We start from the raw sequence: 72,089 nt of genomic DNA, 5'->3' as shown, positions 1-72,089 counted from the left end.
CTAAGAGACGACAAATTATAAAAGCCTTAAATGCTACTGATAAACTTCAGCTGGTTTAGCTTTCAAAGTTTATCAATAGGCGCAATGTAGCAGACATCAGAAGGCATAACACGGGGAGAATCGAGAAGGCTGTAAAAGCGCCCGAATCCTAGAATTTCCGAAGGCAAACTTGTGCATAGGCAAAAATCGGATGCATGCATTCAAAGTCAAGGAAGACAATGCAACAAACAATATGATTTTGGCGGCGGAGGAGTTCTATAGAGAGCTGTACGGAAACCGAAATAACCAGGATGACATCATAATAAGCAATAATATCACATATGATTTGGACATCCTGCCAGTAACAGCAGCGGAAGTAAAAATAGCCCTAGAAGTAATGCAAAGAGGCAATGCCACTGGTGAAGATAACAACGGATCTGCTGAAAGATGGCGGAAAAATTGTGTTAAAAACCCTTGCCACCTTATATACGACGTGTTTCTTCACTGGAAGGGTACCAGATTCTTGGAAGGACTCCAACCCTATATAATTCATAAGAAAGGAGACGTCAACGACTTGGAAAAAAAACAGGCCGACCAGCTTAATGTCCGTTCTCTACAAAGTACTCACAAAAATATTAGCTAATATAAGTAAGACGGCATTAGAGTTCAAACAACCCAAGGAACAAACAGAAATACGTAGAATCTGCTCCACAATTGACAATATTTATATTATAAATTAGGTGATAGAGAAATACGCGGAACGCAACCAACCCCTATATATAAATCTCATAGATTACTAGGAGGCGTTTGACTCAGTCGAGACATCCGAAATAATGGAGACACTATGAAATCACAGCATTAAAGAACCAGCATGAACATACTGAAAGAAATCTACATTGGATCAACAGCCACTATAGCTCTCTATAAAGGAAGTAACAAGATCCCAATTAAGAGTAGTTTGAGGCAGGGAGACACCATCTCTCAAATGCTCTTCACCGCTTGTTTACGGGAGGCCTTCAGGGCCCTAGATTGGGAATAGTTTGGGATAAGAGTTGATAGAAAGTATGTTTGTGAAATACGACTCACTGATGACATCGCGTTGACGAGTAACTCAGGGCACGCATTGCAACTCATAATTACTGAACTGGACACGGACACGAAAAACGTAAGTGTGAAAATAATACACACAAAACTGCAGTAATGTGCAACAGCCTCGGCAAAAAAGAGCACTTTACGATAGCGGGACAGACACTGGAAGTTGTAAAGAAGTAAGTCTACTTAGGACAGGTAGTAACCACGGAGCCGAACCTTGGGAGTATAATAACAAAAAGAATAAGGACGCAGTAGATAACATTGAGCAAGCAATCTCATGTCATAAATGGTAATTTAGCACTAACGCCCAAGAGGATTCCACGTAAAAGCTGATCTTGCCGCTACTTACCTACGATGCAAAAACCTGGAGGTTTACAAAGAGGATTCAGCTGAAATTGAAGTTGACAAAGCAAGCGATGGAAAAGAAAATAATAGGTGTAACTATAAGAGACAAAAAGAGTGCAGCACAGTGGATCTGGGAACAAAGTGGGGTCAAGAACATCTTAGTTGATATCAAGAAATTAAAGTGGACAAATGCCGGGTGCATAGCATATAGGCAGAATAACCGCTGGTCGTTAAGAGTAACTGGCTAGATTCGCAGAAGAACCAAACGCACAAAGGGAAGGCAGGAAGGAAGGTGGGTCAATGAGAATAAAAAGTTCGCAGGTATAACATTGCAGCCAGAAAGAACAAGAACGGGTTGGTTCAGAGGCCTTTGCTCTGCAGTGGGCGCAGTCAGGCTGATGATGAAGATGATGCGATTGCGATATCCTGTCACTTGTGTGTACTTGAAGCGCTTCTTGCGTAAGTGTTCTTGTACTATATTAGTCGTGAAGTTGAAATTGCGGACTATCAGAATATAATCAATAAAAATGAAAGTTACTTGTGACAGTGAATATTTCGCATTGATTGATATGTGGGGTTTAACGTCCCAAAACCACTATATGATTATGAGAGACGCCGTAGTGGAGGGCTCCGGAAATTTAGACCACCTGGGGTTCTTTAACGTGCACCCAAATCTGAGCACACGGGCCTACAACATTTCCGCCTCCATCGGAAATGCAGCCGCCGCAGCCGGGATACGAACCCGCGCCCTGCGGGTCAGCAGCCGAGTACCTTAGCCACTAGACCACCGCGGCGGGGCGTGAATATTTCGCATATGACTGCAATCTTGTAATAGGTAGCATGCTGCAATCCAGTAGTAATCTTGGTCGTGAAATGTTTTTGAAGTTATTATTCATCCTTTGCGTGTCCTTAAGGAAATACGCGAAGTAAACTGCGCATTTTTCTAATCGCAGGTCTGTTTCCAACAACGAGGTAATTATGAATAACCACCTGTTTTGCTACCCGATAGCAATGTACGCTTGTACGATGCAATAGTACTGTGATATTAGATGTTGTGAAGCCACTACAAAGGACGCATGTGTTTGCGACAGTATTAATGACATTTCACAGCACCTGCAAGCAGATAACGTTCTTTTTTCACTGTATTCCCAGGGAGACGTGTGGCTGCACGAACATCTGCGTAAACGACTCGGGCTTCATCTTTGTTCAAGCTCACCAAGTTTTCCCTAATTAGTTTGCATCTTTCCCCATTTTACGGTGACGGAGAGATCATAATTTTTCACCCACGACCAATGAAACAAACGCCGACGCTGGAATTTCGGTGCAACGAGCCCTTTACCCTTTGAAGAGGCCCTCCAACTTTTTTGAAGACTTTGTTGTTTCACATATATTACTAGCTGGTTTCATAGACTGTAGACGTAAGAGATTAGTGCAGCAAAAATGGTAGCATAGGGACACACACTTGAAAGCTTTTCAGCCGGAAAAAATCTAAATGCAATAAAGTGGGCGGAAATGAAGGAATGGCAGCATATCCACGGAGTGAATCATGGATAGTGGGGCGAAGCATCCGTCCGTCCATTCGTTCTTGCTTCTGTCTATCCATGCGTGCGTCTGTGTGCCCGCCCGTGCGTCCATCCACCCGTCCGTGCATGCATCCTTCATGCGTCCGCACATTAATCTGTGAGTCCGTCCCTGCTTTTGTCCAGGCATCCGCTCCTGAGTCCGTCCATGCATCCATCCGTCCGTGCAGCCATCCATGCGTCCGTCCATGCATCTGTCTGTGTGTCCGTTCATCCACCTATTCAACACTCCAAGTGTCACCATCTCGCATCTTTTCATCATATATTCCTCATATAGAAGCACCGCCATCCAGCGGACATTCCAAGGACTGAACGAGAGGAGGCACACGCACACTTTCTTACGGCTTGCGCTTCGTGTCTACTTCACACCTTTAACCACTCCGAGTTCATGGTATATACTAGTTCACTGTATTCATGGTACTGCAGCCCAACGCTCGCTAAACCTTTCTAAAACCTAGGAGGTTATGTCCAGCGAGTATAACGTAGCAACCCTTTCTTGTGTTCTGTGCGTTGTTGAACATTAAAAAGTTTGCAGCGTGCGCGTTTACTAAAAGCCGAATTCTCGTGGCTATCATGCCCCTCAGAAGCTACTGGCCTGTACATTAAACACTATCTTTTTTTTTTGTTCTACAACGTACAGAAGATATCTCTCACCGGGCCCCGCCGCGGTGGTCTAGTGGCTAAGGTACTCGGCTGCTGACCCGCAGGGCGCGGGTTCGATTCCCGGCTGCGGCGGCTGCATTTCCGATGGAGGCGGGAATGTTGTAGGCCCGTGTACTCAGATTTGGGTGCACGTTAAAGAACCCCATGTGGTCGAAATTTCCGGAGCCCTCCACTACGGGGTCTCTCATAATCATATGGTGGTTTTGGGACGTTAAACCCCACATATCAATCAAATCTATCAATATCTCTCACCGGCACCACCTTGAAGGTCAAAACGTTGTACTTGTTACACACTGCTACAACGGCTACGAGGGACAAACGGGTGTCGCTATAATAACCAATAAAAATACAGACAGGGCCGCTTTAAAGAGCTTCACCCTGTGCTCGTGTTCCCTCGTTTTAGTCGATAGCGTCTCAGGGCGTCCCTGGGCTGGCGGACGCCCGTAATGGCAAGGCAGCCCCCGAAAAAGGCGCTAGCCTTCGACGCAGTCGTCCCCGAGGGGACTAGTCCCGAAGACGTCGTTGACACGACGTCTTCAATAGTAGGAATCGAAGAGGTCTTCTGTGTACAGCACTTTGGAGGCCGGAATTACCAAGTCACCGTTAACAGTGAGGCCGCTCTGGCTCAAATCGTCGACGCGTCCCACGTCATCATCAGAGGAGAGCGCGTTGCTGTCGTACCCTTGGGACCCCAAGTCACTCAAGTCACCGTTATGTTCCTGCCGTGCCGCGTCCCCAGCGAGGTCCTCGCGCAAGCATTGTCTCCCTATGGGAAGGTGCTGCACATCAGCAGAGGACTCATGGGATCGCGCCCAACCGTGACCACTGGGACGCGATTCGTCCAGATGGAAATGAAGACATCGTCGCCGGTGCCAAACTACCTCAAGGTCGCTGGCCATCGAGCGACCTGTGACTATAAAAGGATCCAGCGAGTGTGCCGTCGATGTGGAGACAGCGGGCACTTCCGCATGAATTGCACAGCTCCGTTTTGTGGAAGGTGCGGCGTTTACGGCCACGACGGGAAGGGCGGCTCGCTGCCGTGTCGCCGTTGTGGTGACCCGTATGCCACCGTCGCCTGCACCATCAGGCCGTCGTATTCCGAGGCGGCCTCCAAGAATTACCCGCTACTTCAATCAGGCAAGAATAAGGACGTCGTATCATTGACGCTAGGCCCGGATGTTTGCCAGGCCGAAGTTGGGTGCATCACAATGCCACACCAGACGCCACACCAAACGCCCACAGCCAGCCCCGACCAGGCAGCCCCTCAAGGTGCGGATGATCCATCTAGCGGCCCGCGACCAGTGGTGGTTCCCACAGAGCCACAGGTCGAGCCCCCACTAGAGGAGGCGCCACTCGGCGAGCGCGTCGCAGATGCTGACGTGATATCTGTTGCTCACCCCATGGCTGCCCAGCCGTCTGTTAGTCCTCCTATCATTGAAGAGACTTTGTCCCAAGGCGACGAGGTTTCCATCAACGAGGACATGAGCAGTACTAGGAGCGACACGGCCCTGCAGATAGACACCGACAGCACTCCAAGCGAGATCAGTCGGGGCAGTTTGGCGAATTTGTGCCATCTTCACTCAAGAGCCTCGGCACCAAGCGCCACCGAATATCCAGCAGCGACTCGGAGGCCCCCAGCAGAGACAGAAGTCCCCTGTGGACTTCGATGCGGCCCCGGAATCCCCGCGCTTCCGGTGGGTCGCCTGGTCGTAAGAAGTGATTGAGCTGCTTGCGGGGCACCCGCTCCGGCGTCTGTCAGAACTGTGAGTCTAGTATCCAAATTTGTCTTTATTGTTTACGATGGCTACCGCATTGAATATTATTTCCTTCAACGTAAAAGGTTTTTGCAGTCCGGTAAAGCACGCCGAGCTGATTAGTGTAGCCCGTGCTGCAAATTGTGATGTTTTATGCCTGCAGGAAACTAATTTTTGTTCACTATCCGACGTTAGGGCTTTTAAACAAAAGTTTAACTTAGATTGCTATTTTTCTTTTGCTACAACTCGTTTTACGGGAGTAGGCATCATTATATTTAATCGGGATTTATTGAGAGGTCACCACGTTGTTTATGACGGCGTCGGTAGAATTATTGCTCTAGATTGTACCTACTTTTCTTTTCGAATGAGGATACTATGTGTGTGTGCGCCTGCACAAAGCGGACAGTCTCATAATTTTTTTCGAAATTTGGATGCTTTTTTCCTAGACGGTCGCCATGTATATCTAATTGGAGACTTTAACTGTGTGCTAAATACGCGATGCGATGTACAAGGTCCTGGCTGGGGTCGGTCTGCTTGGAATTCACGTGAGCTGCGACGCCTTGTCCAGCATTTTTCATTGCTGGATGCGTATAATGTCATGCACGGGAATACAATTGTTTGGACATGGCGCCGCGGGCACTCCTCCAGCAGACTCGACCGGGCTTATATTCCACACGCTTTAGGGACGTTTGTCTCCGACTTACGTGTTCCGCCCATCCCACCTTCACCTGTGTACATCTCTGACCATCGTCCGATTCTATTAGAACTAAAAATTCCACTTTTTTCGGAGAAACCATGGCGTCTTGATGTTCGCGTCCTCCAGGACGCGCGCTCTCGCTCAAATTTGACCCGTGCAATACGCGTGTCACTCGCTGCGTCTGGTTTATTTGAGTGGGATGCGCTTAAAACGCAGTGGCGCCTGCACTGTTCAGTTGAAGGGCGTTCCCTTCGTCGTCGCGTTTCTGAGGAGCTGGCCGATACTGCAGCGAAGTTACGCATCACATTGCGCGCTGAAATGCCGTCTCCCTTGATGCGAGCTTGGCAACATGACTTACGTGAACGCTTCCAGCGTTTGATTGCCACCTCGTCTCTGGCGGCGGCTGCATGACGTTGTAGGCACAACCCTTGTGCCCACCCTGAGGTGTTACGCTACGCGAGACAATCGTGTTTTGGGCAGTCACAATCGCCTGTTTTTACGACCATGCAGACACCACCTACACAGCCGCTTCCTAAGCGTGATCGATCTCTCTTTCTGGCGCATTTTGAAGAGATGTCATGTTCGTCCATCCGGACAAACTGTGATATTATACCGCCTATGCTTAGAGGTTCGCCTCGCGTTCCTCGACAAGCTGCTGATTCTCTGCACGTCCTTCCATCAGTTGAAGAGGTAAAGGCAGCACTACAATCTATGAAACAGGGGACAGCCCCTGGGTCAGACGGTTTTCCAGTTGAATTTTACTTATCATTTTGGAATGAGCTTGGTACTGCATTAACTGCGGTTATCCGGCGAAGTTTCGAGGATGGTGTCTTTCCATCAAGTTTTCGAGATGGACGCATTGTGCTTATTCCAAAAGGTGATGCTTCTTCTGTTAATCTTGATGATTGGAGACCTATCACGCTTCTTAACGTTGACTATAAGATATTCGCGATGGTGATTGTTCAACGTTTGAAGGCTCTGTTGAACACCTTGGTGGGTCATCACCAGGCTTCATCTATGCCTGGACGGGAAATACACAGTTTGTCCTCTACCACCAGGGATATCATAGCCTATACTCTGTCGCGATCTGCGCGTGGTCTCCTTGTGTCTTTAGACCAAGAGAAAGCATTTGACCGACTAGAGCACACGTATATCTTTAAAGTGCTCACAGCCCTTGGTTTTAGCAGTGCTTTTGTTGAATTAGACATACCTACTCTGGTATAAAAAGCACACTAGTTCTAGATGGTTGGGAGAGTGCTGCCTTCTCTATTACACGTGGGGTCCGTCAGGGATGCCCCTTGTCTCCTGTTCTATTTGTCCTCAGCCTTGAGCCATTTTTGTGCGCTCTAGAAGCAGATTCGCATGTCCGGGGTCTTACGCTTCCCGGCAGCAGTACCGTAAAAGTCACAGCTTTTGCTGACGACATAACCCTGTACCTTTGAGATGAAGATAGTCTTTCTCATAGCCTGCGTTTATTCTCCCAGTATGGGGACATTTCAGGTGCCGCGCTAAACCTCTCTATATCCCGGTATTTGTTCATCCGCTATCCCAACTCCACACTTAGGTCCACATCTATTCTTCAGCCGGCTGCGTCTCTTCGCATTTTAGGAATTCTATACAACCACTACGGCATTTGTAACTCCATTTGGTCAAACGCCCTCGGTGAAGTAAAACAAGAAATTGAGAACGCCCGGGAATTCGACTTCCCGCTTCTTGAGCGGAGGTATCTTGCGCAGACTATGTTCTGCGGTCGCATTTGGTACCTTTCTCACGTGGAACAGCCGCCTTTACGCATCGTGAGGTCATTGCAGTCGGCCTTGTGTTCCTTCTTTTGGTCTGGTGGCACTGAGTTGGTTTCTCCTGCGGCGTTAGGACAGCAGCGTTCCCAGGGAGGTTTTGCTTTCCCTTCGGTATCAATACGCTGGCGGCTATTGGCCCTGCACTTCCTGTTGCGCCTCGTACAAGGAGAGGAATCCTCCGCGCGAACTCTGGCATATTATTTTCTAGGCACTCACCTTCGGTATTTATTGCCTAATGTGCGCCTTAATCAGGGCCAACAATCATTAGTACCTCCTTCGTTTTATGCAACAGCTGTCATGTGTTTTCGTCATATCCAGTCGACTTGCCCTGATTTAGATGTGTTATACAATTCTATCGTTGACACAACAGCCGCGTTGTTCCTCCCGTTAGTTCCTCCAGCACGCCGCACCCGCTCTAGTCGTATGTCTTGGAGCACGCTGACGGCATCATTTTTACCTGGCCACCTCCGGGACTTCATGTGGAGGCTTGGGTGGGGCGTTCTTGCTACCCTTGACCGCCTATAAAGGTGGAGAATGGTCCAGTCATCAACATGTCCGAACTGCTCCCTAAGGGAAACAAATCAGCATGTGTTAAGGCAATGTGTCGTTGCTCGTGTCTTCTGGAGGGCTGTGCATGCAGGATTTCGTGGCCTCGGAGTAAACCACTTTGTTTCTTCTGGACGTTGTTCTCGAGGCCGCTTTGCCTGCCTTCTTATTGTTGCTGGTGCCTACTGTCTTTGGCGTAACCGTTGTGAAGCTGTTGCAGCAGGTCGTCGCCGCCGTGTTCTCTTCTCGATTTTGGAGCGACTGTACAAAGAAATGATATCTGTGTGGCCGGAGGAACTCTTCTTTCTGGGTGAGGAGGAATTTCTTCGACACTGGACCTGCCGTTTTGTGTTCATCTGTGATAGACGTGTAAGGCTTGCTTTCAGGCCTGCCTGGTATTGGTAGGTGAATCTTTGTTTTGTACTCATACAAATACCTTATAAATACTATGTAAATATCTGACATATTGATCTCTACATTTCATTTGTGTGTTCTTCGTTTACCATGTATTGTGCATATGTAGACATTGTTTTTGTAACAATTCCTGTTTAGTTGGGTAAGTTGTGTATGTTGTCTTCCGTTTACAAATGTACACATCTTTTCGTAACAACTTTTGGTGTGTCTGTGGATGTTGTGTTCTGTCGCAATGTTCTGTTGGATTGTAATTGATGTTCACTGTCTGTGAGAATAAATTTCTCTAAACAATCAAAATACTTTTCACGCGGCCACCTGACCAAATTTTTCTCACCCTGTGACGTTGGGGAGCTCCCCAATGAAGGGGAGGCCCTACGTGCAGGAAGTTCATATGTTCGGGTGCCGCTATAAGGAGCTTCGCCCCTAAAATACTTTTCACGCGGCAACCTAACCAGGTTTTTCTCACCCTGTGATGTTGGAGGCTCCCCAATGAAGGGAAGGCTCTTACGTGCAAGAAGTTCGTATGTCACATTGCTCGTTATTTCTGATGTTTTGAGGACGCCATTTAACATACCACTATACCACATAAACTGGCCTGTAGATCAGAGTACGCTCACACACTGATCGCGACCAGTGAGGATCGCACACTTAAAAAATTCACAGCATATCCACGGAGTGATGATGAGAGGGGCGAAGCGTCCGTGCGTCTATCTATCTATCTATCTATCTATCTATCTATCTATCTATCTATCTATCTATCTATCTATCTATCTATCTATCTATCTATCTATCTATCTATCTATCTATCTATCTATCTATCTATCTATCATTCTTATCTATCTATCTATCTATCTATCTATCTATCTATCTATCTATCTATCTATCTATCTATCTATCTATCTATCTATCTATCTATCTATATGTCTGTCTGCCTGCCTGCCTGCCTGCCTGTCTGTCTGTCTGTCTGTCTGTCTGTCTGTCTGTCTGTCTGTCTGTCTGTCTGTCTGTCTGTCTTTTTGTCCATCCGTCCGTCCAGCCGGCCGGCTGGCCAGCCTTACGCAGGGCAAGGGTAGACAATGAGGATCTTCGTCCTAAATCAACTGTGACGAGCTCTATTATCAAATCAAGGCATTCTATTGTCATCTAAGACCGAAGAACGTGGTGCTTGAATAGTGAACCGCGCGTGCGAAATCAGACAGCTCCAGAACGCGTGTATAATGGTTTCAGTTTCATTGATCATTCTTGTTGTGAAAAATTCTCATATGTTTTATTCTATACAACGTTCTTCGAACAACGGTGCCTGGGGTGTCGCTGGCGGGTTCCCTCCAACGTCATGACGTTCCACAGCTTTTTTGACTGGCTTTATGATTTTAAAGCTGAAAATATCGGATGGCTTGCCTCTTACACGTTCAGTAAAAGCATTCTAAAGAAAGAAATTCGGAGCATATTTTCCGAGTTATTTATGATGATGAGTGGGGTCAAGCGTCCACCCATTCGTGCGCACATCCATCTATTCGTCCGTCTGTCCGTATGTCTATCTATCTGTCTGTCCGTCCACCCGTCAGTCAACTACACGAAAGCTACTAACAGCATGTATACTGATGATATTAATTCTAAGAAAATATATACATAACGCCATCAAGAAAACAATTTTTAAAGTGGCTACGTACCATTACTAGAGGAGGGCTACATACCATTACTAGAGGAGGACTCCTCCTCTAGTAATGGTACGTAGCCACTTTAACGTAACCATTACTAGAGAGGACTCTAGTTATTTACTAGATCCCCCTATAGTAATTAACTAGAGGGGACTTTGTCGCTGCCATCGTTCAGCGACCATGGGAATGATGGGTAGTACACACATTTGCCTAGTCTTCGTACTTGCGGGTGGCGAACCGTACTCACTCTGACCCTTCGCGTCTGTGAGGTGCCGCGTAAATCACCGCATATATTTGAGTTTGCGAATTGTGGAGCCATAACAGTGATTTCCAAGCTGCATTAGTTGGGCTCTTTTCGCGTTCAGGAGATTAGCACTTTTAAATAATCGAATGAAACGCAAGATCATCACACGTGGTGAAACAAAGTTATTCGAGACTCGGGTCATACTGGGGTGTGGGCCACGCTGCATCTGAGTCGTCTCACTGGCAATCTAAGACGCCTAAGGGACCCACGCAACTCTTCGATTCGTGGCTGTTGTGTGAGCGCGAGCGCAAGCGCAAGAGTGCAACAGTGGCCTTCGTTCTGTGCGTGCGCCCCGGTAGCGCGCAAATTTGTTCGGTGTAGAAGCTCCTTGGGCCCCAAAATCTCAATGACTATTATCTCAAAAGAGAATGATGAAGCTTCTGAAGTCAAAGCGATAGGTTTGAAACGCTGCGGTAGGAAGCAGTTATTGTTGTCTCAGAAACTAATCGAGAAGACATGATTAATAAATATATACTACCACTCATCTGCAGAAGTTTAAAATACAGAAGCTGAATTGCTATTTTGACGTATATGTAAACGATAACTATCTTTCAGAGCGCAGTGCCGAATCAAGACTCGAATAAAGAGTGCTTGCAATTATGTTCAACCCAGAATACAAGCTTTCAAGAAAAGCGCTTTTGTAACCTCGTACAAATAAAGAAGCGAATTGTGTTGCAGTCCTCTAAAAAAAGTGCAAGCCCTCAGCGAGAAGTGAATTACACAAGATAGCTTCGGGCACACAGTCTGACTGCGCAATTGTTACAGCAGATTTCAACAAAAATATGCCTTTGTACCTAACTGTATTGTTTCCCAGACCAGAATAAAGGTCATTGTTGAAGGATCCCAGCAAGGTGTTCTTTTTGTCAATTTTGTCCAACATGAAGTGTATTTTTCTGCTCAAAATAACCTCATAAAAATGACTAGTGGAACTTTTAAATAATGTATAGCTAGGTGTAAATACTAGGCGTGACATGCAATTCTAATGTCATTGTGAGGAAATAAAAGACTATGAAAAGATAACTTGCCTTGGGCAGGGTCCGTAACTGCAAGCTTGGAATAACGTGTCTTGCGGTTTACCAACTTGGCTGCAGCATCAGTCATGCCTCCGTTCACTTTATATTATATGCACGTGCATTTTAAAGCCTTTGCACATGCATTCCTGAATGTAGCTCAGCTGGTAAAACACCGGACACATCCCATTGTTATTGCAAAGGCGGACCAATTGTATGCCTTGTCAAAGGCGAAAAAGTGACCGTAGGTGTCAACGCGAGCCTTTGCAAAAAATAATATTCCGATGAATTCCCAATGTCAGGAAATTTCAGCATCCAAGTTTTTCTGAAGTTTAAACCCCATATCATGACGTCACGACATGTAATCTCCACTTGATGAAAGCTGACTGATCAAAGTGGCGCTGCAAAAGTACGTGACGTACAGACATAATGTAATGCAGTGAAAAGAGCTATGAGTGCGGAATGCTTTTGGTGAGGAGGCATCAATAAAATCAGATTACACGGGAAAGAAAAGCAACATAGCTTTCCGTTTTCTTCGAGTGGTAAAGACATCTCTTTGAAAGGGCAATAAACAGGAGCGATGACTTCGTTTTTATTGACAAAGTTTGCTCTGAAAACTTTAGTGGGATATATTTCAACTATCGAAGGTTCATTATTTGCGGAGAAAATGGAGGTTGAAAATACATTTGTTTTAATTTTTCACAAAAGTCTCCACGCAGGAGCTAATAATGTTAAAACTGTACGTTCGTTGTTTTTGTGGCTTTAGTTGGATGAGATTTTCCGGAACTTCGTAGGCTAGCTTTACGGCACCCACAAATTACAATGTAAAGTTTATTGTTATCAACTGGAAGTTATGTAGGATCGAGTAGGCTCGTTTGAAATTTGCTACGTCACGGTTTTTCGTGCGAAATATCAAGGTGGCATCACCACACGTGCTTTCTTTTCATGCGTTTTAATGCTTACTAAGTGACGTAACATGGTAGAAGTGGTGTTTTCACGATTCTGAATTGATATTCTACAGATATTCAAAAATCGCTTTTATCTTTATTGCTTCTTTCAGAGATCATCTCATTTTAATGCTGTAATGTCTGAAGAATACATTCAGATAGAAAAAAGGTCCCTGAGTAAGGTCGCATTGAACTGTTGCAGTACCGAAGGAACAGCTGGTTAGATTAAAATCGATTTTTTTTCAATTTACATAGTGAAGGTATTAAATAATACGGTGCTGTCCAAGCTATAGAGCCATTCAAGTGGTCAAGGCAATTTATATATACGCCGTGCACAGTGAAATCTTACCAGGCAATGTATAAGTACCAAAGTATTTATCTTAAATATAAACGCGCTATTCATATAGCGGAATGCTCCCGATGTCATATTTTGGCAGGTGGCATGCTCTTTACAGCCATTTTGCGCTTTGATTTGATTTGATTATTATGGGATGTTCAACATCCTAAAACCACAATATGGTTATGAGGGACGCCGTATTGGAGGGTTCCGGTAATATCGACCACCTAGGTTTTTTAACATGCACCCAAATCTGAGCACATGAGCCCACAGAATTTTCGCCTCCATCGAAAATGCACCCGCCGGAGCCGGCATTCGATCCCTCAATCTGCGGGTCAGCATCCGAGTACCTAAGCCACTAGACGACTGTGACAGGGCATTATTTGTTCCACATTGTCATGTAATAAACAAAATCATTTTCCGATTACAAGGGAGATTTCAGTGGCTTAAATTTTGTAACTATTCTCACAGGGGGGGGGGAGAATGAATGAAATAAACATATTTACAAAATATGCAGGGGGACTCAGAGGCAGCTGCAGCCAAGATGGAGGTCCAACAGCAACAACAACACAAACACGGTCACTTTCATCATCTTCGTCGTCTATGATGCTCTTTCGTTGCTGATGTCGTGTAACATATAACCCCCCGCCGCTGGCAGCGCCGTCTCGGCCACTAAAGGAGAGTAGGATCATATGCGGATATGTATGGTTTGAGACCGGTCACGTGGATGACGTCAGTAGCGCGTGCGGATGACGATGACTGACTGTCAAATGGAGCAATCTCGTATGTGACCTCGGTAAGCCGGCGTAAAACCTTGTAAGGCCCCGAGTAGTGAGACAGGGGCTTCGAAGAGAGGCCAACGTGGCGGCATCGTGTCCAGAGGAGGACCAATGAACCTGGAGAGTAGGAAACTACTCTGTGATGGCTATCGTAGTGGGCCTTCTGAGATAGCTGCGAGCCAAGAAGACGCTCCCATGCGATTTTGCGGGCCACTTGAGCCCGAGCAGTGGCATCCCGGGCGTACTCTGTAACTATTTGCGTAGTTGATGGGAGAAGAGTCTCGAAGGGTAACGCTGGAGGGCGGCCGAACAATAAATAGAAGGGGGAGAAGCCAGCGGTGTCGTGGCCTGACGAATTGTACGCGAATGTCACATAAGGCAAGGTACTATCCCAATCAAGGTGATCTTCGGAAACGTACATGGAGAACTTTGTGGTCAATGTTCTATTTAGGCGCTCAGTAAGACCATTTGTTCATGGGTGATAGGCCGTAGTTAGCTTGTGACGCGTCGAACACGGGCGAAGGAAGTCACTTACTACTTTTGAAAGAAATGAGCGACCACGATCAGTCAGCAGCTGTCGAGGAGCGCCATGGTGAAGAATTACATCATGAAGCAAGAAGTCCGCCACGTCAGTGGCACAGCTTGTCGGTAGCGCTCATGTGATAGCGTATCTTGTGGCGTAATCAGTTGCTACGGCTATCCACTTGTTTTCAGTGAGAGAAGTAGGAAATGATCCAACGAGATCAAGACCGAAGTGGTAGAAGGGAACGGTGGGTATGTCTATTGGTTGGAGCGGACCAGCTGGTGGCAAGGTGAAATGTCTGAAGCGCTGGCAGGACTCACATGCAGCAACGTATCATCGCACAGAACATTAAAGGCCTGGCCAGTAAAATCTACGCCGCACGCGATCGTACGTGCGCGTCACCCCGAGATGTCCCGCGGTTGGGGCGTCATGAAGCTGTTCAAGTACAGCGGAACGGAGTGTCGCAGGAACTACGAGTAGTAGCTCTGGTACCTTGGAGCTGGTGTTGCGTCGGTAAAGAATGCCATCGCGTAGAACTAACAAGTGTAGCGACGGGTCTACGTGGGGCAAACGTAGACTCTGCATGATCAACCGCAAGTGGACATCGCTGAGCTGTTCCTTGCGTATGTCGGTGAAAGTCGACATGGCGAAGACACAAGGGTCAGAATAATGTGCTGAAAGGTCAGGTGGGTCCACGGGGTGACGGGATAGACAGTAGGCATCCTGGTGCATTAGACCAGATTTGTATGCTACATCGAAGCTGTATTCGTGTAGTTTCAAGGCCCAACGTCCAAGACGTCCAGTTGGATCTTCAAGGGATGACAGCTAGCACAAGGCATGGTGATCTGTAATTACCGAAAAAGTGCGGCCAAACAAGTATGGTCAAAATTTGCTGACTGCCCAGACTAGTGCGAGGCACTCACGCTCTGTAATGGAAAACTTGCTCTCGGAAGGAGAAAGGAGGCGACTGGCATAAGCAATGACGCGATCCTGTCCTCGTTGCCACTGGGCAAGAACAGCACCAATTCCAAGTCCGCTGGCATCGGTATGAACTTCCGTATGGTCTGACGGGTCGATATGGACCAAGATGAGTGGGAAAGTGAGTAATGTTGTAAGGGTGCTGAAGGCAGTTGCTTGGTCAGTACCCCAATAAAAAGGCATGTCCTTCTTCAGTAGGTCTATAAGTGGTCGGGCAATGTCAGCGAAGTTCTTCATAAAACGGCGAAAGTAAGAACAAAAGCCGATAAAACTCCGTACATCTTTGCGGAACGTGGTATGGGAAAAGCTTTGACAACTCGAATTTTGTCAGGATCAGGTTGCACGCCTCGAGCACTGACGTGGTGGCCCAGCACAGTGATTTCCCGACGGCCAAAGCGACATTTGGAAGAGTTGAGCTGAAGCACTACTGTCTGCGAAACCTCAAGAACAGCCGTTAGGTGGCTAAGGTGCATTTTGAATGTAGGTGAAAACACGATGACGTCATCTAGATAGCACAGGCACGTGGTCCATTTGTATCCACGCAGGAGAGACTCCATCATCCTTTCAAATGTACCTGGCGCATTACACAATCCGAATGGCATAACCTGAAACTGGAAAAGTCCATCCGGTGTGATGAATGCGTTTTTCTCACGGTCTCGATAATCGACAGAAATCTGCCAGTATCCTGATCGCAAGTCGATAGATGAAAAGTAGGCAGACCCATGTAGGCAGTTGAGAGGATCGTCGATTTGCGGCAGTCGATAAACGTCCTTGCGTGTTACTTTAGGTGACGGTAGTCTACGCAGAAGCGCTAGCTGCCATCCTTCTTCTTGACTAGCACGACCGGCGATGTTCATGGACTGCAGGAAGGTTTGATGACGGGTTTTGTGAGCATTTCTTCAACTTCGTGCTGGATAACTTGTCGCTCAGCATTATACACGCGAGAAGGACGTCGTCGGATGGGGCTGGCGTCTCAAGTGTTAATCCTATGAGTGACAAAGGATGTCTTACCCAAAGGGCGGTCATCAAAATCAAAGATGTCACGGTAGGATTTCAGCAGGTGCCGGATGTCAGCTGTTTGTGCTGGAAGAAGGTGTGGAGTGATCATCTTGTCGATGGTGGCATTCGCTGCGCTCTTCGAGGATGAGAACGGAACAGAGGACGAAGAAGATTGGGCAACGAACGCCGAGATGACAGCATTTATAGAAGAAACTTTTGCCAAAGTCATACCATCTGGGATAACTTGAGTGTACCAGCTGATGTTTAGGATCGGAAGGGATGCTGCATTTCCCGTGACAGTCAAAAGTCTGTGAGGCACGGCAACATTTTTGGCCAGCAGAACGTCAGCAATAGAGGTCAACATGTAGTCACCATCGGGAACAGGAGGGACAGATCTCAGATTCACGTAAGTAACGGCTTGAGGTGCTAGGCGAACGTGATCTGCAGAACACAGACGGGGTTGAGCTGGTGTTGGGTCGTCATGATAACACGGTAAATCAAGTTGAAGCATGCCGGTTCCACAATCAATAAGGGGAGAGTAAGCGGATAAAAAGTTCATGCCGAAGATAAGTTCATGGGAACATTTCTCGAGCACAGCAAATAGCACTGTCGTGAAGTGATCAGCCACACTTTTACGCGCGGAGCACATTCCAAGCACGGGAAACGTGCTGCTGTCGGTGACCTGGATGAGTGACACTGTGGGTGGCATTAAAACTTTTCTAAGGCGGCAACGAAGTTCTGAATTCATCACTTATATGTGAACCCCTGTGTCCACAAGTGCAACAACGGGTGTGTCATCTACTTCAACGCCAACAAGGTTGCGTCGAGTAGGCAGCATAGTCAGAGGACTTTGCGGGCAAGTGGTCGATGCAGCATCACCTCCGCGAGCTGCATCATCTAATTTTCCCGCCGCAGGTGGTCAGTCGGCGACGTTGGTCGGCGAAACTGGGGCGAGCGCGACGACGGGCGACGGGAGAGCGGTGAACGGGACTGGTGAGCATGCGGAGATCGGGAGCGATGACGGTATGGTGGCATAGAAGGAACGTCTTCACTGGTGGCCTGAGGTGACTCCCGGTAAGTTTGAAAGCGTCCATGAACCCTCTCTGGCCGATGGGTGTACCCATAGGATGCCTGATGCCAATACCACCAAGTGCTACAATGGTGCGCCACGTGTCCGATATGGTGGCAGCTGAAACAAATCGGGCGATCTTCAGCAGGCCTCCACTCGGCTGCATTGAGAGGGCGCGCCGGAATGTTTTGGCTTTGGGCATACGAAACAGGGGGTCGACGACGGTCGATCGGCTGAGAGGGAGCTGTAGTGTACTAGGAGGCCAGTCCAGCATCGGAAAGCTCTTGTTGCACAAGGCATGTACCAGTGGCACCATCTGAAGGGTAGAGTCACAGGCATGGGAGCACGTGAACGCAGGAGACAGAGCTTCAAGTTCACGTCTGATGATCTTGGTCACGTGCTCTGCAGTTACCGGCGTCTATAGTGCAGGGCTCGTCATCGCACGACCAGGTTGCTGCTGTGTTTGGTAGTCGAGTGAGTTTATGGGTGATACGTTGACTTTTTGCGGCCTCAAAACGCTGGCACTGCTTGATGATGGCATCGACCGTGTTGCAATCCTTGCATATTAGAAGGTTGAATGCGTCATCTGCAATGCCTTTCAATATGTGAGCTACTTTTTCGGTTTCTCCCATACCGTTGTCTGCTTTTCGGCAAAGGCAAGCACGTAGGACTCTGATGACGTTTGCTCACGAGATGCCAACTCCTTCTTGGCCGCTGCCTTTCTACCCACAGACTTGCCGAAAAGGGCGTGCATATTTTCTTTGCACGCATCCCAGCTTGAAATTTCATCTTCGTGCTTCTCTAACCACACTTTTGCTGTTTCTTTCAAGAACAGGATATTGGCTAACATAAAAGTTTCATACTAGCAGTAATTCTTACTTGTACGTTCATACAACAGCAATCATTCTTCGATGTCGACATCCTTCGTGCCACAGAACGTGCCAGGATCCTTTAGCTGTGGAAGTACAGCACTTGTTGTTGTAGTCGCCTCGGCGGGAGCGGGTCTCTGGTTTGCCATGGTGGAAAAATTCAAACGTCGGCCACTGTGCAGCTCCGTTATATCGTGTTGTACCCCGTACCACCACCAAATGTCACGGGGGTGAGCGAATGAATGAAATACACATATTTACAAGATATGCAGGTAGAGTCAGAGGCCGCTGCAGCCAAGATGCACGTCCAACAGCAACAACAACAGGAGCACGGTCGCTTTCATCGTCTTCGTCGTCTATGATGCTCTTTCGTTGCCGCTGTCATGTAACACTATGGTATTATTAGGTGTGCGAATGGGTCAAATTTAAAGTCGATTTGTTAAGAAAATTGAGAATATTGGCAAGGTTAACGTTCTAGCAAAGACAAAAACTTTTCTTTCTGATATCTTCGTCTTCTTTCGGTCAACTGCAAACATCACCAAATGTCAGCAATACAGTAAGGGCTGATGAAAGAAGTACAGTAAAGGGTTGCTTAGCTACTTTTGCCATAATGAGTTGGATGTGTACAACTGAGGGCTGCGCAATATATTCACTGCAAAAAGTCGAAACTAAATGTGAATTGTATATCAAAAGTAGAACAATGCATTATTTCATTAAACATATACAGCTTTTGAGCGAAATAATACCAAAATCTTTTTGATCATCATGATGCACGTAGGTAGATAAGGGGATTCTAATATCTTATAAAATCGCAGTAAAACATCATGAGTTCAAATCAAACTGACAAGCACACGCTACGGAGAGCCATTTAGGTACACAGGCATCTACCAGTTGTTTCTGTCATGAACAATTGTTTTGTTTGTTCTTTTTGGCTACAATACAATAAACAGATTTAACCATGATACTTATACGTGATGATACGCAGCGCTTCAACAAAAACGCATCACGCGAGAACATTGACGTGCAAACAAGCCTGTGCCTGTGCTTTCGCAGCACACGTTATTGTTTTCGCCTCATGTTTCTGTCCTTTAAACGCTGTGTAATATTGTGGATGTGTATCAATGAGCTGAAATGAACAGCTTCATGAGTCACGTGGTACATAGATTTTCTCAAGTTAAGACATCTGCTTCTCGCGAAAAGATCTGTTCTTGTTCTCACAAAAGAAAAGGATATAGTGTGTTCCTTCTAAGACAACTTCGTGCGTATACATATACAGGAAGGAACTAAAACGATGACAAACAAAAGTGACTCCTTCGTAGAAGCGGAGACAAAACCACCGAGGCGGCTACTAACATCTGACGTTTATTTCGAAGAAACACCTGCGCCTAAGTCCGTATAGAGCATACGCGTAGAAATAAAAGGAGGAATTCGAACGCCAAGTGAAATTGTAGTCTACAGGTCGATGACACCCGAAAGTATCCCCAGTGATACGTGCGATGACGCTGAGCATTGACTTGAGCGTTTTCTATCCATCGAGAGGGCCGCCGGCAAGGTTGCACATCGCAACCTACGACGTGGCAAAACTGAAAAGAAAATTTTCGCTAGAATGCGCTTCGGAAATTACGACACCATCATATTGCCGTTGAATAAACCTCTACCAGGATACGTCACAGCGTGACGTCACCAGTGCAAGTGAAAGGCGGTGGTTGGCAAAGCACTTCCACCCCGCCCCGGTGGTCTAGTGGCTAAGGTACTCGGCTGCTGACGCGCAGGTAGCGGGATCAAATTCCGGTTGTGGCGGCTGCATTTCCGATGGAGGCGGAAATGGTGTAGGTCCGTGTACTCAGATTTGGGTGCACGTAAAGAACCCCAGGTGGTTGAAATTTCCGGAGCCCTCCACTACGGCGTCTCTCATAATCATATGGTGGTTTTGGGACGTTAAACCCCACAAATCAATCAATCAATCATCAACAAAGCACTTCCGCCGGAGCTTAGTAGGATGCTGTCGCTCGGGGCTTGGGATAAGTTTTTTAAAGACGATAGTCTTTATTGGGGACCTTCGACGCAAAAATTTTGGTCTGTCGGTATCTGTCTGTCTGTATGTATGTATGTGTGTATGTAGGTATGTAGGTATGTATGTTAGTATGTATATGTATGTATGTATGTATGTTTGTGTGTGTACATTTTTCTGTTTGTCCGTCCTTAACGGTACCCTAAACGGCACCAACGTGGTCGAACAATACTCCAAACGGCCGACCCCACCCGCAGCACCCACCAATATTGCTCAAGATTCAGTGTTCATATTTTTGTGATTTTCAAATTAAAAGCAATTATTGCGCATATCTGAGATTCATAACACGCCAATATTCTGTGTGTTTCTTACTAGAAAAGGCATACGTAAGTAATTCTAAGAACCATAGCCTTTATCACGTTGCGCAGACCATGCAACACTTTCACGATAAGGCAAGCGTTTCCAACGCTATGCTAAGACGACATGGTGGTGGCACCTACCCGTCACCTTGCGTCCTACACCTCATATAACACCTTCCAGATGGGCACGCAGGGCGCGCGCGCTTTGTATTCCAAGATAACTGCCAGATAGCGCTCATGTCTCACGTGTGACGTGACTTGATGCGCGCGTTGGCCTCCGCTGCACGCTCGAGGCACTCCAACGCAGCGCCTCCAGAGTACCATTCACCCAATATTTTTGCACATAACATCAAATGAACGTTTTGTTCACTCTCACCAGACGCAAGAACACCCTCTTTCGACGGCATTTGCAATGTAACATGCAGATACGGGGCCATTTTGTTTTCTTCTTGAAAGCTTGATGTTCATCTCATAGCGGAAACATTAGCTGTAGTATGTGTGAGAGAAAATCTAGGTGTGTGGTAAGGTGCATGATGAAATATTTGCCACGCTGGTTGGCTGTTTCTCTCGGATAAGTGAGCAGTTGAGGCGGCCTGTGCAAGGAACAGCGGCATCGTCTTCGAAAGTGTGATGTGTTGACTGTGGCTTGTAGTGTGCGTTGAAAGGCATCGACAATATTGGTTCAACTTTGCGGACGGTGGAACTGGGAATAGTGTGCGTGGTGTGTGCAGTGTGAATAACGCGATGCGTTCTGTTTGTGAAAACACTGCTATTCGTTGTGGGCCGGTTGCAGTAAAAGGTTGTCGATGGAACTGCGATCTGATATTTTAGTCAAGGTAAAAATGCACTTGACGCAATAATCTGCGATTGGGTACATCTTAGCGAGCATTCACTCCGGGTGATGTATATAACTACACATGAGCTATAAACATGTTGAGGCGTTGTCGAATCTGCAGATAAGCTTCACCACTGCTATAAGTCGTATTATCGGATACCTGATACGTGGTAATAAAAACAGCGGAGATTTTTGTTCCTTATCTACTTTGTAGTTCTAGGGCTATATTCTTATGAAGGGACAATGTGCATAAGAAGTTTGCGTATCAGGCTTAAATGAGCAATATAGGTACAAAAACACGTTATTGGCCTTCATCTGCGATCAGACCTTTGCGCAATGAGTGAGAATCTTATTCGCGAAGTCGCGCACAGCAGCTCAAAACCGTGCTGCCGCCAACTCTATACCTAATTTGAAGCTAGATTGCTCATGCCACGATGGAAGTCGAATACGTTTGCATCCATGTCATGCAAATATTTCTCAAAGTGCCAGTCACCGTGTACATTCAAAACGTTCAGTTTTGAAAAACATCAGCTTTTTTAAAGTCTGCAATCTACGTGGGTGAAGCCCAGGGCGAGCTAGTGGCGTCCCTCAGTACTCTAAATAAAGTTTCTCCATCCATCCGCAACAGGCAAGTTTCGACACTATGAGTAGTGACCCTTCCACGACCCCCTCCTTTCAAAAGCTAGGACTTTAGGACATAGCAATGTAGAAATTTCTGTCGAAGGAATGCAGACACGCAGTTCTGCTATGCAGAAAGATGCCGGCGGCGGAACGTTTTTGCCAACCAGCACCTGCTCAAGGAGGGGGTTATATGGGGTGCTTGCATTGAGGTAACATTGTTTGCAAACAGGGAAAGCTGTAATACTTCCGACGGGAGCTGTTTGCTTCCTGCCCGAATACGGGCCGCCGGCGAACAGCCGGTGCTGCCCTCCAAAAAAGAGGCTTGCCGAATATAATGTAAATTTGTATGTTCTATCGTGAGCAATACGAGCTCGAATACTTGAGCGCATGACAGTTAGCCTCGAAACCAAGACAACGTAATAAATGGCGCTGCGGAAGTTGGATGGGAAAGAAGGGGTGCTATTCCACTCCCTGTTAGCACTCCCGCTTGGCTAGAGTTGTGGGCAAATGGCCGGCACATGCCGCTAGCGATGATATGACGAAGAAAAATGCACGAAGCAAAAGTAATGAATAGACGTGCATTCAAAACGCGCAGTCAACACCGTCTTCATAAATACAGGCATGACATCACGGCAGCCTACGTCGCAGCCTATAACTCAGCACTCAGCAGCTACATGCGTAATGGAACGTGGCTGAGCGCGTTATGCGAGTTCATATCACAGCTGGCAGCCTAAGTGAAAGTGTCAAGAGATACCAAAAGCACGTCGCCCCTTTCCATTTTGCCTCTAACAACGGCCGCTGCGAATCAGCGGATGTAGGTTGAGAGTCTATTCAACACGCGCTCACGTGTTGGAACTCATATTGCTCACAATAGTACAGAACGTATGTGCCGTGTTTTCCCTCAAGCAGATTGTACTTTTCACCTGTTTTGTGTTTTGTTCAGAGTCCATAAACTATTCCACATTTCTGTTCTGAGTTGGCAACAATGGAAAGAACGATTCAACTACGAGCAAAGAATTACAACCAGGATATGAGTGCGGCCTCCGCTGACTTTGTGCCGACTGTCTTCGTGGGTGCGAACTATAGTGCCAAGATAGTTTCAGGGCCAGCAGCTCTACCACAATGCCTAGTAAACCGCAAAAGTAAACCGGTTGGCGGCTTCTTTAGCACTCCCCGTCAAAAACGTATCGGGTGTCCGGAGTGCAATCCCCTGCAGGGTCCGGAAGCAGGAGTGTGGTTTGCCCAGTCAACACTGGCCGAAGTCCTCGGTGCAAACGGGGCTGCTAAGTATGGCTGTAGTTGCAGGCTTTGAGCTCGCGGAGGCAACATTATTGAACAAGATGTACGGCGAAAAAAGAGAAAAAAGTGGCGACTATTGTGAGAAAGAAATGGTGCACGCTAAGCAGGAAGCAGCATGTCTGCCAGAGTTATTTTCGTGAACCAAGCAACAGGCATACTTTGAATTTTTAACTAACACGCGGTGTGCACAGGCATGTGGTCCCCTCCGGTTTCTAATGAAGCGAATATGCAGCTTGCGAAACTATGCACAGCTTGGTCTTCTGCAGACACCAATGAAAAATGAGCTAAGCGCGTTCAATCTGTATACGTTTTTTTTTTCACAAGAGTAGGACTCATGTCTCCAGTTTTGGTGTATGTTACTTATCCACTATATCGAACGACGGCTGAAATTGGGAGAAGACTGAAGGGATGAAGAATTCATGAACTTGGGGTGGTGTAGCAGCCTTAGGACATCTATGCGATAAAAAGTGCCGAAACACTCGTGCCTGGAAACGCCCCCCCCCCCCCCCCCTATTTCAAAGGGTAAAAGAGCATATAAATATCATACTGATGACCTTCCTTATACAGAGTGCTCACTTCGTCCGTAAAAGTGCTTTCTCGATTTAGATTGCTTTTGGAACGCTTGCGCTTCGACAAATGAGGACGCTTATGAATTACTGTAGAAATATGAAAAACACGAATGTGGCCGGGAAATTAAGTAAAGCATTGTTTTATATATCATGGACATTTCAGAGACACGCCAAACATTTTTGGCGAATTTCTAAGTGCCAAATATTTGCAACTGCCTTGCTAGCACGAAAAATCGGTAACATTTGCATCGATTGGTGCACCTGTTTGTAAGGATCACTCTTAATCTCGCACTCAAAGTGCTACAACAAAAGCTCCGGAGATATTCATGACTCACGAGTCGCGTGACGAGTCTACACAGCACGCAGGCGGAAAAAGGCGTGACGAAGTGAACCAAGTATGCATGTGTGCATACTTGAATTTGTTTTTCCAGATACAAGCGCGTACATGTTATGTCCGCTATAAAAGGTAAGCACTGTAGCGTTGCTGTTGCAGCAGTCTTACATGGCAAACTTTTCTTTATGGCAAATTTTACTCGTCAAGTGGGAGCAAGTTTTTTTTGCTCCACCACCGAGAATCCGCATTCAGTTGGTAAATTCGGAGAAAGTTCGCGTTTTCTACTGGCAGATTCGTAGCAACCCACTCAGTGATGAAGCGTTCCTCGTGCTCCGTCTTGCAGAGATGGATTTCACCAGAACTACGAGAATGCGTTGCTGTTATTTCAGGTACAATACGGCAGCTAGGTTCTCTTCATCGTCTTTTGAGGCATTGTCTGTCTAGTCACCCTGTGCACTTGTTTACATTTCTAAGATGGCGTCGTTTTACTCTGCTGGATGCGCTGTTGCTGGTTTGCTTCTCGCTTTGAGAGACAGCGAGAGCACTACTTCTGCTACCGGCATCAGCAGCGAGGACGACGAGCCACATGTGCTATACGAAATGATGTATAGGAAAATATTTCCTGGCCAGCCGTACCCACGATCAAAGATAATCGGCTACGTCCAAGAAGTTTCTGCTACTGGTTTCGTGACGTATGCTTAAACAGCTTGAGGAGCGACCTCACGTGGGAAATGTACGTGTTCTACTTGTAAATCTGGCGCAGTGCAATCAGAGTGCTAGCTCCAGGATTTCGGTGGCCGCTCCGAATCTACGAGTGGAATTCACCATTAGAGTATGCGAGAGCGTCTTTCACTCAATATAATGGTGTAAATATATTAAGAGTTTTATGAAAAACGTGTATATCATACCGACAGAGATAAATTCTAGGCGTCTTGTACTACCTGTTTTCAATGAATGCTAATGATAATGCACTCAATGTGGTATAACTTAGACGAAGCCCTAAACTACGTCATCTCACGTAACCTGGGTCACTTCAGAATGTTAAAAAAACGAAATCGAACAGGTAAACAGGTCATTATATCTACATACAGGGTGTTTCAAAAAATGCCCAATGTTATTAAAAATTACAGACAGGAGGCATCTGCGTCCCACCGGTGGCGCTCCTTTAATTTGCCAGAAGTACTCATCATTTGGATAGATACATTAATTACTGCAGTAATGAGAGGAATTAAAACAAGTAACTATTTAACAAATGAAAATAGCCAGTGAACTCGAAGGGGCGAATTAATGTTCTTCCTACGAATAGTCTGTACTTGAGAATTTTCGGAAAAGCAGCCGCCTGTAATCACCAAGGAGCGATGAAATCTGGATAATTCAGCTGACAAAATCGAAAGCGTCGCACCAAACATCGCATGTACCACTCACTTTGAAAACACCCTCAATGAAACGCCAACTGCTTGTAATTGTATAAATAGTTGATTGTTTAAATTTCAGTAAATATTGTTCTAAATAATGCTTTACACAATTGAAGATGTCTTATGTAAAGGGAAGGCCTCAGGTAGCACGCCGATGTCTCTTTTCTGTTTTTTTAAATGATATTGAAAAAATTTCTTGAAACATCCTGTATATGAGGCCCCGGCCTAATACGCGCATGACTAAGGCCCGGGCCCGACCCGATCTCGAGGCTCATGGGTTTTAACCCAGGCCAAGCCTGATCCGGCAATGTCTTACCAGGCCTGGCTCGTGCAGTGCTCTATCTCGTATGCAGATGCAATACAACAAAGTACTCCCACACGTATGAACATCGTAGCCACTTTAAAGGCTTTCGCCTTCAGAGTAAACAATAAAAAAAGACAATGAAAGCAGATCGCGAGTAAACTACAGAGCGGAATAAAGAATGTCTGAGGAACTAAATTGCACGAACGACCGACTTTTAAACGTGGTATGGTGCCGTGGTGATAAATAAACGTGAAACATAGCATGAAAACCAGTAAAAAGCCGCATGAAGTATTCCTCGATAGCCATGAAGGGGTAAATTCAAAGCACTGACTCAATTAAAATAATTTTTGGCTCAATAAACACGTGAATATTTTAGAATATCTTTGCATACGAACACCAAATGTCTAATTGACTAGAAATATTCCATATGCGCTGTCAATAGCAGCAACCACAGCATGTATGCGACGCGTTAAAAACCACCAGAGGCCTTGAAAGGCGTTGGGTCATCCACAAGTTTTTGCTAGATGCTTCAGGAAAAAAAAGCATGCTTTTATAGTGGTAGCATATTTCACAGCAGAAGCAGCATGTGTTTGTTGCCGTCGAAAATCTGGCTTCAAGGCCTCACTCGATGTTGAATTGCTCTATATTACAGCTCCCACAAGTTTCCTTGAAGGTATCAATACTCTGAAAGTGTACACAACCTTCACGGGAACTCTATCAAGTTTAGCAGTTCGGACATATGCCGTACAATTGCAGCGCTGGGGCCACTCCAATGCCCACGCGAGGGCGAGGGCGCCTCTAGTGGTTGTTCTTGTCCCTATATAAAACATTTGCTAAAGCTTTATGACTAGTAAAAGTATTGGGTGAGTCTGATAGATTTATCGCTCCAAAAACAGGGACCACAATATGCAGGCCTTTAAAAAGCAAGGATGTCCTACGCAAGTGGTATAGGGAAAGCACCTTATTTTCTAATCTCAGCCCCAATCGTGGGAATTATTCACTTTCAACGCTCCCTTTTATTTTTTTTTTCAGGTCAGTACAGATGACCACATTTAGACGCGAATGCTTGCAGATTAGCAGTTTATGACTGCGTTTTTATATGTAAACATAGAGCGCAATTGAACCAGAATAGAGAAACGAGATTTCATAAAATAATTTTCGGTAACAGTGAAAGTACTGATTCATGAATAACGACATGCAAATTTCCGTGTGTCATAATCATATCGTGGTTTTGGGACGTAACACTTACATATCGTCAACTACATGCAAATTGTCACAGAACCAAAAACATTTTTCTAGTGAACTAACAGTGAGAATAACGTTCTTTATCGATATTTTATTTTCTAATTATTATAAACCTTCTTTTATGCAAAAACCACGTTGTAGGAGTTTGAAAAACTACCTTATACTAGAATATATTACCTTAAGTCTCTAAGTTTTGCTCTCACAGCATACAGGTTACAATATATTTCACAAAAGTTATTGAAAGTTGCCATAAAACGTTCTTAGAAGTAATATATATCCAAAGGAACGAAAAATACTTTAAGTCTTAACCACAAGTGCTCAAAATATTTAAGGCGTGCTAGTATGGAAATAAATGACCTTTGTGGTACTGGTTCCGCTTTTTTTAATATAAAATGCGTTTGTGTTTTCTATTTCGAATATATAAGCTAGACATGTAACAAACAATCCACACAGAAAAAAACTACTACGCCACACAAAGAGAACTGCTACATCGCGGGACAGCTTTGACAGCCGTCACCTACAAATTTTGAGGATGGAAAAGCAGCCTTTAGGTGTTACAATTTTTGTTTTGCTTGCGGACTATAGACCAACACTATAAGTAGGACAGGGTCAATAACAATAATATATTCTATTTACCACCCCAAAAGCCCGTGATGGTTATAAGGAACGCTGAGATAGGGTGCCTGAAATGTCAACCACATGCAGTACCAAGGACTCTAACATTCCGCTTCCACCGAAGTGTGACCACCTTCGCCGGAATTGAGCCCACGACCTTCGGGTTAGAAGGCGAACACCGTGTCGAACGCAGTATATGGTCAAGAGCGTGCTAAATGGCCTGGACAGCTGGGCCGTCAGGACGCTCGCATTTGGGCCGTGCGTGCTCGGATTCAAATGCTAACTGGTCAGAAGCTTTATCTCGATTCATGTATTGGTTCTCCACACTTCTCTGATAGCAATTTCTTTGCCACATGTTGATGGTGGCGCATGGTGACTTCATCACACGGCTAAGCATCTCGACACACACCAAATGGCCTGACCCGTGGCTGTCCGCCTCGGTGGAACAGTGGCTCTGTTCGCTTGCTGATCCGAACGTCGCGAGCTCGATCCCGGCCGGGGCGGTCGCATTTTTATGGTGGTAATTTAGTACACAGCCCGCGTTCTGTCCTATGTCCGTGTACGTTAAAACAGCAGGTGGTCAAAAAATTCTAAAGCCCTCCACTACGGCGTCTTTCATATTCATATCGTGGTTTGGAGACGTTCAACCCCCGATAATAACATTATTATTAACCTGTTGCTGAAACAGCTTCATTGTTGAAACTTCGACCGCAGGGAAACGTGAAAAGTTACCTTGCATTTTCTTCACGCCAAGATACGCCAGGGGGAGCGAAAAATTTACGAGAGCGGCTTGACCATGGAACCTATCACGAAGCCGGAAAGTAAAGCCTGCAATGTCAGTGCCATTCCAACGGCATGGGCTGTCATGCCAAGTTGTGCCAAGATATAGTTACGCAGAAACACATGGAATAAACACAGTAGTTGTGCGAGCTGGCAGGGGAAGCCATAAAATAACGTAATAGTTAAGCTTAATGGTATGTAAAGGAGCTACATTGGTGTGCCTGCTGCCACGTTAGCATGAAGGTAATGTATTGAATAGGGTGGCAAGCCTTACGTGCCTGTATCGAAATTCTCAAAATATTGCGTGCTTTATCTATACATTTGTAAAAAAAACTTAGTTGAATTGTGTTCAGCGTCATGAAAGCTTCCTTATTACAATTTCGTCAGCACACCGGAGTGTATAGTAGCTGTCAAATAATGGAAATGTCCTCGTTAGACAAGGTAATCTGTAAAATTACGTTCTCTTAGAGACTCAGCTATAACTTCTGACCCATACATATGAAGCACAGTGGTGCACCGATGGTAAAGTGCATACCATTGCTATCGAAACAAAATTGACGTGCACTAACGCAGTAATTCAATCCTGGAAGTGGGTGAACCACTGTATAGAAAAGCATGCGACATTTTCGCCTATGACTTGCTTCTCAAAAACACCTTTGTCATGTCGATGGCCATGTGCTTAATTATTTATCAGGGCTTCACTCAGAGCGTTGATGGGCTGTATATAGTTGGCTCATTTTATGCAAGAAAAACTGTGCTGAAATAGGACACGACAAAAAAGGAACACTAAACAGATCAAGCGGAATCTTTATTCATAAGAATGAAATATATGAGTGGAAAATCATCGTCAGGAGGGCCAAGCATTTCATTTTTACACTTAAAATACACTTCTTTACTTCTGTACACACTAAATTAACGTACACATCAAAACTACGTAGCAAAATATTCTTGCAGACGACTGCGTTGACATTGACTTGGTGTACTCAACCTTATAGATCTGTGGCGGTTTCTCACAGCTTGCGTTTTGTTCGGCAAGCACTGCTATATATCGGCGTAATTTTCGCTCCTTTCGAAAGCTCCACGAACTTTTCAATGCAACGTCGTTTTGGCTCAGACAGAATAGACTCTTTCAGCCGGAGTTCAAGGTAATCCACTGCAATGAAAACGTACATGTATGTAAACATCTAGAGTGAGAGCTTCTGTGAATACTAGCAGTTATATCATAGCGCTACCAAAGGGTATGTGACAACTTTATGTCACTGTTATGCTGGTCGCATTCCAAACAGTCCAACAGCAACTCATCCTGGCACTTAACACCACGTCTCTTGTGGCACGCACGTATTCTACGCGTTGCTGCTCATCCCCTGGATGCGAAACATGTGGCAACGAAGAAACTTCACTGCATACAAATAACTCCGGTCCTGTTCAGACCCCAGAACGAAACTTGATTGTGAATTCCAATCACTGTACTAATCTGCGTTGGATAAGTGTGGAGAACTTGCCATTTCGTGACATTGTCAAATATGCCTGCCCTGCAAGACTTCCACAAGTTTGCGGCTCCTGTAGGCCTTGCCGCCCAACAGACAAACGCCTTGGTGTTCTCCCATGCGATGACAAGCTACCATCCTGTCATGCTGCTCCCTGTTTCCGCAATTCTTCACGCTTTCCTATCATCTTGTCGCCTTGCCCTCCCCACGGGAGGTCCAAATTGTCAATTTTATCTTTATTCCCCTAGCATACGCCTAACTAGGTGTGAATGCACGCCACGATATGCATCTCTCTAACGAAAAAAAAAGAAGCGCCTGCAGTGCCCCCATTGCTGTGTGTTTCACTGAAAACGCTATACAATGTGTCCCAGTGTGCTACAGTGTGTTAGGAATAGACGACGACAGACAGTAAAGCGTGGCCAAAGCCACCTATAGTGATCTGAAAGACACTGAGAAAACCGTACATTGTTGCCCAGTGTCTCACAGCGCACTAAAAGAGACTGGCCACGCTGTATAGTGCCTGCCCGTGCACTGGGAGCACTGGCGGCACATAGAAAAAAAAAGAAACTGAATGCGCAAGGTGTACTTCGTAGATAACAGAACGTGGATGGTGAACCTGAAGTTTACCAAGCATTTCCAACGCACAGTTTTATTTTGTGTCCGGCACATTTATAGCTGCAGTTTTACTTAGGCGATGATCGTACAGACACGCTAAAGCAATAACCTTTTCTGTACGCATGTGCGCTCTAACCGTGAAGTGTCTGACCGTGGGTCGCTAACCTAGTTCCATTACCGCTCGATGAAAAAGCAAGTGACCTGCCAAGTTGAAGCGAAGGCAATGGGTGAGAGCACGGAGGAAGGGCCGAGGGGAGCGGGCATGTCCATCCGGTGCGCTACGTGATAAGTGTCGAAAAATGGCGTCATGGCAGCCTCAGTAGGCACAATGGCGGCTTTGCTATGGTTACGTGTTGTGCAGTGTAGCTGGCCTAGTCATGGGTGGTGGCGCCATGTGCACCTCCGTGGGTCTCGTACCGAGCCGTGGAGAAAAGTATCCGTGCTTCGGGCGGCGTTGTTAGGTACTCAGTGTCCTCCCTCTGGTGATTGTGCTCCTAGAAAGGTTTACAAAACCTGTCGTTAGCCATCGGGCCTCCGCAGTGCGCAGAACAAGCGCATATATCCATTTTCCGTCCGCCGGATGGCATGGATGAAGTACTCGAAATGTTCAACGAAATTGCGTTTGGACACCATGGTAAACCGTTTTCAGGTGTCATTTGCACCATAAATAAGATCATCGCACAAAGTGCGAAGCGTCATGAATGTTCAACGTAGAGGAGTGAAAGCAGCCTTACAAGGAAACATAGACGACGCAGCGCTGCCCGCGTCGTTACCTTCATAACACAGTGACCACGGCTGTGTCTATATAAGGATGCGGCTCTCAGCAGCTTCCATTTTAGTTGTCGCAATGCGCGCGCAGTGTTATAAAACTAAAATATGGCGGAGTTTGTTGAAGTTTAAATGCTTCTAACCACTGTCTGCATGCTGCTCGCAAACTCGTTTGCGACATCACGATGGAGGAACTATTATTACCGGCTGTTTTACGTGTGAGACAACAATCATCTATTGCATGCGGTGGTGGTGCTACACACGAAGTGATTGAGTGATGGAAAGCGTGCTCAGGGCTACCTAAACAAGGGATGTTGCCATACTCGCATGACAAACGTAGTGGCAGGATAACACTGATTGCCGCTTCTACACTGCTCCTATGAAAATAAGATACAGAATTGACCTGTTCATCAATAAAATAAATGTGTTGACGGAGCAAACGTCTGTTGAATATTATCACAAGTTTAAGAACTCAGCTATAACACAATTCGCCTATTTTGCTGGTGTCCCGGAATGTGAAATAAATAGCTTATGGTAAATAATTTGATGTTTCAGCAGAATGCTTCAACTACACTGTTTCTGTCATATTGGTGGTTCTGTCAACCCAGTGAATAGAGAAACTCAGAGCGGTTGTCGTGAGTCTAGTTTGCCTTATTTTTGTAGATTGCTGAAGGAACCTGTAGACGGGAACGCGGGCATGCACGACATCATTATAGAATATACCTTGCGTCAACTAGGGCGGACAGTAAAGCCGCGTTGGCTGTATCACTTCTTACTCAAATTAAAGCACATCGCATTAGGGAATAGGTCACGAGCACTGACTCAGTCGGTACACCTATCATTTATGCCACCGTGACTGAGTATATCATGAATGCGCTGGTACGACGAATCACAGGGTGAAGATAGGCTTACATTCATTTGATATACAAAATAAGCACACAAAATACAGAAAATAAACGCATGGGCAGCACAAAAGTCAAGTGGCTTTAGCACTCAGAAATCTGGATTGTACTTTCGCCAGCGCCAATTTTTTTCGTGACAAAACGTGGGTGTTAAATGCGAAACTGTCCGACCCCACTCTTGCAGCAACAGTGGTACCTACGTATGAAAGATAATTCTACCCATAAGTGTGATTTTTCATGTTATTTCACGAGGGACATAAACACGGTACCTGTACAGCATGTATAAGCCCTATAAGCCATCTGCTACAATGCACACCCTAATAAGGACTCAGTATGTTTTGTGTATTGAATGACTGTTCGGTGATATGTATTCGCATGTATACTCTCTGCAAACAATTTAATTGAAACATCACCTGGTAGGTTACTTGCTGTGAGCGTGGAGTCTGGAAAACATGCTTACGTGACTATCTAGGATACACAGAGAGAGAACGAAAAGTTGTTTGAAGGACCGTGTTTGAATTAGGCCCCACTACTGCATGAACGAGAAAAATATTTACTTCAATGAAAGCATAAGAGCACTGCGTTAGATTCCGATAGATTTATCACCCTTCTGTCCTCATATTTCTTTCTGAGGGGTCAATTACGGTAACTGTACCTTTATACTAATCATTGAAATATTATTTATATTGTACGTACTTTGATCAGGGTGGAGCAAGGTTACTTTGAAGATTCCACACGCATAGTCTTGGTACGCGAACAGTAGCTGCTCGATCGATTTGAAAACTGACTCTGCAACAGAAAAGTGAAAGTCGAACCACGACAATGGAGTTATCATAGATTCATTATTGCTTAAGGTTATTGAAGTAGGAAATAAATTAATAAGCCGTTGTCACCGTTACTTGGCGATGGTTACCCTTTTACACCTGATAGTAAGAAATAAAGTGTAAAAAAAACAAAATAGCATGATTACTGTTGGTATTTGCTATCAATATAAGCGTTCTAACAGTTTGGCCTAATTTTGAAGCTCAGTTTCATATGACTGAATTTTGCGTAGCTGTATTGTGGTGGCAGCTAATATGTAAACACATTATAATTTTCAACTGTCCAGGCACTGACTAACTTCTGAACAACAGCATGACCAATCAGTTGTTAGAAAAGCGAGCGCAAACTGGAGCTGGTATCGCCGTGCCCATAGCATTAGGTAACAAAGAATTATGACAAAGCCCACTAGTGCACGTCAATCAGCGCACACGACTTAGTAATTAGCAAATATTCAATCCTTATTATGATAGAAAAATTTAGAACAAGACATTTCTTTATGGTTCAAAAACTTTTTCTCTTTCTAGAGCAAGGCACATGGGGAAAATCACAAACTTTTTGCGGCCAATAATTCCTATTGTTTTGCCTATCAATGTTTATTTAATATATGGTTTACCTATATATTTATCAATTTCATGATAATATGTACTTTAGGGTTCAAAATACCAGGACAAATACACTGAGAGACATACGGCGTAGTACCGTACATCAAGGTTTCACCGTAAAATGAATTCTTTCTACTGCCAACAAAGCTGATCTTTGTATCTTGAAACATTACCGTTTATGTGGTGCTTCAATACAAAATTTTTTAAAAAAACTTTGATATCCAGCAATATTTAGAAAAACAATCCTACGTTAGTTCGCGAGAAATTGTTTATTATGCTGTCGAAAAGAAACCAAATTGATCTTTATCGGAGGAAAAAAAATCTTGTATTTACCTTCGGTATATCATTAAGCCGTTGGTCTGGAGCATGAGCCTGCCGAGGCATCGAACATATTGCCTTTCTACAGGGCATCAACTAATACGTTGAGCTGCTCCCCGTATGAAGCAATCATGTTACGTTAATATTACTAGTAAAACAGTGTTCAGCCAAACGTAATGCTAGGTGTATAGTCTGTGAAGCTTGGTGACCAGTGAGTGTCAAAAACACGTACCAAATAGAAATCTTAGGAAATTCGCCCCCCCCCCCCCCGGTCTACAGTGGCAATTTCGTTTTGCTTCATGTCACATAGATTCGGTACTGTACAATTCGAAGCGGTAACATTATATTGATGCTCACTGATATCATTTCCCCCCTACTGTCGCTGGTAAATACCAGTAGCTCCGTCACATGGCTATTCGGAGCAGTTGCCTACTCCGTCACATGGCGAGGCAACTACTGCTCCGTCACATGGCGAGGCAACTCGCAGGACGACAAAGAGGCGTTTTGTTGCTGTACTCCGGAATTGCGGTGTTTAAATCTTGATTCATCCTTTCCAAGCCCTGATTCGGGTCCTGATTTAGTGCATATTGGGCTGTTTTCGCTATGCAGGCGGAAATGTTGTAGGCCCGTGTGCTCAGATTTGAGTGCACGGTAAAGAACCCCAGGTGGTCAAAATTTCCGGAGCCCTTCACTACGGCGTCTCTCATAATCATATGGTGGTTTTGGGACGTTAAACCCCACATATCAATCAATCAAGTATTGGACTGTTTTCGTTGAGCATCGATCTGTTACGCTAGAAAGTGCGAATATCAAAACATAGATTCTCGCTGACCTGTAAAGTAGCCCCAAGAACTGGTGCAGTCACGAATAACGTTTTACGTTGGCACTCATCAAGTTTTATCAACTAATATAGGTCTAAACTGAGGAGGTCGTCGTCACCCGAACGTCACTTATGGACGGTGGTGAAGATGGGCTTGACTGATTAAAGTACCGATGCTATTTTTACTTGCTTCTCTTACCATCAGGTGCGCTTCCTGTTGAATAAATTGATATGCGTTACTGAGATACTTTTCCTCCCTGGTTCAACACTCTAGGCAACGTTCCTTTCATTTTTTTCAAAATAATTCCACGCTGAAAGCAGCTGAGAAGCAATGCCAAACATGAAGTAGAAAAACTTCAAAGCATTTTGGTGTAGGGTGGGCACCAAGCATCGCTTTTTTGGCTTCTACGCTCGGGACTGGAGCTTTATTTAAATGTTAGGGCGCAGTCTGCGCACTACGAAAATTGCCAGAATGACAGAGACGATTTGGTATTATTGTAATCGGAAAAAAATTGCTCGCTGAAGTTTTGTGGTCCCTTGTGAATATGTTCGTTAACTTTCATTGATATATCAAAAGACATATTCGCTGAGTTCTTTTCTGCGTAAATGAAAGTCGCATACTTTACATAAACTGAAGAAAGCGACAGAGCTTGCGTTATTATGTCGTGTGAAGAATAGCGCTGAAGACGAAGCTTGCGCTGGCCAGATATCTTGTGAAGGCATCGCTTTCGACCCCAATTATTCCTTTTTTCCCTCATACAGTATACATTACGGTGGCGCTATTTCGCACACTTGAAATCAGGCAAAATTTATCAGACCCTGCACAGACGGCTTCTTCAGAGTACAAACACTTGTTATTCTCCTGGCGCAGTGAACTGTCTAATTCAAGGATGATGGAAGTTGTCATCACAAAATTTCGTTGCCGCGCTACCTCCCTCAATTTTTACTTGCATAGGTCAGGTATATTGAATTTCTCTATGTGCCTTTACTGTAATCAAGAGGAAACGATCAGTCATCATTTTTTAATACATTGTCGCCGTTTCGATTTATTCAGACAAAACATACTAGCACCATCTCTTCAAAGACTGGGCTAGCAATTATCACAACCTCATCTTCTTTCTTTTGGAGCCTCTACACTGGGTTTCAGCCACAGGGATGTTTTATTCGCCATTCAGGAATACATCACTGCGACTAAACTATCTTCTTGCTAAATTACGGTGTCACTATTTTTTTTCATTTTTTTCTTCAAACTTGATATCGGCATTTCAAATTAAAATTAAGTTACAGAAGTTTTGTAAGAAAGACGCAATGCTGAAAGTATAGGGCGAATTCACCTTATAATCGGCCAATCCCCTCCTTTGGGTACGAGCTATTTGCACAGGGAAACAACAACAACATATATGTCACGCGCGAGAATGAAGAAAATAAAAATGAATAAATCTGCATATTCTATAGGGCACACACGTAAGATTTTAACTAGCTACCACATTGCAAGTCAGCAGCGTGTAGCAGTCTTAACTCACGAATTTGGCTTGTTGGTTTATGTCATTGAGCTCCACAAAAACTGCAAAAGGCTCGCCTTCAAAATAGCTATGACAAACGCCAACTGCTAGGACATATTTTACATGAATCGCGAGTTTTTCATGTCCTACGAAGAGCGCATAAATCACCACCAAGAAAAGATCTTAATTGGATGGCTGGCCCATTTTTAGCCTGAATCATTACCCTCAGATTGCTTGAAGAGAGGTGAGTGATTTTTTACCAATTGCTTTTCAGATTATTTTTGGGTGCATTTTTCTTAATATGACTGAGCAGGCGCTTCATCGATTTATCTTCAAAATTTTAAAAACACCACCTCAAATATGTTTTCCTACAGCCTGTATGTAAATAACGCATCACCCGAGTGTCATAAGTCACGGATGCCAAAAGTAAATGAATTCACAAGCGGGACGTGATAGTCGTATACGCGCAAAACATATGTACGCAGAATTGCAATGACGCAAGATCTTAGTGATGGCTAAGCGTAGGGGCGGTGGCAAAGTGGTCACGATGCTCGCGAGATGACCTAAAATTCGTCGAACATCTCTATGGCGCTCTCATTGTTTGATCAATGTGAGATTCTTGTGGCCCGTCTACTGCATTTAGATAGATAGATAGATAGATAGATAGATAGATAGATAGAGAGATAGATAGTTAAATAGATAGATAGATAGAAAGAAAGAAAGAAAGATAGATAGATAGATAGATAGATAGATAGATAGATAGATAGATAGATAGATAGATAGACCTATTGACTTATTAATTGATTAAAAGAACGTTATAGAGATCCTGCGGGACGCCCTTTAGCGCGCAGTGGCAACTTCCACGTCAGAACCGCTAGGCCAAGCCTTTCGGTCGCTTCGTGGGCCTGCTCGACAGCCCAAAGCTGGTCGGCCAGGAGCGGGCTGTGGATCGCCGCCTCACACTTGACCATGGAGGAGGACACTGGGCTTGATTCGGGGTGCCTGCAGAGCATGCGTGCTAATGTGGGCTTCTCCTTACATGCGGGTGACGCGTCATTCAGATAGTTCTCCTGGTATTTTTCATTTAGTGTACAAAGATTCAGGTACGTCTCCACCTGGAGCAATTTAAACCTAAGCGCCTGAAGTAAATTTGAATTGCGTGTGAGGAGGAGAGTACTTAGATAATAGTTCTTCGTCATTTTATTGGTAGCGGGAACGTCCCTTCCGCCCGAAGTCTAGTCAAGGTTGAGCCCGGTGTTCGCACAGACGGTGAGGGCGCGCGGATGTGATGTGTGGGGAACCATGTTAGAGAACAGTTTATCAACCTGTCCGGTGCGACTCTGCGGTGGGCTCTGGGGCTGTTCATAGATTACTCCACACTCGTATGTACTTTGCATCAATCCAGAGTCGTTGTATCTAATTGTTGATATCATTAAGTGTGAATGCAATGCATCTGCTCTGTTATGACTGGGTGCCCAGTTCGTATAGGCGCGAAATTTTGGAGCTGCCTCCTCTTATCTGCAACAGACACAGAAAAGGTAGGTCGCCCATGGTAGGCCACCGTATTAGCGAAACTGGCCTCGTGCTTTTCATAATACATTTGCCTGAGTATAGTTGTGGCGCTTGCCACAACCATACTCGACGAAGCCATGTTAACGAGGTCGCGTATCTGCGTGGTTAGCTGACACTTACGAGCCCCCTTGACGGTAGGTGTGGGGCTAAACACCTTTAAAATATGTCTGCCAACTCTCATTGTGAAAAGTTTCACGTGTAGCGTTCTTTCTTGGGTCTCCGCAATATCTTCAAGGGTGCTGTGGACGCCAAGTTGAAGGAGGCGGTTGGTCTTGGTAAAATCGTTATACTGATGGAATGCTCAGAGATCTCCTGGAGCAGCGTGTTTAGGTTGTCCCTTTCTGCCACCTGTCTTGTGCAGTGCCGCAACGTAAAGGAAGTCGCATAAGACAAATGCATTCACAAGGTGGATGGGATTGTCTTTCGTTGCAGCTGGGGTGGCGATTGGCAACGCTTCGGGGGAGACGTAATGCATTGTCTGTCTTCGTTGGGAGCTTCCTTATGGTCATTCCGTTAGACACAGTGAACTTGACAGTTATGCCCAAGATCTGTACCGAGTCGACTGGGAGTACTGTGGTTCGTCGGCTTTTGTGTAAATGAATATCGCTGTCAGCCCACAGTTTTCACCCCGCATTAATATCTACCACGTTTAGATGCACGTCAAACACGCGAGATTGTCTACATTTCCGGCACCAATGCGGCGTCGGCACCAGTACGGCGGGTATTAAGGTGTATAGCAGTGCTTAAGTTGGATGCCACCAAATAAGGTTCTTTCTAAAGGAAGAAAGGTGCTGTCTACCTGAGGAACATGTTGATTATTTTGTTTGATGCTACCATTCTTGAAAACAGTGCATTTTCTTGCAAATATATAAACGCAGTGATTTAAGACTATTTCTATTTGATTAGTCTTGTGTAAAGAATTGTACAACGTAGTATCATTGTGTTCTAAGACTACAGACATATCTTAAGCAGCCGTGGCACTTTCATCATTGCACAACAGTGAAAAGTGTGCTATTTTTAGAGTAAGTCATATTTTGGGTCGGGGATACAGGTGAGTTGGGCAAAGAGGTCGGTGTCGAAAGTGTAACACCAGCACAACGTGTTCTCCTTTCGTAGTGCATGGTTACCTATTAGAGCTCATTTTCGCAGCTGTTCAGTCTCCTACCATAATATGATCACCCTCATAGTTATTAGGCAAAATATTTTATTTGTCATCAGATAGTAGGATATGCTGACTAAATTGTTTCTATCTAAAATTCTGCTTAGCACAATACCTTTCTCGGTGATCCTCATTGCGTTGTACGTGTTCTTTAGAACCGGTTTACTCATGAACGTTCCATCTAGGTAGACGTTCGTCCTGTTTTGAAAGCATATTAGTACTCGGCACAAGAGAAACAAAGTTTTAAAGTAATACCTGCTCCCAATCCAGTAATATTGTCTCATAAGACGGACACCATGATGCGTTGATTTATTCACTACATCAAACTTGCATCTTATGGTAGTAGGCTCCGTCGTCTCCAGTGTCCATATGATTCCATTTTTGTCATAAAACTGGAAGAAAAGATATTGTGATTCATTTGCAATTAGTGTATCGTTCACTGAAGACAAACGCATAATAAATATCTGTTGTGAGAACTCATCATAGGTTCTCTGATTATACGCAACTAGGTTTCTACCCATCCGAATATGACTTCCATTCGTCTCAGAAAGCCTTCATTTTTGCAGTCCTTCGCGTGTGTTGCAGCACGAGGCTCTAAAGCAGCCTGATCTGAATATAGGATGGCTTGAAATTTTTAAGAATGCTACAGTTGATTCTCATAGACTTAGTTGTCTCCTTGTATGCATGCAAGTTCTTCACCTCAGGAGTCCACAAGAATAGCATCCTTTCCTGACAGCATTACTCTCTGCCTTCATTGATTGTCGAAATGAGTTCGCTTCTGCAGAGAAAAAAACGTGTAGAGAGACGGGCAGATCGAAGAGGAGCTTGAGAAAGGAAAGGTGAGAGAGTCAACCAGGCGAGAATCCGCTTTGCTATCTTACACCAGGGGAAGAAAATTTAGGGATGAAAAGAGATAGATGATAAAAGAGAGATAGAAAAAAGAGAACATAAAAAGGTGAGATTACACTAGACTTCTGCGCGTCAATAGTAGTGGACACAGGACTTAGGGCGTGTCCTCTTCCACAGTAGGCCGTCGGTTCATGGTCCCTACTAAAGGCCTGCAGGCACTGGACGTAGGACGACCCACACCTGCTGTTTGGCCTCAGTGTGTGGTGACTTCAGCCTGCCGACGAAGACTTCAAGTGGGAAGTGCATCGAGCAGTGATTGAAGAAATATTAGGATGGGTTTGTTTTTTAGCAATGCGGACGTGCGTTGTGAATTCGGCAACGGAGGCCAAACTCTGTCCGCTGCGTCCATGTTAGTCTTGTGGGTATCGACCATCGCTGATCTACGTGACTGTAATTTTGGCAATGTAGGCTAAGTAGAATCCAGCGAAACCATGATTTCGACTGCTTTCTGCTTCATCCCAGCCGAGTACAATCCGGGTGGAGAACTAAATGGTCAAGCAGGGCATTGTATGAGCCCTGAGGATGCGGAGACACTACATGTTTTGAGCAAATACAAACAGCAATCACGGTTGTTAAAAATTTTTCTCACAAAGCAGGACTCTGCTCATTCGCCAAAAACTTAAAACTGCTCATTTACCAGCCAACAATTGGTGCAGAGAAAGGAAGTTTTCCAGATATCCCAATAACCACAGTGAACGGCTCCTTTATTCGCACCGTACGAAGAGTTCGAATCCTCGGTATGTTCCAGGAGGAGTATGGTAGTTAAGCCTACACTTTTGAACGCATCGCACCCAAAGCTGATTTCATGACGAAATTAATCGCAAGGGTGGCCAACAAACCAGGGTGGTTATCTGAGGAAAGACTTCAACTTTTGCACGCTTATTTAATAAACCTCAACAACTACATCTCTCTGACCTACAGGTGGAGCACAAGGGACCGAGGCAGATAAGAATAAATAATTCGCAAGATTATCAAACAGGTGTTCGGTCTACTACATGCACCAGTACAGAAAGTTTATTAGCACTGGGCGTCAACAACACTTTTGTAGAAATATCAGGCGCCCAACAGGTGTCACAAGCGGCAGGACTGGTTTCCATGGAAGCTGGGAGATATGTAGTTTACTAGCCCATATTGACATACGTTATACCCTCAAAAGACAGAGGGTGTGCGCGCTCCCCATCAGTCAGGAAAATACATTCTGCATCCCAGATACCTAGACAAATACACTCCCCTCCCCTGGTACAACTACAGCAGACGCAAAACGAGGACCCCCGCCGCAGTGGTCTAGTGGCTAAGGTACTCGGCTGCTGACCCGCAGGTTGGGGGATCAAATGTCGGCTGCGGCGGCTGCATTTCCAATGGAGGCGGAAATGTTGTAGGCCCGTGTGCTGAGATTTGGGTGCACGTTAAAAAACCCCAGGTGGTCGAAATTTCCGGTGCCCTCCACTATGGCGTCTCTTATAATCCTATGGTAGTTTTGGGACGTTACCCCATGAATCAATCAAATCAAATCAAAATGAGGACCAGAGCCCTCGTTAGCACAGTGGCTACGATTGAGGATAACGTTGCCAGCAGCTACGTCACCACGGAGGGAGCTATTGATATCAATTACGCTTAAAAACGAGGATGCCTACAAGGCCGCACAGGTGGCGGTGGCAATCGCCATGACCACTACTAACCATCCTACTATTTTCACGTACTCGCGAGCCGCCACTAGAGCATCCATAAAATGCTTGGTGTTGTGCAAAAAATGTGTTCGCGTCCTCTCTGCTGAATTTTCGAGAGGCAAAAAAAAACATCTATTTCATTTCCCTGTCACATAGGCAGTGATGCTTATGAAACCATCCCTAACGCCAATGAACTTGCGAACTCCCAGGCGTGACGTCTCACCCACCACGCCGGAAGTGGGAACTCGGAGGCTGAGGGAGGGAAGTGGCAAAAGAACCCTATTTTCACCTTCAACGATGCCTGTATGTACCATCTACTGGGGCGTCGGCAGTTTCCACTTCCACACCCACACCTAAACACGCCGCCGGCAATCACCCTGCGAATGTTACAGACGAACACGTATCCTTCTCCGTTTATATTATCAAAATTCATAGGAAGAACAGATCCACGCTGTCCACGTTTTGACCACCTGAGTTCCCATGCAAGTCGTTAGAGGTTTGGGGTATCTCTTTGAGAAGGAAGACCGGCTCCGGCTCATCACCAGCTTCGCAAAAGACCAGCAGCTTAGGGCTGTCCAGAGAGCCCACCAAGTCACCGAGAGCCCAAACCTCCCGGCGCGTTCATGGGTGGGGCCCGCAGACGGTACTGTTTGACAGAGGCACTCGTCTTCTCAGGAACAAAAATAAAGCTCTTTTTTTTGTCTGAATGAGGACTGCTCTATTTATTTTGACGTAAAGAAAAAAAAGCTGAACGGTCAAAAAACAAACAAAAAATTGTGATACGAGCTCACCGCATGTTTCCGTTGTGTATTTCTTTAGGTCTTCACGCTTTTTTGTGTGTGTGGACACTGAAATATTCCGTTACGGCTTATTGTACTAGCCTACAGCGGCCACTTCATGTACTGATTGTGGGTTTACCGTATACAACAGCCGTCTGATTATATTTCGATTTAGCTGCTAAGGTGTAAGTGTACAGACCTGTTATGATGAATACAGGTACCATTGTTTTTATAGATCTTCTTCATGCGCTGAATATTATTGGCTGCTTGATTTGCCACCTTCGCAAGGCGCAGTAACAGTCTAAAAAATACTGCCAGGGCTAAGAGAAGTTATTTGAAGGGGTCTGGTTAACGATGCTGACTACAGAAGAAGACGTTTAAGCTGTGCTCCTGGGACTGTTATACCACGCTCCGTCTCGCTTGCTCAGCTGCCTTAGTGTGCGCTGACAATATTTTCCTGTAGCACAGACACCCTCCTTACTACAGCATACTGCACGCGGAGACGATAGGTATTTATCGCACTTATTATGACCTTATTATGGGTACTATAATAGCATATGTATTCATCTTTGTTTGAGATTACGAAGGCCCCAAAAGGTAAACGACGCACAGTTGGTAAATAGGGGCATGGTGACGAATCTATAAAAAGTGTGCTGCTTTCTGGAGTTACTATGCCTAATACGTAGAATGTCATTTAAATAACGATGCTAAGTGTGCCACGGCGAACAGCGGCAATACACTTTCTTTTATGTTTCCAATATGAAATATAAACACACACACAAAACTCTGGGCTTTGCATTGAGTTGAAAGACTAAGTCTGAGACGAGACGCCGCTTTCTAAACACAAAACAATAAAAATTCGGCAGTTTAGTTCTGGCTGTAGCATAAAAAAGTGCTAACGCAAAAGTATGTGATTTTTTTTTTCATTTTATAACTAACCATGCACCGCTCGTTTCATCGTAATGCTCAATCGTACCTTGTTAGAGGTAAGGTCCCTTCCATCCACCAGAAAACCCTGGGTACGCACATGCACGTTCCACAACACTTCTTTTCGGCTTTATGCCAACATGGCTGTAAATGAAAGAAAAGAAAATATAGCTTACCCTGGTGATATCTGTATTTTCTGTTGAACCGGGGATCTTTTTCTGGCATTTTAGGCACGTCATAAGGGCAGCCAAGACAAATGCTTTGAAGAGTTTTTGTATGGCCATCATGCCGATTTCAAAAGATGCGTCAATTGCATACTTCTGTATGTTTTATAACCGTTGTAACAATGGCGCTTACGCATGTGTATATATATCGGGAACAAATGTTTTCCCCTGTCTTGAAGTACTGAAAGAGCTTGACAATAATATCACTACTATTTTCTTTCCGCAAGATGAATGCTAAAACAGAAAAGCTTATAGTTTCCTTGAACGAGGAGACCACCCGGAGCAAAGAGGTCAAATAGTGTTTCAATAAAGACGCCCATTGGCCTTCTCGCTTTCCGCACAATGAATGTGTGCAGCTGAACAGCTGCGAAATGGTTGTTGTTCGAGGTTTTATAACGATCGTTGAGAACAACTATAAAGAACGTGTTTCGGTGCGAAACACTCCAGATTCTGGATAGTGCTCATACATAATTTGCTTCCTGTATAATGCTACTTAGCTCCAACGAAACGCTTACGGGTGGCTCTACCCGTATTAAAGTACGACATCAAATTTCCGCCGAGAACAATTGTCCGACTTTGCTGCGTCTGGCAGCCCGGTACGTTGTAACAAGCTCAAGATATTAAATAGGAAAGACGGAGTTTGTGCCACGCGTCTCGAGCGCAATAAATTATTGCTGCTTCACCATTGGGCCTGCAAAACTTATTCATGGCATACGTGATTGCTACGTACGGAAACGTACACGCTGTGAAGCTGTGCAGTACTTCATTCCTAGGCTGCTAGATGGGGTTGTCCTTGCCGAAGTGGTCAGTATATCAAACACGCTGACGTCAAAACACCAGGTGGCGTTTGTCGCATGGCGGCATGTTCTTCTCCTTGCCAAGATCAAAAGCCGTGCAGCTCATGGTTTGGCTCCCCGGTCGGAAGATTAGGTCTCGCGTTGTGCGCCGCAACTTTTCTGTTCATGTCAACAGAACTCAATCTGTTATGCAACAAATATGTCCAAATACACTGCTTATTAGCAGCAATATTACCATTACTTTCAACCAGTGACCAGGTTTCAAAAATGAAGCTCACAAAATGTGGCGGGCACTTGACCCCACATTCTTATTATTTTGTTTATGGGTGTTTTTTTCATATTGTTATTATATTTATGAATTGAGACCAGTTTACTGTTACTCAGGCTCTGGCGTCAGCAACTGGCTTTTTGTACAAACAACTTCACCCACTACGGGGGACGAACTATATCGGCAGTTATTTAAAGCACAGCTGCCATGGCCGAGGTCAGCCGTGTCTACTGAGTTTAAATTTACTATCATCACGAACCTTCACACGCTGCGTCACTTCCTGAAGCAGTCGATACAAAAGGTAACAAGAGAAACTGTAATGTGCGGCCGTTAATATGTGTTCACTGCCCGTGCGTTCTCTTGATAAGTTTTAGGAGGTCACAGTAGTCCGTATAGATAAATTTTCAACATATCTGTAGCACACACAATATAGAAGCGTTACAGTGATTTTCTGGCATACAGATCGAAGTGGCTTTATTTGGTCATACAAGTATTCTGTATACATATACTACTCTCAGCAAGTACGAGGATAAGCTAATGCTGAAAGTTTCTTTTTTTTAACATGACATTGGATTGTTAAGTTGCCCACTGACTGATATTGATATTACCATGACGTCAGGTTAGAACCTAAATGCTGGAGACTTAAGCTGATATACCAGTGTGACAAGTTGTGGCGACAACAATTAGACATATTCTTTTAAAAAGGTCGGCCTTTTTCGTTTGGTGCCGCTTGTGTGCTTAGATTGATTCGGCAAGCTCCACCCTACTTTTTTTCATCATCAACGTTCCCCGAAAGGTAGCTGATGCTGCTAGTGTGCTAAAAGGGTACATAGTAGGCAACTTGGAAAATAAATTTTCGAGAAAAGAATTAGAAAGAAGCAGAACTGTTGGGTGTTAAACTTCAATATTTATTTGAAAGATTACTTGATAGCTGATGAAAGCGCGTTGAAAGCAACACGTCTAGCCCCTTCTAAAAAGAAGGCAAGGTCGCAGTGTTTCAGCGCATCGACTACCATTAACACAACTTCAACAAGTTTGCCAATAGACACGGTGTGCACGTAGTCTTCTTGGCACCACACAAGTTGACTGGGCTGGGTCCGCAGATCAGTCGTATAACAAAAAGCTCGGACTTCAGAAGAAGCGCACCAGACCTCATGTGAAATGCGCGAAGAGTGTGTTTCGTTTGAACGACCGAGCTCGGGAGAATGAATTAACCTTATGAGGTAACCTTAATGCACACTATCCTGCGCATTCTCTATAGTCTGCAGATGTGAGCTGCGGCTTTCTGAGATTACCATAATATGCAAGAGCAACAACTCGTTAGCGAGACAGTTATTGCAGGCCACGTTGTATCAGTTATGTCACATATCGAAAATCAGATGCAGCTGTTTGATGGGTGAGTGCAACGTGTGCTTGCCAACATTGATGCTCGCATACGCAGATAGTTGGAATCTGGTGACACATTATTTCAAATAAGCATAATAACTTAGGCGCCCGACCGTTCTGATCGCTTTACCTTTTTTTGCGAGTCTTAGTTTTTCAAGGTTATTCTACCGTAACCCTTTGAAATAACGAATACGGCCAACAACAAGCCTTACCCGACTACACTACTCTGGTGCTCTGAGCCATACAAATCTGTCGGCACCCATCGTTAAACCCCTTTGACACCTGAAGGAGTATTAATATTCCGTAGTCTGGCAGTGAGCTGTTCGTGCAGACTGCCCGTATAAGCGGTCACCTGTGCACTGCTTTTGTCCAACGTTCTGTGAAATGCATCGGACAGTTAGCCGTGAAACCAGGATAGCTCATCAGGTACATTTCTTGCACTCCACGGTGCCGTCTTCATGGCTTTTGCAGCTAAAGTTGTTATGGGAGCACATTTTGGGTCTCGCGCAGTGCCGTAGCTGCCTTCCGCCACCGCCGGTGTCCGTAACGACATCGCGCGAAATTAGAAAAACAAATTTAGTACCAAGCAATCACACAGTGGAGCTTGAACCCGGCTCCGGTGGGTACCAGCGCAGTATTCTAACTGTAAGCCACGCCGGTGCTTTGAAGTAGTTGGCAAGCTTGCATTTGGCGGGCTTGATTTCGGCAAAGGAATCCTGGTATTATGACTTATAAAGCGTTTTAAAACAGCGAAAAAAGAAGCAGCATGGCACAATGCGAATAGCGTAACGAGTGGGTCGTCCAATGCTCGAACCATTTAAAGCAGCTTGTTTTAAATAGAGAGCATTCCTTAGCAATCTGCGGCGACTTTGAACGTATCTATCTATCTATCTATCTATCTATCTATCTATCTATCTATCTATCTATCTATCTATCTATCTATCTATCTATCTATCTATCTATCTATCTATCTATCTATCTATCTATCTATCTATCTATCTATCTATCTATCTATCTATCTATCTATCTATCTATCTATCTATCTATCTATCTATCTATCTATCTATCTATCTATCTATCTATCTATCTATCAGGCCACCTACGACTTTTAGCCCTCCTGTCTATTTGGATAGTGATATCAATACCAAAATTGGTATAGCATAACATGTTTGTATGATAAACATATTTGACTAGTCAAAACATGAAAATCATGACATGTGTATCATCAGTATCATGATTTACATTTCAAGGTCCTGCTGCTCTTGAGGTGGTTTAGTCACATGACATGTTGCAAAAGTGGTATGGTACGGCATGATTGCAAGTCGAACACAAGTGACAAACCCTAATATCAAAATCATGACATGCGTGTCATGTAACAACATGACTACATGCCACGCTCATGATGCGCTCACGGCTATTTCGCTACCATCGCATATACCAAATTCGGTATACAGTACGCTAATGGATGACCAAGGTATGTGACTGGTACAAACATGATAATCATGAGATTCGTGTCATTTAACATGACTACATGCCACGCTCAAGATGCGCTGTCGGCCATTTCTCTAGCTTCATTTATACCAAATTTGCTACTGCGGGACGTGAATAGATGAAGAAGGTATGATACTGGTGCAAACATGGTAAACATGATAGCCGTGTCATATAACAACAAGGCTACATGCTACGCTCATGATGCGCTCGCGGCTGTTTCGCTAGCTTCACATGCACTAAAATTGGTATTACGTGACGGAAATGGACGACATAGGTAAATGACTCATTCAAACATGATAATCACGACATGCGTGTCATGTAACAACATGACTACATGCCACACTGACAATGCGCTCATGGCCGTTTCACTAGCTTCACAAATGCCAAATTTGGTATTAGGTGACACCAATCGATGACGAAGGTATGTGACTGGTGCAAACACGATAATCGTGAGATGCGTGTCATGTGAGAACATGACTACCTGCCACCGTGAAGGTGCCAATACATTTCGACGAGACGCGGTGCGCGTGCTCGCCGGCGTTCAAGTCGTCGCGTCACGCTAGCGTTGCCACGCCTGGCGCCGGTCCTGCCATATACGCGCAGGTGCGCGCCGCGCTGCGTCGGCGTTGCTTTGACGCATGCGCGTTTCAGCGCGTCCGGCGTCCCTCCGTCACGAAAAGAGGGAGCGCATCGGTGTGAAATGCAGCATTTTGCATTTCGCGCCAGTTGCTATCGGGCCATGCCGACGGACGCTGGTTGCTCCTGGCGTCAGACTATAGAGGGCTGGCGTTTTGCTAACGTTGCGTCGCTGCGGCCAGCGCCCGCGCGCGTCAATGCTAGAGTGGAGTATAATGGGCCCTTCATGATGCGCTCGCGAAAATTTTGCTGGCTCCACATATACAAAATTTGGTGTCACGTGACATCAATGGATGACGAAATATATGACTAGTGCAAACATGATAATCCTGACACGCGTCAGTGTCCTAAAAGGGGCACAAATAATATACAGCCACACAATAACTTGAAAATCAGTTGTAATTATTCAACTGCTCAAAATTGCTCGTATGTATCATATTGAAATATGATCTTATTTGCAGCTCTAACTTGACATTGACGCCGCGCATGAAACAACTAATACAACTGTTTATTTTTACCAGGATATATAAATGTGATTGCCTGCTAACGTGCGTATTTTCACGCTCGCAGTTGTGACTACCTCCATAAAAGTTTGTGATGATCCCCAATGATACCTGCATCAGTTATTGCGATTTCCGCAGCGATCTCTTTGTGGTTCATACAACGCCGTCTTCTGCTGTCTCTTAAGTATGCTTGGGCAGTTTGGCTCATATATTACTTTTCCATGCTTTTCGTACTTCAGGTATTCTTCGAGGCACGTTGCCGGAGGTCGAAGTATAACATAAGCGCCCCTGATTCGTAGGTCATACGTATGATGCCTACCTGTGAAAGAGAAAAAAAGTAGGTAATGCTTTAGTAAGAACACCTGCTTCTGTTGTGTAAACTTTACTGCCTTGAACTTTCAGGATAATGCTTGTACAGGAAATATATTTGGAAATTAAATAGCACAAGAATAGTGGGAAAGGCCAGCGTAGGGGCTAGTTGGTTGTACATGGTTGACACTCGCGATGCGCTGAATTGCACACACACACACAAACACACACACACACACACACACACACACACACTCGCGCGCGCGCACACACACACACGCACACGCACACACACAGACACACAAACACTGACACACACACGCACACACACACACACAGACACCCCCCCCCCACACACACACACTCAAAGACATACATGAGGCACAGGTAGGACACACATGAGTGTGAACAACTGTTTATTCGATAAAAACGCCAGTATAGGTAGGGTGAAAGGGAAAACAAAGAAAGCATGAACCAGCGCTCTGCCCACGTCAAGGGAGAAAGCGTCTGCGTGTTGTCATCAAATTGTGCATTGTCAGCTATCTCAATTTTCCATGTAAGAAGAAAATTTGTCGTCAGACAAATGTATAGATGGTGCATACACACCGGTCTTCGCCAAGCATGCGCATCATAAAAGCTTCAATAATTTTTCTTTCTTTCGTATCTTCTATTATCGCATGTCCTTTCACCCTATACAGAATTGTCATGTTTCCATCGAGTAAAGTGTTGTTAGTTTGCGCTCGTATGTGTCCTACCTTTGCCTTCCATGTGTCTTTTTTTAGTGCAATTTAGCGCGTCGCGAGTGTCAAGCACAATAACGTGTTACCAATAATAGTAGTGTTCTGACCTTAAGCCTAGTATAAAGATAAGCTAAAGTTCAATAATGAACAACCTAAGGGTATATTGATTGTTCTATCATTGTCGCAATCCTTGCGTGCTGAATTGACATTATCAATGTCACCATTTCTTCTTTAAGAACTCTCGTCGACGGTATACAAATTAGGCTGAAAGATTACAGAAAGCGTTAATATAAATCAATGGCTTGCCTAGATGTTACAACACAAATAAGCATAAAAATTTGTCTGAATAACATCCGTAACAATAATATCGTTCTTTGGTACATAAAATGCCACATATTATTGTTGTGTTTTTCTGCAAGAACAGAGGCACACTGCAGAGATCCCAACGCAAATCAGTGAACAGTCATAACTTATATTTGCACTTTTGAATAAAATTTGTATTCTAAAGTTCTGGGTAACTCTTTATGCATGATTAAATATTTTGTAGTGTGCGCTAGTTCGCTTTGGGTAAACGTTCTGCAGGATAGCGTTGTGGTTGGTGCGGGCTTTACGGCAGCGAACATTCCACGTGACGCAGCGATTTTTTTGTGTCGACAGGCACTTTTATAGTTATTCGGAAGATCTTATCTGCCTATCTTTCAGTGCACAATGCTCATTGGGAGTCTCAAAACTGTGTTTTGCAAAGACCTGGCGGAGAAATCTTCCAAATGTGTTTCTGGTAGTTTGGCCAATACACCTTTCACGAATAGTTCTATGGGCCCGTTCAAAATCTTGTTTGGGCTGCACTGAATACGTGATACGCCATTAAAATACACTGTAGAGAATGTGACGTCAGCTTTTGTATTACCTCGCACAGCCTTGGATGGCGGCATTCTTCTCTCTTGTGAAAAGGTGTATGGACAAAGAACACAGGTGTTGGATGAATCAACGAATGCCATGAGTATGCCCTTTTGTAACGGGGTGGTGACACACATGCCACCAGGCTAGACACAGAAAACAAAATCCCACCACTACAAATAATGGTCAACAAAAAGCACAGCATCATGCTGGGGAGACTTTCGAGTGATACCAACATGCAGCGTGCACTCTTGCATAGTCTTTATCTAACATTGCATGAATATCTCCACCTATTTTGTGGCGTACCCAACCTTAGCACACGTTATCCTCGCCTCCGAATGCAATACACACAACAGACACATCGCCTTCACCGAATGCCTGCGACGCTGGTTAAGCAAACGAACACCGTATTGAAACGTGGGAGGCCAAGCTCGCTTCAGAGGACGCGTGCCAACAACGGCGTCTTGAAGCCAGGGACTAGGAGGGAGTGAAAGCCAGATGGTTCCTGGAATGAGACCTCCCACCTAGGGTAGAAGCGTGACCTGAGCCGCTATATTGTTTTGTTAAATAAACGTTTGTTTCTCATCCTCTGCCACCAACCACTTTTTGAAATTTTGTTGGTCTATTGCCTTGAGTAATTTGATTGTGTTACCCACTATATATAACCAAAGTGAATTCACATTCCAATTTCGTGCTTATTTATAGCAGAATGTTGATATTTGGTCATTGCACTTAGCGCCGCGTATCTGAACTAAAAGAAAAGAACTGAACAGTGTGAAATCTGGCTTCTGTGCAAAGCTTGTTGCGGAACGAGGAACAATTAGTAAGTGTTAAACAATAGTTTAGCTTAACATTGCAACAAGATAGCCAGTTTGTCTAGTTGGAATATAGTAGTGAAGGAAAGCGCAATCAGAAGGTGAGAGGACAGCCAGTGCCAGCACAGTGTACTTTCCTGTCTCTTTTCTGTTTGCTCTGACCTTCATAAGTAACTTAGTCTTGCGCCTGCGCGTTTAACACCCCACCAGAGAGCTGTGAATTTTTCTTTGCTATTCGGACGTGCCATCGAGTTATGATTGTGCTTGTGGGGACGCTGGCCAAGGCGATGGGCAAAACGAAAGCAAACGTGACAGCTCACCACGATATGACAAAACGGCTCAATCTAAAGTACTGTTCCGTTGCAAATTTCCACGAACGGGAAGGGTTGAAAAACAACGGTTTCTTTTGCCGACGTCCATAGCTGTTGTATGAAGCAGGAAATCTAAAACATTGAGTACGAGTTGTTCGACGTGTGCATTAGTGAATTGCTCGAATGATCTACACACAGACGATTGAGACATTGCGATAATGTCATTCTGCTGTCAGTCTTTTGCTACCATTTTTTTATAAAAACACGGTAGCGTAGGCTGCTGAGCTCAACAAAGTCTTTGACCAAGGTGCGTACAATGTCATGCGGTGTTCGCAGTGCAGGCACAATTAGCACACTTGCTAAAAGATCACACACACTGGGTGGGACCTCCCATATACTGAATTAGAAGTTACAACAAAGTGTCTTGCTCATAAATTTTTACGTGTTAGTGTACAGGTTTTAATTAGTTATTGTGAACGCGTACGTCTTATTAGCAAATCACAAAATGTTTTTGATCACCCTTTTCATATTTGTTTGGCGTTCAGTCGTAACCCACACAGACTGACACGCACGTATACAGTTTTGCAGAATACACAAATGGAAGACAACAGTCAAAAGAACATTCGAAGATCCATAGTAACAGAATACCCTGATTAGGAACTAAGACCTGAAAGTGTGGCTTGTGTAGTGGGTGACTGGCTTTTAACTTCGAAATCATTCAGACAATCACATGTTCCAACACCCGTTGGCAATGTACTCTTATACCCCGTATTATTACTGCAATGTTTCATGTTGTATTGAGAACCATGTCTAGCAGACGCGTGTGTTTGTAAAGCATGAAAGTTACTTTCACTCCATTTTCAAGCAGATGAAGTTACTTTCACTACATTTACAAGTGCATGCGTGGCTGTGTCGGAGAACACTTGGTTTCCATGCAAATGAACCATGTTTGATCCACGATCAAACGCAGAAAACTTTTATTTTATTCTCATATTTCTCAATTTTTGAGGGACTCACAAGGTCTATCACTACCAATGACGCTGAGGCCGACACCTATGCCGAAATTTCGGCGAAAGGAGCTCTGTAACGCTATCGCGTTGAAAGCGCAGTGATGACTTGCTCTGGTAAAATGAGTTTTGCGCCAATGATAGTAAGATGCATAGCTAACTAAGATTTTTGTCTTTTACTTTAAGCGTATAATCAATTTGTTTGCGTGTAGACGCCTATAAACGGATGTCGTCAGGGCTGTCTCGTACTCGGTTTCGTACGATGCTCGCCTGTGATGGCGAATGGCAGTATGACGAAGCGACCAGCCCTTTCTTTGCAATCAGCCCACAGCTCACTTGGCTGCGCTTTCTGCTTTTCTGGAACGTGGACTGGCGGACGCAGCCTTCCAGGTTTTTGATTTTTAAGAAACTGTGTCTCAAAAGCAACAAAAGACGAGGCCCTGTGGTTGCCTATGTACATTAGCATGCACAGGGCTTCACTTGTAATATCAAGTTTGCGCCTTGACTGCTGCGAAAACACTGGGGGTGGTTTTTTCTGCAGTCAAGTGTTGTTTGTACAGATGAAGCCTTTCGTAATAGTGGAATGAATGAGATGATCCAACTCGCAGAACCAGCAATGTTGTCGCAGTCCTTAGACTTGAAATACTAGCTGCGAAAAGTTTTCTCCTGTGGAACCTACGTTGTTCTGTGTCATCTGCAAACTCACTTCAGACTAACTCCAGCCCTAATGTTATAAGCGAACGTGTGAAGGGATGAAAATCTCCAAAAAAATTTGTGCTTTTGCAAAATAAAATTGAGATAGGTAAATAGTTTGTACACATGTAATATATTCAACATAAAATGTGGGGTTGAACGTGTTGCAAAAAGTGATGTGAACGTATTGCAAGCAGGTTGTGCGCGCTATGAAAATTAAAAACCAACCGCAAACAGTGGTCGTGACCATAATCACTGCGCATCTGTAGTCGTCAGTCGCGAACAGCAGATCCTCTTGAAAGCTCATTCCCCTCCCTGTAACGGAAGATAAGAGATTTTGTTACTGAAACATGTTGCACACAATACCCATATTTTCTGGCGAAAGTTTTAAAAGCCGAATAGTTTTATCCCCTAAATGTCATCAATATTTATACCGCTGCTTTGAGAGGCAAATAAACCACTTGATAGGAAGTATTTCTTTATTTCAATAAATTTATTATGGCACAATTTTTCAACTAAAGTGGTTCTGGAGCCATTTCCGTCGTTCATGCCTGTGTGTTGTACCTTAGTCATTTACGGAAAGTAATAAATACTTACAAAAAGTTGTATTGATCAGATCAGTACGACGAATTCAAAGGTTTCAAAATAGGCTCCTCTTACACTGATTCACCACCTCTAGCAAAATGTTTTGGTATTTAAAGTGTCATGGTATATTACCTGCCAAATGTTCATTAGAGAATATGTGGCAACATTGCAAGCTCTGAAATGAAAGTCTGAAGAGTGAATTCAGGAGTGCAGGTGGATTCGCAAAATTTGGTCTCACTGTATAGAACAGGAGAAGGCTCATGATGAAGGCAGTGTAGGCTGTTGCATTGTTATCCATGTTTTCAATCCTCCAGCTATGTCAGGTCGGATGCCATAACCGTTCCTTTTAGCCTATTGATCAATCTCTCTAGGAATGTTAGGATGATTGTGCCTTAAGGTATCAATGCATTGCAACATGCCTTTAACAAAAAAAGCACAATAAGCATGGCGTTTACCATTGACTTGCTAATGGTAGCCTCTTGGGTGGAGGGTACGCCGACGTGTGTTATGCGGTTTTTTTATTTTTGTTTTAGGTTTTTTTTTCAAGCACTCAACTGTGGCCGTCTGTCGCATACGTTTAAAAGTTTTTCGTTTGTTTAACAGAAACGTTTTTGGTCATCTGTTAAAAATTTTGGGGAAAATCTTGGTGCACTCTTTTCATACTTGAAACTTTATTCATTATAATCTTGTTAGTGACATTTTCTTGAATTTTGAATGCCCGTGTCATCAGATGGAGACTCAAAATGCCGTCTTATTTGAGAATCTATCTCACACTTTGATCGTTTGTGGTCATTGACAGCAGTCAGGCGCGGCCTTCATCTCAGACGTCTTCTTGACCTTTTAAAAAACAATATTGATAACTGACTCATTTCACTTTCTTGGTATAGAGGCTGTTTTTTTAATATTAGACCCGAACAGTGGTGGGATGTTGTAGAAAATATAGTAATGAACCACTTAGCCCGAATGTGTTCATTTTCTTTACACTTTTAGATGGCCTGCGACTCCCGAAGAACCGTCGACATAAGTTGGTCTCTGGCAGTGGTAAGTTATCATTTTGAGCCATTTTGAGCACTATTATTTCTTCACAATTACATTACAATTACAAGAAATAACATCCCCTCTATGTTTCTTGTCTAATTGTCAATTAGCTATCATTACCACCAAGTGACTATGATATACCCCGACTCACTCGGATCCCCAAAAAGAGAAAACTCTACGACGTAAATTTTCTATTCAAGGGTTGGTTCTGGTCAATGGTGCAGACGTCGTATGCATTTTTCATTTTAAAACTGCTCCAATGTGGCGTAGCCAAGCTAAAATTTAAATAATGATGCAATCTGGGGGCCGAATTCAGTTATAGACTGCTCATTTCCTTCAAAATAGCTGGTTTGATACGAACACTCTTTCGTATAGTGCGTTAATTACATGCGCAGATATCCACTCCATAAGGTTAGCTTGTCGGGCACGCTCCTCATATATACCTTATCAAGTTCTTCTCGATAGTCATTCACATGGATACGGCATACACGTTTTTCCCCAAGCTCATTAACTGATCGCTGTTTGTAAAAAAGAGCCTTAGTTTGCGAATATTCTGTTGATTGCATGATAAAGTTCTCTGTAGCTATATATGTTGGTGCACCTCGCTCCTAAAATATTACAGGCAACTTGTTACGGCGGATAATGGCGAAGTTCCTCCGAGTCGGTACTAGGCCTGGATTACGTGAATTTTTTTCTCATGCAAGAACTGGCATGTTTTCAATACACTACCACCAATTGACATGTCATCAGCGCTTCTCTAAAAATAACAGTGAGAATCAAGGGTCTTTCGAGAGAGAGGGCTGAACTACGGTCCCAGAAGTCCACAAACGCCGGTCGTGGAAAGACGCAATCATGATATTTTTTAACATTCATGTACATATTAATAGTTACAAGCTTCATGCCGCTTTTGAAGCACTTACCTACTTAGAAACCATAGTTAAAGCATGTATATAGCCTAATGTTTGAAAATATCAAACGTTTGAAAAATATCGACTGATAATTTTGATAGTTGATATTTTCAAACATTTGGCAGAAACGTTTGAAAATATCGACTGATATATTTAAAACTTGACATGTTGATGGAAATTGAATTATAAAAAGGTAGAAGTGAGCTCTCCGACATACCTAAATTTATGACGTCCATATTCTTTTTGCGGTCTTTATCAAATATTCCTTTAAACATTCTAGACACCCTGTAAGATATGTAAATTACAAATATATAGGTATTCATTTTCAGTTTGATATGTCTAGAATATTACTTATATTTCTGGTTGTAGCAAGATCGTGTGAAGAGTACGGACTTCGTTTCCATTTCGTTAACCTTGTCCACTAAACATCTTATATTGGTGTTTCCAGATGTCGTGTGTGTCCATATGGGATCCTTCGTAGAAAAAAGCTGAAACAAAAAAATTGCAGACATAACAGTCAAAATAATACACTGAATAAACTCAATGTTTCCAAGGGTGAGTCTGAAGTAAAGCACTACTTTGGATTCTCTAATAACACTAGCGATCCCCTAATAACAAACAAATCACGATGCCCAGGTTAATGATACGGATAACATGAAGATAAGGCGAGATGTTCATACTGAGTTTACAGTAAACGTCGAAAGTTCCTTGTCTGAATTGTAAATGAACATGACAAGTGTGAAATGGTGATTTCGAAGAAGAAGATAGAGAGAGAAATAATCGCTGAGAGCACCACCACCGTCGCCAACCACCTGCAAAGGAACGAGCAAGGAACTCAGCGACATACTCCACAAAACCCTCTAACACAATGCACAGATATATGTTTGGACTCAGTCTTGACTTACAAAGTCTTACCTTAAAATTAAAATTTGTGCTCGTTTTTTATCTTGATTGCAATCTTTCATTTTCCATGCTGAATCCTTCATAGCCTTCACCAGCTCTTACCCAGAGGTGCAGCTTGAACTTCTGCGTCACGTCAGGCAGGCGGCAGCCGTTAGTGAAGCCCTGCACTTGGGGCGCCACCCATCAAGCTCATGACCCCTGTCTCAAACCCTTCCGAATTAAGTTTTTTTCCTTTCTTTTCTTCTTTGTCTTTTTATTCCATGTGCTTCGCTCCACTTTCTTGGGTATTAGCGTCTGGGCTGGCATGTTATTCGGTCCTCCTGATCCTTTTTGGTCCTTCTTTCAAATGTGAAGCATTTCTTGGGGAACTTCGGAGACATTGAGCTCATCAATTTGTCTATCTATCTAGCCGCTTACGTTTGGGTGCTTTCGTGGTCACCCCCTTGGCGTGAACCAAAACTAGGATGCGAGGATTAAGATGCTTTGATGATTATGACGCACTGGTCATAACATGAATTATGTCACGATTCTGTCAAGTACGCCGTCAAACACTTCCCGCCAGACAGTGGCACGTACCCACGGGGTGGTATGTGCCTCTGGTATGCGGGTATGTGCCACAGGTGGTTGGCACTTACTATCTACCGAGGAACGACGAAAACACACAAAGGCAGTTTCAACGCGTGAGTGTTAAGCAATACCCGACATCGATAGCGTCGACCTAACGAAAGCATATCATAAATTTCAGTATTAAAAAAAACTCACATTGGCAGCGTTAACGCCACGACGATTGCAAATAATAAATTTCAGGGTCCCAGCAGGAATCTAATGCAGACATTCTGCGTGGCAGTCGAGCATTCTCCCACAGAACTACACCAGGCCTCGGAACTACTTCTTACATAGACGCTAATCTTCATGAAACGTCAATATTGTGGTTGCAGTGCTGCCAACCCAATTTTATAACCATTACGTATGTACTCCCTTGATACAGCCGTCACGTCAGGTTAACGTCAATTGTGGTTAAGTGCTATACGCTGAAGTTGATTTCTGTAGCACTGTTCTGGGCCAGCATGTTCGCGAGCATCAGTGCTCCATATGAGCTTATGGTGTTGCTAATACGCATGTTCCAGTTGACATCCTTGCGCTAGTGCAAACTACTGGTTACATAAACATCTGCAACTCTTCAACTTACGTCTGTGCGTGCAACACTTGTACATATATTTGGCGTCATTTCATGACGTGTTGCTCAGCAAAAAGAAAAATTTCAACACGGTCACCTTCTCTCCGCATGCTTTCGTAGAAAGTCAGCAATTCTCAGAATGAAGACCTAGAACAGTCTTGTAGCTCTATAGTTTCTCCGACAGAAATTGAAAAAAGAATTGCCAAAGCAGTACAGACCACTACACGTGTTGTCTCAACATCTAATTCCAGGGAGCTGGTTGATGTGGTATACAAAAAGCTGCGGGCAGTTCATCGTCGAGATGAACGCAAATACAGGTGGACGAAATCGATCACAGACTTGAGGACCTCTCGAAACGTGCAAAAGAAAACTTAGAGGTAGCAAGAAAAGCTTGGCCAGTAAAACTGGAAGTCATTTTGCATCACCCTGGACCCACGAAACCTAATGTATAAAATATGGCATGTCATATGATCTCTAGTATCTTCTCTTCAGCAAATGCTTCCTTTCCGTGCATCGGCCATCATACAAGCATGCAACGAGAAACAGATCGCAGAAGAATTTTGCATGCACCTATCTGGCTCTGCAACAACGGATGGCTCACTGCTTCGGAGCGCACCCCCTACGACAGACGTCTGTCTCGACCATACCTTCACGCTGCAAGAGCTTCGTGTGGCTATGTCCACTTCGCAACGCTACAGTGCACCTCGGCCTGATGAAATAACTCGTGCTACTCTGCACCACCTTGGTCCTCGGGCAACCTAAGAACCGCTGTCTTTGTACAACCTTGCTTGGGCAACTGGAACTTTACCGGCACACTGGAAAACTAGCACGAGGCATTGCTATAACCAGGCGAGCTTCCCCGTGATATGCTGTTCTGCAGACATGTGGCGCTAGCAAGTTCTGTAGGAAAACTCATGAAAGGAAAGGCTCTGATGCGCTTGGAATGGTTCCTAGAAAATCAAAGAGTATACCCAGACGTCATGACTGGCTTCCGGAAGGAAAGGTCATCAATTGGCAGTGTGATTGACTTGGTAGCAACCGTTGAACATCATAGACGGCTGCAGTATTTTTTTATATCAAAGGTGCATTCGACAATGTTTTTCATCACGCCATTTTAAATGCTCTTGAAGTTTATAGCAATGGTGGCCGCATGCATCAATGAATAGCCAGCTATCTTCAAGAACGAACTATATTCATGGCCACTGCCAACGGTGACACAAATAAGCATCCCGTCTATCGTGGCGCGTCTCAAGGTGGAGTCCTGAGCCCAACTATATTTTTGATTGTACTTGTTGGCCTCGTTAAAAATCTCAGTAAACTAGGAGGCGAAATCTCAGTGCCTGTGTACGCAGATGACATTTGCATTTGGACCACAAGTCTAACACGTTTGCAAGTACAAAAGAAACTACAACGTGCAGTATCGACTACGTCTGCATACCTCAATACCTGCGGACTGCAGCTGTCACCGACGAAAAGTGCAACCCTGCCATTCACGAAAAGTTCATGGCTTGCTACCCCATAGTGATCAATGGGCACATAATAACTTCGGTAACTCATCACCAGTTCCTCGGAGTTATCATCGATGGTGATTTGCCTTGATCGAAGCACATCTCATCGCTAAGAAAAAAAACAGACAGCTATGTCCAGGTCATTTGATATATGTCTGAAAAATAATGGGGACCATCGGAATCATCTCTACTGCAGCTATACCAGGCACTTTTTATTGGATAACTTCGCTACAGTGCTCCTGTTCTCTCCCGTGCTCGCACAACGGCTGTCCGTACACTCGAAAGAGCTCAGGCGCGATCCCCAAGAATTTACCAAGAAGTACCTCGATGTACTTCTATATGTAGCACTATTGCAGAAGCACGTGCTTGTCCAGCTCGTGTTTATCTTCAACACGAACTACTACGAGTACATCTGAAGCTACTGACAAGGCAACGACACCATCCACTGGCAGACACTTTTAACACAAGAACCAATGCTGCATACTGAGAAGCTGTTATGTCGCACACAGATGCGCTGCCTTCAAATTATGCACCACATGTTATCCCCGACATACCACTCTGGACGATTCCTAAGCGGATCGTGCGACTTTCGATCGCAGGGATAACAAATAAGTCAAAAATACCAACTGCTGGTCCTAAGCATTTCACTTTGTCGTATATTGACTATATGTACGGATATGCGGTACGTATTTTTGCAGATGGCTTTGTCACGCAGACCTCCTCAGTAGCAGCTTTCACTGTGGCTCAATTGGGAATCACTCAAAGCTTCAAAATAGCACACTGGACATCATCTACTGCCAACGAGCTGACCGGCGTCCAACAAGCTGCGTGCTACATTTTACAGCAGAGTCCAGTGAAATGGACATTATTTTGCAACTGAAAGCTGGCACTACTGCTAGTTAGAAACTACATGAAACGAGACACTGCATACAGTCCTCCGTTGAGCGACATAATGAATATGTTGAATAAGGCATTTCAGTGCGGACCTACCATTGCGTTGCAATGAATTCCCAGTCACTGTGGCACTGCTGGGAATGAACAAGCTGATGCAGAAGCGAAAATTGCACACACTAGTGGCGAAGTGATATCAATTCACTTTCCCGATTAGACGTCAACGCCTTGCTGTCTAAAGGTATGAAGACATCTATGCAAGGACGATGGTATGATCTGGATTATCGCCACGAGCTCTTCACACGCTTCCCTCTTGTCGTGCTTTCCGTCTTCCGCTCGAAGGTGAGACCAAGAAACGCTACTACATAGACTGCGCTTGGGTGTTGCATACACGCGGCGATACTTATGCAAGATTGGACAAGACGAAAATCCTAGCTGCAACTTTTGTAACACGTCAGAGACTATTAATCACATCGTGTGTGCATTCCCTTTATACGCAGTTGAAAGACTGTCTTTTAAGCGCCCCACAGATGACCTGGACTGCCGAACCCTTTAAGAAAAGAAACTTTTGGGTGCTTAAGAACGTGTGGATCACGCCCAACACAGTTTAAAGGGCCTGCTCACAGTTTTAAGCAAGAAAGCAGTGAATTCCAGTCTTTAGAGCATTTATTAATGTATAGACTTTTGTGCGTGTACTACACCGATCAAGGTATTGTGTGCAGTGACTCATTGTGCTTTACCACAATCACTCCTCATCATACGATTCTAATTCTTTCCCATTTAATCTTGCCCCCGTGAAGAGTAGCAGGCCAGAAACAAACTTTCAATGCTGACCTCTCCTCCGTCTTCTCATGAAACACCTATTTCTTCTTTTTTTAAGGTTTAACAAACACTGCAAGTGAATACATTACATTACACTATACAACACCACGTGAAGACTATAATAAAGATTTCCCTATTTAAACAAACGTTTAACGTGTTATCCAGAGGAGAAAAAAGCCCACCATCCGTGCATGGGAGAGGACTATGAATAGTTAATTTTGAAGATTGACTAGCCTTCACGCACTAATAAATAATTTTGTGTTGTTTTTACTGTAACAGTAGAATAAATTCTTTTAATAATTGTGGGATGCCGTGTCGAATGAAGGACTCATTCTAACATAAAACATCATCCTTATCATCAGCCTGACTACGTCCACTGCAGGAAGAAGGCCTCTCCTATGTTCCGCCAGTCAACACAGTCCTGTACTTGCTGATGCCAATTTATATCCGCAAACTTCCTAATCTCATCTGCCCACATACCCTCCTGTCTCCTCCTGACCCGCTTGCCTTCTCTAAGAATCCAGTTAGTTACTCTTAATGACCCGTGGTTATCCTGTCTACGTGTTACAAGCCCGGCCCATATCCGTGTCCTCTTCTTGATTTCATTTATAATATTCTTAACCCCGGTTTGTTCGCTAATCCACTCTGCTCTCTTCTTCTCTCTTAAGGTTATGCCTACCAATTTCCTTTCCGTTGATCGCTGCGTCGTCCTCAATCTAAGCTGAACTCTCTTTGTAAGTCTTCAGGTTTCTGCTTCATAGCTAAGTACCGGCAAGAGGCAGCTGTTATATATCTTCTTTTTGAGGGATGGTGGGGATCTACCTGTCATGATTTGAGAGTGCTTGCTAAATGTGCGTCACCCCATTCTTATTCTTCTAGTTACTTCAGTCTCGTGGTTCGAATCCACGTTTATTACCTGTCCTTAGTAGACATGGACTTTTACAACTTCAAGTTCATCATTACCTATCTCGAAGTGCTGTTCTCTTCCGAGGTTGTGCATGACTTTCCTTTTCCGCACATTAATTTTAAGACCTACATTTTTGCTCTCCTTGCTTAACTCCATAATGATGAATTGCAATTCGTCCCCTGAGTCACTCAGCAATGCAATGTCATCGACGAAGCGCAGGTTACTAAAGTACTCTCTATAACACATCTTATGCCTAACTGTTCCCATTTTAGGCCTCTGAATAACTCTGTAAGCACGCGGTAAATAGCATTGCGGAGATTTTATCTCTCTGCTTTTTGCCCTTCTTGATTGCTACTCTCTTGTTTTTTTTAGGAAGCACTATGGTAGAAGTTGATCCTCTGTACGTTTCTTCTAGGATGGTTATATATGCTTTGTAGACGCCCCGATACCGCTGTCTCTGCATGACTGCTGATATTTCTACTGAATCAAACGCCTTTTCGCAATCTATGGAGACTATGTATAGTGGTTGGCTATATTCTGAGCATTTCTCTATTACCTGATTGAACATGAGAATGTGGTCAATTGTTGAGTAGCCTGTTCAAAATCCTGCTTGTTTCTTTTGTTGATTGAATTCTAATGTCGTTTTAATTCTGTTAGCAAACACCTTTGTAAATACCTTGTTTACTACGGAGAGCAAGCTCATTGGCCTGTAATTCAAGTCCTTGTGATCTCCTTTCTTATGTATTAGGATGATGTTAGCATTCTTCCAAGATTCTGGTACTCCTCCCGTCAGGAGACCCCTCGTAAACAGGGTCGCTAGTTCTAACACAATCTGTCCGCGATCTTTTAGCAGATCTGATGTTACCTGACCTTCACCAGCAGCTTTGCCTCTTTGCTTGATCATCAAGGCTTTTCTGACTTCTTCTGTCATTACTGATGGGGTCTCATCTCGGTTACTGCTAGTTCTTATAATAACGTCGTGGTTGTGCTGGCTACTGTACAGATCTTTGTAAAACTTTTCTGCTAAGTTTACTATCCTCTCCATAATAGTAGTTGCTTTGCCTTCGTTGTCCCTTAGAGCATACATCTGGTTTTTGCCTATCCCAAGATTTCTCTTCGCTGCTTGAGCGCTTCCTCCATTTTTCGGAGTGTGTTCATTTTCCTCATGGTATACCTTCTTACATCGAATATCTTATGCTTATTAATCAACTTAGAAAGCTCTCCCAACTCTATTTTGTCTGTGGTACTTGAGGATTTCATGCTTTGACGCTTTTTTATAGAATTCTTTGTTTTCTGGGACAGCTTCCCAGTGTCCTGTCGAACTACAGTACCTCTAACTTCCACGGCACACTCCGTAATGGTACTTAACAGATTATCATTCATTGCGTCAACGCTAAGGCTGTTATCTTCGATATGAGCCGAGTACCTCTTCTGAAGCGAGACTCTGAATTCCTGTACATTCCGTCTCAGTTCTAGGTCATTAATTGGCTTCTTCCGTATTCGTTTACGTCGTTCCTTCTTCAAGTCTAGGCGAATTCGGGACCGTACCATTCTATGGCCACGGCATTGTACCTTGCCAAGCACTTCCACATCCTGGACGATGCGTGGTTGTGCACTCAGTATAATGTCAATTTCCCGATGCATTCGACAGTGGACACGTTGGCGTCATTCAAACTACATCCGTCGGTGCTTGCTTTTGAAATATACCGTTCTCATCAGCAGTTGGTCAGAACCTGTGGGCGCTGCGAACGACGCAAAAGCTGTAAATATGCATTATGATGACATCCTCTATCAATTATCCTTCCCCGTAAGATCGAACCTACTTTCATGTTTTCTCATGTGAGTCCTTAGCAAAAGCGCATTGCCGTTGCCACAGACTATTCGACTGTCATGGTAATCACACGGGTTCTCCCGATGTGGGGCGCCACCATTATCGCCACTTTTCTATCTAACGATGGGATCACATATACCTTCTTTTCGCGGAGCTTCTCACAGATTATGGCTGCTACTTTTTGGCGAGATATTGTCTGTCTTCAGCGTTCGACATGCTTTCATCAACACTTGATGGGTCATGTAACTCACCCGAGAACTGGCTACCCCTAGCACCTCAATAGTAAGCTCCTCAACATGCATGCTGACTATATAGTTCTCTCTAGATTGGAGTTCGTATAACCCACAGATATCCGAGGACCATTGAACTTCGATTAGTCAAATAATCTATTGACGGCACGTCGCGACGCACTCGCTCTTTCCAAAATGTCGCTTCTATAAGATGCGAACCCAGATTACTAAAATGTGATTGTTGTCTTTTGTGGCCGCAAACGAGCACTCATCTTCCCCTGCACTTTTTCAGTAGCTTCTGAGACTATCCATGAAGCCACTCATATTGCGAAATCAGAGATGGCTACATTAGTCCTAAATTTGTGCTCTTTCCTTCGTCTGTTCCTGGACACTTAAGACATTGCCTTAAACTCTTGCCCCAAAACTTTCGCCCTTTTCGCTTCGTCCTTCATGTTACTGACCTGGAACACCCTGAAGCGTTCTTGATTATTACATCAGTTTGTACGTCACCCAGTATTATACTTCTGCGCTTTAGATATGCAGGTCTTATCACTCATTTTTGCCTTGCACTTTTCAACAAGGACCGGCACAGTGCTTTAGCGGGCAAGCATGACTGTTAGCGTTTTCGGATTATGCGTAGTCAATTTTCCGATGCAACCTTTATAAACAAGACTGTTAACTTTTTTTTCACTCTAACATTGTTACCACAAATGAGGTGGTAAGCTGTGTTAATGCCGGCAACGTGAATACGCTCATTATGCAACTCGACTAATAAACCCATCCAGTACTTGTTGGAATATTGACGAAGCTTATATATCACAAAGTTCATGTTTAGAACAGTGGGATGGTTCTACACGACACCTAAGTAATTGTTCTGGCCACAATAATGCAACATGCTAATCATGAATTATTGTGAATCATGTTTGAAAATTGACTTAAAAGCGTAAACAAACAATATACAGTAAATACATGAACGATAATCATAAAAAACCTACCTTTTTCATGCTGTGAGCCTTCCTTGGGAAAGGCCAAGAATTCCCTTCTATTAGCGTCAAACAACCGCAATAAACAAAAATTTTAACTACCAGCGTCTCCACCATGTTCTTTGCGCTAGCGTCGTTTTAGAGCTTACGCTGGACACAAAGTGGAAGCCACATAAGTGGTAAAATTAAGCCTATTGAAATTACAATGAGCCAGATTCTAAGCAGCATCGTTCATAGGTGACTACAGCAAGTGTTTTTAATGGACTCCGCACATCGCAAGCTGACACGCGATTGTTTTCTTCACTGTGAAATTCTAAGACTATATGCGCAACAATGTAAGCAGGTTGTCCGATTCTCAAAGAAGTTGGATGAACAATATTGCTGCTACAAAAGCTTTCACGCCACATCGCACTCCTTTCGTATTCAGACTTGCATTACAATCTCGGGAGCTTTCTTGGTAATCACTGGCTCAGCACCAATTGCATGCTGGATGGAGCCTTGACGAGTTTTCGCGAAGTTTTCTGAAAAAAAGAAAGCGGAGCTTTTAATTGTAGCGTCAGGATCGCACCGACAGCAGTGTGAGCGCACGAATGAGTATTAGACGCGAAAGCTTCAAATAGCTACTTTTGCAGCACTTCCGGCATTGACGTCGGTGTCGGTGCCGTTCGTTGTGAGTGAAAAGATATAAGCTTGCCCATGATTAAAAACTCAAAGAGTAGAAATAAAACGAATAAAAAAAATTGGCCCCGTATCTGCATGTAATCTGCAAATGTCGTCGAAAGAAGATAGTCTTGCGTGTGGAGAGAGTGAACAATTAATTTGATGTTCTGCGCAAGGAAATCGGTGAATGGTATTTGAAAGGCGCTGCGTTAGAGTGCCTCGAGTGTGCAGCGGAGGCAAACGAGCGCATCAAGTCACGTCAAACGTGAGACATGAGCACCACCTGGCAGTCTTCTTGCAAAACGAAGCACATTGCTCTGAGACGAGTGTGCGCGCCCGTTTCAGAGGTGATAAGGTGAGGAACGCAAGGCGATGGATAGGTGCCATCACCATCGCGTCTTAGCAAAGCGTTGGAAACTTCCACATTCACGTATAAGCGTGCGTGGTCAGCGCAGCGTGATTAGCGCTACAGTCCTTAAAATTACTTCTATATGCATTTTCTAGTAAACGATGCACATACAGAATACATACTCGTTATGGTGCCCCAGACTTGCGCAATAATTTTTAATAACTGACAATTGCACAAGTACGAACGCTAAATTTTGAGCAACATTGGTGGGCGCTGCGGATGGGATCGGCCGCTTCAAGTACCCGGTGCCGTTAAAAGTAAACAAACAGACAAATGCACAGACAGACAGACAAAAATTTTAGCGTCGAAGGTCCCCAAGAAAGACTTTCGTCTTTAAAAACTTTTCGGTTAAAGTGACAATCGAACCCAGGCAGTCTACGCGGTAAGTAGGTATTTTAACACAGAGCGGTAATATGTATTGAATCTGCTCACACACCCACACACCCACACACACACACACACACACACACACACACACACACACACACACACACACACACACACACACACACACACACGCACACACACACGCACACACACACACACGCACGCACGCACGCACGCACACACACACACACACACACACACACACACACACACACACACACACATACAAGACATATATTAGTGTGATGGAGAGGAACAAAGTAACGCACGTGATATTGTGTGTCAGAAGCATAGAGATGAGTCAAGTAACAAAACCTGTATATTGCTCAACGAGTGCTTATTTTAAGGGTTCACTCTTTCGAAATGCTCAGATACCTAGTTTTTATCAGCTGCAAAAGCATCAACAAAGTGAGCAGTTCCGTATGTTCGTGTGTTGTCTTACGAACGCATAGCGGAGTCTGCACTGATTCAGGAAGGGTTGAAGAATTATGACGTAGTGGGCACTTTACAACTGCGTGTGCAGTAAAGCTTCTAGTGAATTCCTTTATATAGCCAATGCTGCGCATCGAGTCATTCGTCTGCTCACGGCATGGTTCAGATACGCACACAACCCGAAATCAGGCTACCAACTTAGAAGGCAATGTGCGCGGGGCCTGATTAGACTATCAAGTTCTCCTCCTGAAGGGTATTCGCAAGCGTCTTTCAACTTTTTCTATGTTTCGACTGGTGATGCGAAGATGTTGTTAGAGATGCATACTGCGTATGCATAGTGCGTAAGCGAAAGCATACTTAGTGCTTTCGCTTACAGCACTAAGTATGCTCAAGCTTGGCTATTCTTTTTCGGTTCCAGGCGCTTCCCTGCAAAGCACACCTAGCTCATGGTTTTGGCGGGAATATGTCGTGTGAGTATCTGTTTTACGATGTCACGTGATCTTGAGCCATGTGAGGATTGTTTCGTTGTGTAAGGTGATTTCAGTAACGGGACTAGTAGTTGCTTTATCGTACGTGCTTTTATTCAAGTAAATAGATGTTGCGTCGTATTACGTGAATATAGTCACGTTACAAGCTCGTAAGCGCTTAGATGGGCGCATACCGACAAACCACAACACTGCCATCCATGAAAATACGACAAAATTGGACATCCCAGCTTATTATTTCTCAACTGTTGTTGAAACGTTTCCCCGGATACATAGTAACAATCTAAACATTTCCGAGCACAAAAAAGAGCCCCAGAAAGTGATTGTGAGGTCTACAATTTTCTTAAAGCACCAACGATGCAAGAGTCCACAGAGATCCGAATTAGATCGTGCGGGAGATAAGTACTCCAGTAAAAGAAGGATAAAAAAAAGCGACGAACGACTACGGAACAACAAATTTGAGAGGGCTTTCGCTCGATCTTTTCAGCATTGCATCCCGATGCACGCCTTCAAAAAAACCAACAGAATATGTCTCTATACTTTTCTTCAGCATATGTTTTTGAAAATTTACACTTTTACCACAGCAACAGTATTTTAGTACTGTTTCAAAAACGATTGCACTGAGTGATTTTGTTCCGGATTTATTTGAATATCATTATCATTTAAGAAAATATTTAAGGCGTAAGCAACCGTGGTGGTTTTTAGATGCGGAAGCATCTTATACTCGCGCCTTGTAGTGCGCCGTCCGCACCGCTTCTCGAACATTCGACAGCTGACGCGCGCGCATGCGCCGTCGCACCGTCGCCCACTCTTCCACCATCTGTGCATCCCTTCCTCCTCTACACACCGCGCGCGCTGCACTCCTCCACCATCTGTGCACCCTTCCTCCTCTGCACACCGCGTTCGACATCTACAATTCTCCTGATTCTCCAGTGGACGCGCATGTGGCGTCGCGCTTCGAGAACATTCAACAGCTGACAGTGCATGCGCCGTCGCGCTGTATATATACTCAAGGTCGGCGCTCGCTCGCTCAGTTGCCGCTCGTCGGTTGGTTTGTACGGCGCGTCGACGTCCAAGGTCGCGGTGAAATGAATTTTAACGAATCCACAAACACAATGATCGACGTCCCTTCGACCAGCGCCGCCCTTTCGCATACGTGTTAACCAATTTAGCCATCGACCCAAGTAAGTCGCACTTTAACACCCCGTTAACCAATTATATGCTCCGCATCCTCCTCAGTGTTCCCCCGAGGGAAGCTGCGGGCAATTTTTTTACCAGTGTGTTTTCTTCGAGTTTTGTGCTCAATTTTGTGCTTTATTGATTTTCAAGGGTGTGCGCAAATCGTCTTTAAGCTTCCACGGTCACTACGAAAGGCACGTATGGGCACCGTGATGCGATGTAGTCGCATTCGGATAATTGTGTTGTGCGTGGAAGTGGTGTAAAATCAATTGTGCATGTGAGTACAAAACTCCAAGTTCACTGCTGCTGTCTTCGTTTCTCGTTCACTATAATGAACAAGGTTGGAACGCAGGAGTCACAAGAGAGAGAGAGTGAGAGAGAGAAGGAATGTAGGAAAGGTAGGGAGGTTAACTAGACTATGCGTCCAGTTTGCTACCCTACACATGGGGAGGGGGAGAGGAGGTAAAAAAGAGAGAGAAGGATAGACACATGTCACATCACACACACAATGCCGAGTTTGACAGGTGGTCCCTCAATGAAGTTGCTGTCAAGTATCTCAGGAGGGCTCATGTGGCTTTCTGTGCTGATGTGCTGCGCGACCAGGCTCCTAAGGTCTTTGCTTCATTAAATGGCTGGTCATCGAGTCTATTCAAGGCACACTGGAGAGTCCGGCCATCTTCATCAAATTGGGCACAGTGGCACAAGAGATGTTCAATAGTCTCTAAAAACAGTTGCAGCTTTCACACATGGATGAATCTGCCATGCCAATGCGATGGCTGAATGACTTAGTAAACAGTACCCTAGTCCACAGCCAGCACAGCATTGTAGCGTCACGTCGAGAGATCTTGGATGACAGTTGTTTCTGGAGTAATGACTTAAAATTCTTAGGGCGATGATTGGAGTTAAGTGGAGAATTCCAATGCGCAAGCGTGGCATTATGCGCGATGTGACGAAGTTCTCTAGCTGCGTCTACTCTTGACAAGGATATTAACAGTGTGGGCGCTCCATCGTGGGCACATCGGGCAGTGTCGTCGGCGAGGTGGTTACCACTGATGCCACAGTGGGCCGGCAACCATTGCAAAACAATATCGTGTGTTTGATCAGCGGCGCGATGAAAATTTTCGTTATTACAATACACAATCTGTTGGTTATTTTCACATCGTAGACTTCGCACGCATTGAAGGGCTGCTTTGGAGTCGCAGAAAATGGCCCATCTACTAGGAGATTCTTGCGTGACAAACTCCACAGCGGCTCAAAGAGCGGCGAGCTCGGATCCCGTAGATGTCGTGACGTGTGATGTCTTTAATTTGACGGTGATTGATCGAGATGGTATGACAAAGGCACCTGTTGAACTTTCCGAGACCGAACCGTCCGTGTAAACATGAATTTGGTTAGCATACGACAAATGCAAAAGGTCCAGTGAGATCTGCTTGAGGGCTGCAGATGACAGGCTTCTCTTTTTAGACATCCCCGGCACTTCAAGGTGCACAGTTGGTCTTTTCACGCACACCTCGAGAGATAGTGGTATGGCTGCGGGCGAGAATCTCCACGAGATGGAATTCTGGTTAGCCGCAACAACTTTGGAAAACGCTGCCTTTGGTCTTTCTATTGGGAAGCTAGCAAGTTGGTGGTTAGGCACTCTGGATATGTGACGGATATGTGTCCGGAGTGTGTCGACAGTTATATATGTCGTGATCGGAAGGCCTTTAGCAATACCAATTGTTGCTAACGCATTAGCACACCGAGGTAGCCCCAAGCATGTGCGGAGGACTTGGCCTTGAATGCTTTCCAGGACCCTGATGTTAGTTTTTCCGGCGTTGGAAATCATGGGCGTGCTATACCGCAAATATCCCAAGAAGAGCGCTCTGTACAGCTGAAGCATAGATGACACTAATGTGCCCCACGTTTTACCAGCGAGAAATCTCATCACGTGTGTGATAGAGCTGAGCCTGTTCTTCAAGTGCGAGATGTGAGCACTCCCTGTCGATAATGACGCCCAGGAATTGGTGACGTCTCGTATACGAAAGGTTCACGTTGTCGATGGAAACAGGATAATAGATCATGGGCTTGCGGGTAAAAGGGACTAAGGCGCACTTCTCGGTGGAAATTGCGAGGCCTCGAGCATGGAGGTACGTCGACGTTATTCTCGCTGCTTTTTGGAGCTGTGCGCGTACCTGGGGTCGTGTCACTGCTGAAGCCCAGATACATATATCATCAGCGTATGTAGAGATATTGACTGATCAAGGTAGATTTTGTACAACGCCAATGATCATGAGGTCAAACAGCGTGGGGCTGAAAACCCCGCCTTGTGGAACGCCACGAGCGGTGTATTGATCAATGGTACGGCCTTCCGCAGTAAGCACGAAGAAGTATCTTCCTTGTTGGTAGCTTCGAATCCATCGAAACATTTCTCCACCGATTCCAATGTTCGCCAAGGCATCTAGGATGGCATCGTGCGTTACGTTGTCGTATGCACCTTTCACATCGAGGAATATTGCAACCGAGATGCACTTGAGGTATTTATGTTGTTGCACAAAGGTTACGAGGTCGATGACATTATCATTAGAAGAGCGGCCTCTTCGAAAACCAGCCATGGCCTCTGGGTATATATTATAGCGTTCAAAGTACCACTCGAGGCGTGTCAGAACCATTCTTTCCATTATTTTCCCCATGCACCAGGATAGCGCAATGGGTCGATATGATGCCAGTTCAAGTGGCGACCTTCCAGGTTTGAGGATTGGTACCAAGTGGCTGGATTTTCACCTTTCTGGAACGACACCATCGTTCCATGACTGGTTGTAGCATTTTAGTAGCTCGTCTCGACCGCGTCTTCCAAGATGGCATAAAGCAGCGTATGTAATACCGTCCGGCCCAGGTGATGATGAACGTCTGCAGGTGGCTAGAGCTGCATCCAGTTGCTCGAGTGAGAAAAGCATACTCAGTTCAGAAACTCGTGCTACAGGAACATCCCCAACAACTTCGTCACTCATGGTAACCACATTGCCCGCAATCCTGACGCAGAAATCTTCAGCAACGTCAAACTGCAGGCGGCCTTGATGGAGAGCCAATATGCTGAATGGACGTTGTTGTGGAGTCGAG

At 44.6% G+C, this 72,089-nt stretch overlaps 2 protein-coding genes across 2 annotated transcripts; both read right to left on the bottom strand.

The window, feature by feature from the left end:
- Positions 1 to 29,516: 29,516 nt before the first annotated feature.
- Positions 29,517 to 44,060, bottom strand: LOC119167993 (uncharacterized). Its single transcript, XM_037419444.2, has 5 exons — positions 43,755 to 44,060; positions 39,552 to 39,688; positions 39,412 to 39,494; positions 33,198 to 33,290; positions 29,517 to 29,882 (listed from the first exon to the last, which is right to left on the bottom strand). The coding sequence occupies exons 1-5, from the start codon at positions 43,863 to 43,865 to the stop codon at positions 29,740 to 29,742; spliced, it is 567 nt and encodes a 188-aa protein (XP_037275341.1). The 5' UTR covers positions 43,866 to 44,060; the 3' UTR covers positions 29,517 to 29,739.
- A 4,809-nt stretch (positions 44,061 to 48,869) lies between these two features.
- On the bottom strand, positions 48,870 to 65,642 carry LOC119167992 (uncharacterized). Its single transcript, XM_037419443.2, has 5 exons — positions 65,451 to 65,642; positions 56,538 to 56,674; positions 56,404 to 56,471; positions 53,884 to 53,970; positions 48,870 to 49,202 (listed from the first exon to the last, which is right to left on the bottom strand). The coding sequence occupies exons 1-5, from the start codon at positions 65,553 to 65,555 to the stop codon at positions 49,000 to 49,002; spliced, it is 600 nt and encodes a 199-aa protein (XP_037275340.1). The 5' UTR covers positions 65,556 to 65,642; the 3' UTR covers positions 48,870 to 48,999.
- Positions 65,643 to 72,089: the final 6,447 nt, after the last annotated feature.

The sequence above is a fragment of the Rhipicephalus microplus genome, unplaced genomic scaffold, assembly GCF_043290135.1.
Source record: "Rhipicephalus microplus isolate Deutch F79 unplaced genomic scaffold, USDA_Rmic scaffold_42, whole genome shotgun sequence".
Classification (NCBI taxonomy): Eukaryota; Metazoa; Arthropoda; class Arachnida; order Ixodida; family Ixodidae; genus Rhipicephalus; species Rhipicephalus microplus.
This window is presented reverse-complemented; position numbering and strand designations above follow the sequence as displayed.

Bases quoted from the DNA above. Each gene is read 5' to 3' on its own strand.
- LOC119167993 (XM_037419444.2), bottom strand. From the start codon at position 43,865: ATGATGGCCATACAAAAACTCTTCAAAGCATTTGTCTTGGCTGCCCTT. The intron at 33,291-39,411 runs GTATTGTGCTAA...TTTCTGTTGCAG, and splicing joins AATGAGGATCACCGAGAAAG to AGTCAGTTTTCAAATCGATC. The intron at 29,883-33,197 runs GTACGTACAATA...TTTTCATTGCAG, and splicing joins CTTGCTCCACCCTGATCAAA to TGGATTACCTTGAACTCCGG.
- LOC119167992 (XM_037419443.2), bottom strand. From the start codon at position 65,555: ATGGTGGAGACGCTGGTAGTTAAAATTTTTGTTTATTGCGGTTGTTTG. The intron at 56,472-56,537 runs GTAATATTCTAG...CATATCTTACAG, and splicing joins TGCTACAACCAGAAATATAA to GGTGTCTAGAATGTTTAAAG. The intron at 53,971-56,403 runs GTATGTCGGAGA...CTTCCGTTACAG, and splicing joins TATGGACGTCATAAATTTAG to GGAGGGGAATGAGCTTTCAA.